General features: G+C 45.6%; 2 protein-coding genes across 6 annotated transcripts; one reads left to right on the top strand and one right to left on the bottom strand.

The window, feature by feature from the left end:
* Positions 1-28,547: 28,547 nt before the first annotated feature.
* LOC138774488 (oocyte zinc finger protein XlCOF8.4-like) lies at positions 28,548-49,357 on the bottom strand. 4 transcript variants are annotated; one of them, XM_069955403.1, is made up of 7 exons: positions 49,252-49,357; positions 39,947-40,091; positions 39,667-39,834; positions 39,458-39,581; positions 39,277-39,398; positions 38,530-38,581; positions 28,548-29,758 (listed from the first exon to the last, which is right to left on the bottom strand). In XM_069955403.1, exons 2-7 carry the CDS (start codon positions 40,052-40,054, stop codon positions 28,848-28,850), a joined length of 1,485 nt encoding a protein of 494 aa, XP_069811504.1. In that variant the 5' UTR covers positions 40,055-40,091; positions 49,252-49,357; the 3' UTR covers positions 28,548-28,847. The 4 variants fall into 4 exon arrangements, with proteins under 4 accessions (XP_069811504.1, XP_069811507.1, XP_069811506.1 ...); XM_069955406.1 differs by having other exon boundaries at positions 39,277-39,374; XM_069955405.1 differs by having other exon boundaries at positions 49,259-49,345.
* Position 49,358: 1 nt separating this feature from the next.
* SLC4A1AP (solute carrier family 4 member 1 adaptor protein) lies at positions 49,359-64,774 on the top strand. 2 transcript variants are annotated; one of them, XM_069955395.1, is made up of 14 exons: positions 49,359-50,939; positions 52,037-52,232; positions 52,696-52,824; positions 52,971-53,031; positions 54,319-54,458; positions 56,676-56,836; positions 58,663-58,732; positions 58,983-59,172; positions 59,911-60,007; positions 61,511-61,721; positions 61,981-62,076; positions 62,881-62,963; positions 63,067-63,139; positions 64,145-64,774. In XM_069955395.1, the coding sequence occupies exons 1-14, from the start codon at positions 49,482-49,484 to the stop codon at positions 64,192-64,194; spliced, it is 3,015 nt and encodes a 1,004-aa protein (XP_069811496.1). In that variant the 5' UTR covers positions 49,359-49,481; the 3' UTR covers positions 64,195-64,774. The 2 variants fall into 2 exon arrangements, with proteins under 2 accessions (XP_069811496.1, XP_069811495.1); XM_069955394.1 differs by having other exon boundaries at positions 61,978-62,076.
* Positions 64,775-72,089: the final 7,315 nt, after the last annotated feature.

Here is a 72,089-nt window from a genome sequence, read left to right as displayed (position 1 = left end):
GGGGGAGGGCCTAAAACTGATTGGGGGCACAGAAGGGGAGGGCCTAAAACTGATTGGGGGCACAGAGGGGGGGGCCTAAAACTGATTGGGGGCACAGAGGGGGAGGGCCTAAATCAACTAATTTGGGGCACAGAGGGGCCAATAAAATATATCTGGCACAGAGGAGGGCATAAATCTGATTAGGGGCACAGAGGAGGGCCTTAAACTTATTGGGGGCACGGGAGGGGGGGGGCCTAAACTGGGGACACAGAGGGGGCAAATAAACAATATGGCGGGGCTACATGGCTCCAATGGGGGGTGGTATATGGCTCCAAGGGGACTTGTAGATAACTAGACTAGAAGATAAGGGGTGTAGTAGTTGTGATATCAGGAGTGGGAGGTAGTACGGGGGGGGGGGGGGGGGTTATTAGACATTACTACTGGCATTATTACAGGTCAGTCAGATTGTTATGGGGGATCTGATCTGGGAATCCATAGCTGATGGAGCCTATGGCTCATTAAGACAACTTTTTTTTTATCAATTGCATCCTTGGGGGTACTTGGCTGGAGCATCTCATGAAATGGGGGTACATGACTTCAGTTGGGATGTAACGCATCCTCACTTAACCCCTTGGGTGGCAGATTGTAAGCAGCTATCTGCACAGATGCTACATACTGTAAGGAGCAAAACACCTGTCAAAATGATGGGTGTTCTGCTTCTGCTTTTTTTTCTCTTTTTGTCTTTCCAGAGCATTCCGTATTCCGTGGACTAGATCGATGTTTTGGTTTAATAAAATAAAACATATTTTTCACTTGTCTTGTCTTGTCTTTTTGAGTTTACTTTACAGTAGGGCTGGGCGGTAAATCTAATTAATTCACCCAAGCAGAGCCTGGGGAGGGAGAGTGCCCAGCAGTGTCCTCTGTTCCTGCCGTTGACCTGCCCCCATAGCGGGATGAGTATGCGCACTCCCAGCCGCACACGCCCCTAGTCTCTGGAGGAGGCGGCCTCAGGTATTGCAGGATAGGGTGACTGGGGCAGAGATAGTAGTGTCGCTGTGATTACTGGAGCTGTACAGCAGGATCGGGGGTCTGCACTGCGCCCCTGCTGTACACTTCCAGTAACCGCAGTGACCCTATCCTGTGGCCTCCTCCAGAGCCTGGGGCCCTCCATATTTGGCGGGGAGGGGAATGTGTGTGCCCGAAGTGAGAGGGGGAGTAAACCAGGTGTGTGCTCTCCTCCCCCAGTCTAACCCCTTTTTAAAGTTTCATGGAGCCCCGTGAAGTTGTTTGCTATGGGACCCCATGACTCCAAGTTACGCCCCTGCCCCTCATCTGTTCCTGTACTATTACTACTACTACACCCCTCATCTGTTCCTGTATTATTATTACTACTACACCCCTCATCTGTTCCTGTACTATTGCTACAACACCCCTCATCTGTTCCTGTATTATTACTACTACACCCCTCATCTGTTCCTGTATTTTTACTACTACTACTACACCCCTCATCTGTTCCTGTATTATTACTACTACACCCCTCTTCTATACCTGTACTATTACTACTACTGCACCCCTCATCTGTTCCTGTACTATTGCTACAACACCCCTCATCTGTTCCTGTATTTTTACTACTACACCCCTCATCTGTTCCTGTATTATTACTACTACACCCCTCTTCTATACCTGTACTATTACTACTACTGCACCCCTCATCTGTTCCTGTACTATTGCTACTGCACCCCTCATCTGTTCCTGTACTATTGCTACTACACCCATCTATACCTGTACTGTTGCTACTACTGCACCCCTCATCTGTTCCTGTACTATTGCTACTACAGCCCTCATCTGTTCCTGTATTATTACTACTACTGCACCCCTCATCTGTTCCTGTATTATTACTACTGCACCCTTCATCTGTTCCTGTACTATTGCTACTACAGCCCTCATCTGTTCCTGTATTATTACTACTACTGCACCCCTTATCTGTTCCTGTACTACTACACCCTACCTAAATGGAGGCACAAAGAAGATCTCCTATACTATATGGGGCACAGAGGGGGCTTGTCTACTACATGGGGGCACAGGGGGAGCACTGTTACACTGGGAAGCAATACAGTTCTCATGTCATTAAAATAGTATCTGATGATGCAAGGAGAAAAAGCAAGAATCTTCCCCCTAAAAAATAAAAAATCAAGATTTTATTTTTTTTGTCCTACTTTACAGGCGTAGTAGTGGAAGCCATCGCCAGTACCTGGTCCTGTGAAGAATCGGGTGCCAGCAGTCCCACAGAATAAAAAAAGGTGCTCCTGGACTGGCTGGTGCTATTAGGGTGGGAAGGGCCAAAATAGATGCACATTCCCACCCTGGTACAACTAGGCCGCTGCCTTTTTTTTAACCTGGCTGGTCATGGAAATGGGAGGGGCCCTTACACTTTTCATTTTAATTTAAAAAAAAAAAGGTGTGTAGGGTCCCCCCATTTCCATAAGCAGCCAGTTAAAACAATAAATAGCAGCCACCTAACTACAGCATAGTAGTAGCTGAAAAAACATAGAATGGATGAACTATGGTAAATGCAAGGAACATTAGAAAACATGGATCAGATAACATATCCAAAATAAAATCTATACCAATCCTTACACACGGGCCTAGTCATTACACCCGCTATAGGGTGCTGTACAGGCCTAGTCATTACACCCGCTATAAGGTGCTGTACAGGCCCAGTAATCACACCCGCTATAGGGTCCTGTACAGGCCCAGTCATTACACCCGCTATAAGGTGCTGTACAGGCCCAGTCAATATACCCACTATAAGGTCCTGTACAGGCCCAGTCATTACACCCGCTATAAGGTGCTGTACAGGCCCAGTCATTATACCCACTATAAGGTGCTGTACAGGCCCAGTCATTACACCCACTATAAGGTTCTGTACAGGCCCAGTCATTATACCCGCTATAAGGTGCTGTACAGGCCTAGTCATTACAACCGCTATAGGGTCCTGTACAGGCCCAGTCATTACACCCGCTATAAGGTGCTGTACAGGCCCAGTCATTATACCCACTATAAGGTGCTGTACAGGCCCAGTCATTACACCCGCTATAAGGTGCTGTACAGGCCCAGTCATTACACCAACTATAGGATGCTGTACAGGCCCAGTCATTACACCCACTATAAGGTCCTGTACAGGCCCAGTCATTACACCCACTATAAGGTCCTGTACAGGCTCAGTCATTATACCCGCTATAAGGTGCTGTACAGGCCCAGTCATTACATACGCTAAAAGGTGCTGTACAGGCCCAGTCATTACACCCGCTATAAGGTGCTGTACCAGGTACATAGATCCACGTTATAGGAGAGCAGAAGTACTGGGTACATAGATCCACTGGGATTTAGCATTCTAAGAGTGAATGAGCTATTTCCGAGTGAGGGAATGGATAGGGTACACAGATACACTTTCCAAGAGAGCAGAAGTACTGGGTGCATAGATCCACTTGGAAATAGCTTATTCAGTGTGAGGATGCTAAATCCAAGTGGATCTACGTACCAGGTACATCTGCTCCCTTGGAAAGTAGATCTATGTACCTTGTCCATCCCCTCACTTGGAAATAGTGAGCAGATGTACCAGACCAGGTACATAGATCCACTTTCCAAGAGAGCAGATGTACCTGGTGCGTAGATCCACTTGGATTTAGTATTCTCACACTGAGTAAGCTATTTGCAAGTGAATCTACGTACCCTGTCCATCCCCTCACTAGGAAATAGATTACTTAGGGCCCTATTCCACCGGACGATTATCGTCTGCATAATTGTTAACGATCTCAAACGACCGCTATTGCGAAAGACCTGAAATCGTTCACTCATTTCTATGGAACGATAATCGTTACTTATGATCGTATTTGCGATAGATTTTTCTTCGCTATTGCGTTCGTATCTACTGCGAACGACCGAACGGCGTCTTATTCAATGCAAACGAGCAACGATAAAAATAGGTCCAGGTCTTATAAAGCGATCAGCGATTTATCGTTTGGTCATTAATTGTTAACTGCATTTCAACCGAACGATTATTGTTAAGATTTGAACAATTTAACGATAATCAGAACGATAATCGTCCGGTGGAATAGGGCCCTTAGTGTGAGAATGCTAAATCCAAGTGGATCTATGTACCAGGTACTTCTGCTCTCTTGTAAAGTGGATCTATGTACCGGGTACTTCTGCTCTTTTGTAAAGTGGATCTATGTAGAGGGTACATAGATTCACTTGGAAATAGCTTATTCAGTGTGAGAATGCTAAATCCAAGTGGATCTATGTACCCAGTAGATACACTTTGCAAGCGAGCAGAAGTACCAGGTACACAGATCCACTTTCCAAGCGAGCAGAAGTACATAGATCCACTTGGATTTAGCATTCTTACACTGAGAAAGCTATTTCAAAGTGAATCTATGTACCTGGTGAATCTACGTACCCTGTCCATCCCTTCACATGGAAATGGCTTATTCAGTGTGGACCAGGTACTATGTAGATGGACCAGGTACATAGATCCACTTGAATTTAGCATCCTCACACTGAGTAAGCTATTTCCAAGTGAATCTACGTACCTGCTACTTCTGCTCTCTTGGAAAGTGGATCTACAGTATGTACCATGTACATAGATCCACTTGGATTTAGCATTCTCACAGTGAATAAGCTATTTCCAAGTGATTAAATGTACCAGGTACGTAGATTCACTTGGATTTAGCATCCTCACACTGAGTAAGCTATTTCCAAGTGATTTAATGTACCAGGTACATAGATCCACCTGGATTTACCATTCTCAGAGTGAATAAGCTATTTCCAAGTGTTTTAATGTACCAGGTACGTAGATTCACTTGGATTTAGCATCCTCACACTGAGTAAGCTATTTCCAAGTGAATCTACATACCTGGTACTTCTGCTCTCTTGGAAAGTGGATCTATGTACCAGGTACATAGATCCACTTGGATTTAGCATTCTCAGAGTGAATAAGCTATTTCCAAGTGATTAAATGTACCAGGTACGTAGATTAACTTGGATTTAGCATCCTCACACTGAGTAAGCTATTTCCAAGTGAATCTACGTACCTGGTACTTCTGCTCTCTTGGAAAGTGGATCTATGTACCAGGTACATAGATCCACTTGGATTAAGCATTCTCAGAGTAAATAAGCTATTTTCAAGTGGATCTATGTACCTGGTACTTCTGCTCTTTTATAACGTGCATCTATGTACCTGGTACATTTAATCACTTGGAAATAGCTTATTCAGTGTGAGAATATTAAATCCAAGTGATTAAATGTACCAGGTACATACAGTAGATCCACTTTCCAAGAGAGCAGAAGTACCAGGTACATAGATCCACTTGGATTTAGCATTCTCACAGTGAGTAAGCTATTTCCAAGTGATTAAATGTAATGGGTACGTAGATTCACTTGGATTTAGCATCCTCACACTGAATAGGCTATTTCCAAGTGATTTAATGTACCAGGTACGTAGATTGACATGGATTTAGCACACTCACACTGAATAGGCTATTTCCAAGTGATTTAATGTACCAGGTACGTAGATTGACTTGGATTTAGCACACTCACAGTGAGTAAGCTATTTCCAAGTGAGGGAATGGACAGGGTACGTAGATTCACTTGGATTTAGACGCGACCAAACAGAAATACAGAAACCAGAAACACAGAAAGCTCTGTTCACACAATGGTAAAATTGAGTGGATGGCTGTCATTTAATGGCAAATATTTGCTGTTATTTAAAAACAACAGCTGTTATATTGAAATAATGGCAGTTCTTTATCGTTAAATGGCTGGCCATCCACTCAATTTCAATATTGTGTGAACAGATCCTTTCTGTGTTTTCAATCCACTCCTGGTTTTGGTTGCAATATGAGGACCACAATACTGACTGAAATATAGTGTGTGTGAACCCAGCCTTAAAATAATACCAAAATACGGCTGTTATTTTGGGTGAAAATAAAAGAATGTGAAAAATGGTGGAAAAAAACACAGTAGTTTTTTTTGCAAAAACAGGTTGTAAATAATGAGAAAGTTCATTATTTTGATAGTAAATTTTGTAGTAAATTACTGTTGCTATTCTATACTGCGTGTGCACTGCTGGTCAATCTCCCATTGACTTTAATGCAGCACAATATTACATTAAAAATACAGCAGTATTTTGCTTTTATAATACCGTGTAAAACATAGCACAAGTGTGGGAACAATAAGTTCACTATTCCTTGTAAAAACTGTATCATAGTGCGGCTAGAGAACATGAGAAATCCATGCTGAGAAGTTCCAGCAGATTCTGTCGCTCGTCCCCGCTCACATCTCCGCCTGTGCCATAGACTCAATTCTTTGGGAGGGCGATTTTCTGCCGTCCACTGAAAGAACTGATGTGTCAATTCTTTTTGACAGACAACGGAATCTGCAATCAATGGAGATCCAGCAGCACTAGACGATCCCTCTAGATAGGCACGATGTGTGGATGCACGCTGGAGCCCACTATCTCAGTAGGTGGGTGTGTAAACGGAAAAAACTGGATGCTGTTGGACTTTCTTGTTTTTTCAGACAACGGAATCTGTCCACCAATAGAATTGAGTCTATGGCACAGGCGGAGATATGCGGGGCGAGCGACAGAATCTGCTGGAACTTCTCCACGCAGATTCCTCAGTCTGAACATACCCTTACATGGCATTACTTTGTGTAAAAGATGTTAGACAAAAATAACATTCATACAGCTTTTTACCAGAATAATTGCTTTCATTTAAGTTTGTAAGTAATTTTCTTGGCATACTACAAACTTACAGACTCGACACCAATCCACTTACATCATTTATAGATCCAGAAAATATACACAAAAAATACTACTTGACATTTTTAGTCATGGCCACTGGGGGCACACACGAGTGTATCCCTTCTACTGCTTTAACTGCAGTTCACACTTGTTTCACATTGTCTCTGTGCCACACCCATGATTCGCCATCTCAGGCTGTGTGACAGTCTTTCTTCTCCTAAAGGGGTCACAGTGTCGGTCCCCACTACTTTAATTTTTAATTATTTTAGCTGTCAAATAAAGTCAGCCTGAAAAGTTTGGTCTAAGGGTGGGTTCAGACTACGGAATTCTCGTGGAATTCTCGCGGAATTCCGTTGCCTGTATGCGCTCACGTCTGCGCGCCTTTCCGCCGGCTCCATAGACACCATTCTATGAGCCTGCTGATTCCGCTCTGCGCCGGAAGAATTGACGTGTCAATTCTTTTGGCGGAATGTGGAATCCGCCTGTGCATGGTGTCTATGGCACGGGTGAACAGGCGCGCGGCCATGAGCGCGTACAGGCAACGGAATTCGGCGAAATTTATCCACGAGAATTCCGTAGTCTGAATCCGCCCTAAGGCTGGGTTCACACTAGGTATATTTCAGTCAGTATTGTGGTCCTCATATTGCAACCAAAACCAGGAGTGGATTAAAAACACAGAAAGGATCTGTTCACACAATGTTGAAATTGAGTGGATGGCCGCCATATAACAGTAAATAACTGCCATTAAATGGCGGCCATCCACTCAATTTCAACATTGTGTGAACAGATCCTTTCTGTGTTTTTAATCCACTCCTGGTTTTGGTTGCAATATGAGGACCACAATACTGACTGAAATATACCTAGTGTGAACCCAGCCTCATGGTGCGTTTACATTGAGAGATTTATCTGACAGATTTTTTAAACCAAAGCCAGGAACAGACTATAAACAGAGAACAGGTCATAAAAGAAAGACTGAGATTTCTCCTCTTTCCAAATCTATTCCTGGCTTTGGTTTAAAAAAAAATCTGCCAGATAAATCTCCCTGTGTAAACGCACCATAAGTCAACCATGTCCTGAAAAGTTGTGATGGTTCTTTTGTATCTAACTTGGATAGTAGACCTGAGTGTCATATATAATTTTCCAGGGCAATTTTGATTTAATTTAGACGGAATCCAATTCAGTGAAATTAAATTCATTGCAAGTTTTGGGGAAAGAATTGTGGCTTTCCATACCTGTTTTGGCCCTAGAAACAACTAAAGTTGAGCACTTTGGGTGAAAAAAACACACAATTTCCCCTTTATTAAATCCAGGGAATGGGCATGGAAATTGTCGTGTTTAATTTCTCCAATCTATAAATCTGGTCAACTTTTGCTAACCAAGCTTGTGTTGCTGGTTTGGAGCTTAACTTCCAATTTGCAGCAAATTGCTGCAGCTTTTAAAAGATAAGTCTGGTGAAAACTTTTATTTAAGTATTGTATTGCCCCCCAAAAGTACTGTATCAAGGCTTAGCTTCCTGGATAAAATGGTGATGTCACGACCCGACTCCCAGAGCTGTGCGGGCTGTGGCTGCTGGAGAGGATGATGGCAGGGGGATGATCAGTGTCCCTCCAGTACCCTGTGTCCCCCTGCCATCATCCTCTCCAGCAGCCACAGCCCGCACAGCTATGGGAGTCGGGTCGTGACATCACCATTTTATCCAGGAAGTGAAGCCTTGATGCAATAGTAAGTGCAGAGAAAAAGCATTTTATAAGCATTTCCCGTAATAAGTGTATATTGGTGATTTGTATAACTTTTGGGGGCAATACAATACTATAACAAAAAATTTAACCGTACTTCTCCCTTAATGGTCTGAGAAGTGCTTTCGTGGGAAATGGAAATTGCACTTGGTAAGGAGAGAAGTACTGAAATCTCTGGTGAAGGAATCATATGACAACCCATGATAAAGAACACCTGACCGGAAAGGAGCCTCTATAGGGCAATGCCACCAATTATGTAAATACCTGCTGGTGTTGATTACATTTCCAGCAGATGTTAATTTTATAATTTTAGAAGGTGTAATATACCATCTGGTAAGGGATTTAAACCCGTTCTCCTGAAGTCTAAGGGGGCATTCACACGTCTGCAATTTTGGCTCTGTCATTACAGTACCGCATTGATTCAAAGAGTTTTCCCGGTGGGGAATGAATCCACTACTAGCCTTTCCCGTCCATAACATCCACAAAATTGCGAATGCTTGACTGCCCCCTAATACAACAAGACATTAGCTTAAGGCTGCAAAAATTAAAGAAAAGGCTTCTTTCGAAAAAGGAAGTTTGGAGATGTCTTTCCCAGGCCTGTACATAAAAGAGAAAGCTTTACAATCAGTCTTTTTTACAAATAAAACCTGTTTCTAGAAGGTGGAAGAAGACCCAACAGAGGTTTTATTTAGGCGGCAAGCTTTTCTAACCACGAGGGGGGGGGGGGGGCGGGTTGTACTGTAAATGCATATTCCTAGATTTTTTAGGTTTTGAGCACTGTTAGTATCCTTCAGGAAGATATGAAAATTGAGGTTTGGTGTATTAGTGAGAGATTGTACTTTAGATATAGTAAGTAGTAGACCATTTGGGAAAATAAGTTGAATATGTTGTTTCTTATTTGTCAGGGACAAAGGGTAGGTGGTGTTCTGTGAGCAGTCAGTAGGTGGGAAGGATATCTCTAATTAAAGGGGATTGACGAGGGAACAGATATGCATATGACTAAAGTTGCAATGGAATTACAGACCTCAAGTGTGGATTGTCAGGGTTTGGATATAACATTGTCAGGATTTTCAGATTCTTCCTGCCTATAGAGAAAATGAAGGGGAGTTTTCAGAATGAATAGTTAGTCCTAATTATTTTAAATATTTTACATGATGGGTAAGGTGCAATAGGAGCATAGTTATACAGCAGAATGTTATACATGAAATTATTGAGAGCTGGGGGTAGATAGGATTGTGCATATAGGACATTACTAATATACTATTGATGGTTATTTATTATTTGTTGTGATATATGCTTTCCCCACTTGGATGGAATATATGCCCCCTGGTTATTATTTATTACATTAATGTGCTCTGTTACTATATGAAAGTTAATTGATGTAATATATAGATATATATGATGTAATATATAGATACCCACCACGAAAGTTACATGATCAAGTACTGGAGTGTTGTTTCCTTTCAGCTTTTATGTATTTTATATGTTTTTCTGTTGAATAAAATATATGATGTTTTTAGCTATGATCTGGGTGTTCATTGGTATAACTAGTTATTTTAAAGTGAGTTTGGACCAATCAAAATAAGTCTTTCCCTTTAACTCATTGGCTATGTGTATGTACAGGTTTCAGGTTGATTACTTATTATTATTATTACTTAGTTATTTTAAATCCAGAGATGTAGCCGAATGAGTTTAAAGTGATTATATGAATTTAACAGAGGATTGTGGAATCAAGGTGATCAGAAGTAGATCATCGGCAAATGCTTTATATTCCATAGAACTACAAGGATACCTTTGATTTCTGGCCATTCTCTTATTTTTTGAGGGAGCATTTCAATTGTGAGAACAAATAAGGGTGGAGAAAAGAGGAGTTTTTACTCACCGTAAAATCTCTTTCTTGTAGTCTTCATTGGGGGACACAGATACCATGGGTATAGGCTGCTGCCACTGCTGCCGCTGACACTAAGAAAGAAACAAAGGAAGTGACTCCTCCTGAGCAGAATATATCCGCCCACAGGCACTGAGCTAAACCAGTTCGTACCAGAGCAGTAGGAGAAGTCAAGAACAGGTAAAGTAGGAATAACACCAAAATGGAGAAAACTACCATACCGAGGAAAAACCCAAAAGAAAATGGGTGGGTGCTGTGTCCCCCAATGAAGACTACGAGAAAGATATTATACGGTGAGTAAAAAATCCTATTTTCTCGTGCGTCTTATTGGGGGACAGATACCATGGGACGTCCAAAAGCAGTCCATGGGGTGGGAAAGATAACTGCTAGACAAGGAGCTTGGTGAGAAGGCACAGAATAGCACCAACACAAGCATCAACTAGGAATAGAGCAAGGGATGATGCTGAATGCATCAGAGAAAACCCCTACAGGTCCACGGCAAAGGAAAGCGGGTCTAGTCCCTGGAGCAACGTGCTGCACTGCAGACAGAGTGGGTTGTGGCCATCCTGGAAGCCAGCAACATGATGTAACATTGAGTTCAACAGAACTGGTAGGCTAGATGTGGGGAAAAAAAACAGACGCCCAGCCAAGTAGGCGATCACAGGCGGCAGGGACTTACTCTGAGGTAGAACAGAAAAAAGGCAAATACAACCATGACGTGTTTCGTGGCGCATAGAGGCCTAAGGTGTCAAATAAAAGAGAAAGGACTTAGCGTCTTCTCATAGAAGGTGCCACATGAGATGCAGGAGAAGCTGCGTCCCTGACAATGGAGCTGGCAAGAATGGCTAAGCTGGAAGCTCCATAGGCCTAGGAGTACAGTCTTCACTGAGAAGACAAAGCTCGAGCACAAGAGAAGTATGGCAATCTGGGAGAAGCCATGGCCTATAACATGCGTGACCCCATCTAAGAAACACATACATGTTAATAAGAAGAATAAAGCTTTCCAAGCGTAAAGCAGTCCAGGGAAAGGAAGGAGCAGGAGAAAGGAAAACCATGATCTGAATCTTGAGTAAGTTGTCCTGAAAGAAGTACAGAAGTACCTGGTACCCAGCAGTGCCCAACAGAAAAGAGGAGCAGAGGAAGCCGGTAGGCCGGGAAAAAACAACTCCATGGGCTGTTAAAGCCTTAGAAAGGTCGATCATATAAAACACTCTGCTCCAAGGAAGACTAGAGGTACTCAAGAGCATGAAAGGAAAGGCTGATGGGCACGGGAGTTGTCACCGGACACTGGGCACAACAGGTAGTACATAGACTAGAGTCCATATGTAAACTAAATCTAGAAACCAACTCTTCAAAGGGTGAGCAGAGACGTTGCTCGGTAAGAGTAGAACAGCAAAAAAAGAGAATATACGGCTGTTGTGAAAGTGGGAGAAGACAAGAAGAAAAGAACCTTATGCGAAGTACGATGGCTACATAGAAGAGATTAGAGGATCAACCAGCTCAACCGGAGCCCTAGGCAATTGGAAAGGCGAGACAGATGCATTCTGGTGGACAGAGCAACAGAAAAACAAGGGGACTTTAATGGTGAATGAGAAAAGATGATCGAGAATTGGCAACTTGCCGAACAAATGTAAGCCTGGCCAGAATGCGATAGGGTTGGAGACTTTAGAGCCTTAGGTAGGGCCAGTGAACAACCCTGTTTGCAAGGAGAGGAAACCTTTAAGAGAGAAGTTATCAAGGACTCCACATGGGAGACAAGATAAGGGAGGGGGACCGGGAGTACCGTCTGGAGAGCATGGCCGGTCAACAAGAAGACCAAGGACAAGCAAGTCAAGCAGGAGTGCTCATAGAGGCCAATGAGGGCCGAAAACCCACACCCGCCTGTCGGAAGAAGCAATTTCGGAATAACAGTCCTCTGGAGGACTGTAGGATACTTATTATACTAAATATTCCATCCTCACAGAGGAGGAAAGGACTGCTTGAACAATTCCTGACTGAGTGGTAAAAAACCAAACCTAGGATACGGGGGTCATGCACAACAGTGTGCTACTCCAGAGCGTAGGAGTAACTGTGTATGCGGAAGCAGTGCAAAACCCTGAACTGAGAACAATGCTTCATAGTCCATATGGCCAAGCAAGGACACTTGGAGAAGGTAGACCACGAAGTGACCATCCACCTATGCTTAGGACGGTAGAGAAACAGTACAGGCAGTAAACAGGAATCCTTACCCTGTGAGACTCCAGCTGCCTAAGAGAGAGAAGACTAAATACTTGCTATGTTGCCCATGGGCAGATGCAGAAGGAGAAGTCCTAAAGCAGCACTGTGAGTCATGTAGGCAGTAGATGTCCTGCATACACCAGGGGTAGAAGAAACCCTTTACTGTTTCACCTGAGAAACCGAGAGGCCTCACTTCACCCAGATCAAAGAGAAGAGGCAATGTGGCTGGTGCTGACCAAGGACAGCTTCCTGAAGTAGAGCACCATGAGAAGATAAGACCAAACCTCTCTGAGGACCACCCGCAGTATAGCAGAGGGGGCGGGTCTAAGCAATACAACACTACTACTGTTACTAAGCCATACTACTGGGGAACAGCCAGCGAGACAAATGCCAAAACATGGTAGTTATGCCAGATGAAGGACAAAAAACCACCCTGACAGTACCAGGATGAAATAGTGACTGGACCTGTATGCTGCCGGCCACTCAGAGGACCACAGTATGACAGTATGACAGTCCGGGGGCAGGTAAAGAAGGGGGTTCTGCACCTTGTGTAGTGGGACACGTAGCAGGATGCTCGGGCTTTAGAAAGGATACGGCCCAAGAGGAATACACCAAGGTTACACTGCCCGAGAGCAGGTAATGAGACTTGCTAGTGGAAACATACAGAAGACAACATGGTGTAGTAACAAGTTACCCTATGATGATCCCCTGATGCGACAGGCACAGATCATGGGCGTCCTTCGAGGATGAAAGTTAATATAGGGTAACATGAGCATACTAGCTGCAGGCTAGTATCCCTCAGTGCAGGCTCTGGAGAGAGCCACAATCCAAAATAAAAAGGCAGGATGCTGGAGTCCGTGGCACCCGAAAAGGGGCGGGGCAACCCAGGAGGGGCGGGGCATCCCACAGTAAGGCTCAGCAACTTAAGAAAAAATGGCGGGATGCTGCGGCCCACACGGCACCCGAAAGGGGGTGGAGTCTAACGGGAGGGGGCGGGGCATCCACAGTGCAGGCTCAGCAACCTAAAAAAAATTGCGGGATGCTGCAGCCAAAAGGAACCACTCAGTTCAGCTCATCCAGAGATCCCGTCTGCTGCTCTGGGACAGTCAAATAAGTGAAAGTCCCCCATCATGTCCAGCCCGGATGATGGTGCCGTCGGCGGGTCAAACAGTCCACCGTCCTCACCCGCTGGTGCACCCGCTCTTCCAGTTGCCCCCCCTGCATCTGCTAGTGCTGCCGGAGTGCCGTTTTTCATTGGGCCCAATCACCTACCCAGCTATAAGGGGGAGCCCCACACCTTGGCTGCTTTTAAGGAAAAAATTTCTCGTACTCTTGAACTGGTTTCTCTCTCTCCTACTCAGCAGGTACAACTCCTACTCGAACAATTAGAAGGTCCTGCTGCTGAGGAGGTCCGGTCATGGCCCGCTACGGAGAAAGCCGGGGTGCAGCAGATTCTTGATCGCCTTAGGAGGGAATTTGAGGTACAGTCCCCCACAGAAATTCGCCTCCAGTTCTATGATCAGCGCCAGAAATCAGGTGAGACCCTGAGGGACTATGCTCTTGCCCTCCAGTCTGCCTACCGGGCCCTACAACAGGTGGATGTCATTGACCCCTCTGCAGCAGAAAACATAATCACAGACCGTTTCATAGAGGGGATAGACTCTAGGCTCATTCAAAGCCAGTTGCGCATGTTGGCTGCTCAAAACCCTAATATGTCCTTCCGGGATTTCAAAACCCTGGCTCTGAGAGTAGTAGGAACTGTCTCCCCCTGCCATAACTGTCCCCCGACCTCGAGTCAGCCAGCACTGATGGGTGTGACCCCTGGGCCTGTCACCACGCCTTCTATTTCATCTGTTCAAGCTGTCCAGGCCGTGCAAGCTTCTCTCACTAGTTCCCCGGCTACTCCTGACCTCCTTACTCAAGTAGTCAGCTCTCTTTGTCAAGCCATCAAAGAAGTAAAGGGAACTTCATCCACCTCCTCCTCTCACTCTACTTCCAGCCAGGCCCTGTCTCTAGAGTCACCTCCTGGGCACCCACGCTCTGCCCCATCCATACCCCACAGGGCAACACCTCGAGAGCGGCCCTACTGTGACTACTGTCGGCGACATGGACACTACCAATCCCAGTGCTTTCAGTTAAACGGGCTACCCCTGGGTCCGAGGGCCAACACCCAAGAGGTAGAATCTCAGGCCCGCAGGAGTCACAATGGCTCTCAAAATTCTTATCGCAATGCCGGCATGTGACTCTATGAATAGACAGTGTGCCCCTCGAGGCCTTAGTGGACACTGGTTCCCAAGTTACTACCATCCCCAAGCATGTTTTTGAAGCACATTGGGACCGCAGGGTGTTGTGTCTAGTGGAAAAGGCCAGAATAAAACTGGTTGCTAGTAATGGTCGGCCTATCTCACAACTAGGGTATTGGGAACCCACCATATTCATTGGTAACCGGAGGTTAACCCAGCAGGGTGTCATAGTCACTGAGGCTCAAGGGGATAGTGGTATTACAGTTTTGGGCATGAACGTCATCCGCCATGTATTCTCCGAATTAGTAGCTGCCTTGCATAACTCTCTGTGTCAAGCTTCTTCCCCCTACAGGCAAGCCATCCAGAAGACTATCAAGGCGCTCACCGCTCAGCAGAGAATTGTCAATCACTGTGGAGAGATTTGTCGTGTCCGTACCAGAGATGCTCTCCCAATCACTATCCCAGCTAACAGTGAGACCCTTATCTGGTGCAGGGCTCGACCGGGCCTGGACAACGCTGACTATGAGGCTCTACTAGATTCCATCGAAATTGAGGGTCAACCCCTTGTCATGGCTGCCCGAAGCCTAGTGACCGTCTCCAATGGTCAGGTTCCAGTACGGCTGGTCAACCTCAGTGCATCTCCAGTCGACCTACCTAAGTTTACTACGGTTGCCATGCTCCACCAACTCGACCCTGAGGATCTCATATGTGAAGAGACTATTGCCCACCAGAGGTCGATTAGAACGTCATCAAGAGAATCCAAACAGTCCCGCGCTCCTTGGTGGGATGCCCTCAACATCGGGGATGCCAACACCCCAATCGAGCATATTCAGGGGGTACTCAAAGTTGCCAAGCGCCATCACGAGGCCTTCAGCAAGCATTCACTTGACTTTGGTAAGACTGATCTGGTCCAACATCGAATTAATACCAAAGATCACCCTCCTATCAAGGAGAAGCACCGGCCTATCCCGCCTGCCAGCTACCAACAGGTGAAGAAACTGCTCCAGGAAATGAAGGACACCAACGTCATCCAGGAGAGCCAAAGTCCGTGGGCTGCCCCTATCGTTCTCGTCAAAAAGGACGGCAACATCAGATTCTGTGTTGACTACCGGAAGTTGAACACCATTACTCACAAGGATGCCTATTCGCTGCCTCGCATAGAGGAATCTATTGATGCTCTGGGGTCAGCCGCCTACTTCTCAACGTTGGACCTCACCAGTGGGTATTGGCAGGTGCCCATGGCCCCGGAAGACCGAGAGAAGACAGCGTTTACTACTCCCATGGGACTCTGAGTTCACAAGTATGCCGTTTGGGCTCTGCAATGCCCCCGCCACATTTCAGCGGTTAATGGAGAGGTGCCTTGGTCACATCAACTTCCAAAGTGTATTGCTCTACCTGGATGACGTCATTGTCTATTCCCGAACTTATGAGGACCATATTCATCACTTAGCCGAAGTGTTTCAAGTCCTCATTGACCATGGCCTCAAGATCAAACCGTCGAAATGCCACCTCCTCAAATCACCGGTGAACTATCTGGGGCATGTCGTGAGTGCCGAGGGGATACAACCTGACCCCGAGAAGATCTCGGCCGTGGAGAGTTAGGGCGTTCCCAAGACGGTGAACGAGATGTGGATACACATATGCCCTGACCATGGTCGATCACTACTCCAAGTGGGTAGTCGTAGTACCCGTCCGAGACTTGACTGCGAGGACCACAGCCATCACTTTCTACAAAGAATATGTGAAACACTACGGCTGTCCTGAGTCCCTGCTCACAGACCGAGGCCCGGCTTTCGAATCTCAACTCTTCCATGAGCTATGCACTTACCACGAGTACAAAAAGCTTCGTACCATGGCCTATCACCCGCAAGGCAATGGTCTCTGTGAGAAAGTCAACCAGGTCTTCATCAACATGCTAAGAACAGCTTCGGTGGCAAAACGGGTGGAATGGCCTCACCTGTTGGATGAGCTGGTGGAAATCTATAACACCACCACTCATTGCTCTACAGGCTACTCTCTATCTGATGTTTGGGCGCCAAGGTCAGCTTCCTCAAGACCGCGCGCATGGAGTTCAAGTAACTGACACTGTCAACCCTCTGCCTGATACCGACTGGGTCCAAGAGCATCAGAGGATTCAAGACGCCTGAGAGATTGTTCATCAGAAGATGGGAGAGGCCTACCAGCGTCAGGAAGATGCTTATAATCAGGGGGCGTATGCCACACCACTAAGATTGGGGGATAGAGTCTGGCTCAAAAAGTATCACCGCACCCACAAGTTGGAAATTCTATGGGAGCCTGAACCCTATATCATTTCTGCTATTCCCTATCCGGAGACTGACGTGTATAAGGTCAAAAAGCCAGGTCTGGCCCCTCAGACTATACACCAGAATAGGATAAAGCGCTGTGTGAGGGAGGATCTGCAGGACCTCACAGCATCCTGTCCAGCACCTGTACAGGCACCTCCGCCAGTCCCAGAGGCTCCATCTAAACCGGCCTCTCTTGAGGATATGTTCTGAACTGAACCATTCCTTATGGCCATTGGCTATAAGGGAATTCCAATGAACACTCCAGTCATTCTGCTTCCTGCGGCTCCGCCTCCTCAACCTGCTGCTGTCAATGACCCCCCATCTGTTCCAGAGCAAGCTACTAATGAAGCCAACCTCATGCTGAGACGGTCTGAGCGCTCAACTCGGGGAACACTACCAATTCGCTATAGAGACCAAAGTCCTTAAACTGTTCCTGTTTTGTTTGTTGTTCCTGTGTGATTAAGAAGTTCTATGCAACGTTCAAGGTTCGTGCCTAGTCCTCCTGACCAAGTTTCCTTATTATCATCCAGCTATGTGCTGATGGACACTCCTTGACTCAAACTGTTCTCTAGTGCCTGTCCCAGAGCCTTTACATGGACGATGTTCTATATTGCCTAAAGAGACTCTACCAAACAGAGACACTTACCCAGTTCTTCCTAAAGCACTTTTCATGATGGTGTGATTGTCAGAAGTTTATTATTGCACTTCAGTAGTCAAAAGTCTATTTTCTTGTCAGAGTCATATCCATATATATTTTCCTACCTCTGAGTAAGCAGAAAAGTCAGATTTAGATTTAGTCTCAGAGTAAAGTGTGTCTTTTGAAAAAGTATTTCTTCTCACAGTGTATATTTTCATGTCGAAGTCAGACAGTTTCCTCCTCCTCTGAGTAAGAAGTCAGTATGTATCTATAGCCTCAGAGAAAGTCTATTTTCTAAAGAGTATATTTTCTAAAGAGTGTATTTTCTCACAAGGGTAGTCTATTTTTCCTCACATATTGTATTATTGTGTCATCCACTGGAAAGATTATTTGAGCCAGTGTTCTTCAAGACCTCATAGTGTTTGTTGTCCTCTATGTTTCCCTTCCTTGTGTTTCCATTGTTTGTTTATCCCTGTCTTGTCCCCACACAGTAGTTGCTACACATAGTCATCTATCATATTTACACTTGTCCATACATATTGCACCTTGGATACCTTTTTCGTGTGGTTGGCCTATGGAGTACTTGTGTCATATGATTGAGTGGTGTGTATTGAGGCCTCAAATGTATGCTGGCTTTTGTTTTTTATTCTTTCTCTTCCAGGTGTCCAAGTCACTTCACACAGACACCCAAGGCAGTACACAGGTCTTCACGTTCTTTTTCCAGTAGGGTAACGTATTTCATTGGAAACCTACTGTCAAACTGACTGGAATATTGAGGGTCCCCCGCCAGCAGTTAATTAGTCATGACTTGCATGTCAGATGGTCCACGCACTAACTACCTGTAACCAGAGTACGTTAGGCACCCCTAGGTGAAGTCCTGCCACTAGGGTTTTTCTTTCTCTTCTTAGTTTCTCTTCTCTCACCTGTGCCTTGAGCGTGGGAAACACACACCTACATACTCACTCACACTAACATTCCTTCCTTTTGTCTTGTTGTCCTGGTCCTCTATGTTCATTCGGCCACATCTACCTCAACTTGTGGTTCACCGAGGTCGGCTCATTTCTAGTAGGGAGGTATGCAGTGTCCCAGAACAGCCCCTCTTATGTTCACACTTGTATTACAATTAGTTCTGTTCTGGAAAGCTTTGGTCCACTGCAAACTGCGTGTATTGTGTCACCCTTCTCAGTATTCAGATCTGCTATTCCATTCATTTATTGTATGTATATTCAGGTATCAGTGCCTAATGGCATTATGTCACCCTCCAGTGTTCAAGTATGGTACTTTTCATGTATATTTCTCTGTATATGCCTAATGGTGTGATGATGCAATGGCTGGATGTCACGTGACTGTGCCCTGTTTCCATGGTAACTCCAATGGTCATCGAGCTTTGGCTGGGGAATACCATGTGACTTCCTGTTCTACCTCAGTCTATCTCCTACCCCAGAGGGGATAGAGTGTGTTGCTCTGCTGTTCCTGTTCAGTCTAGTCTTGTTCTCCACCATCAGGGAGACAAGTGTGTCTGTCCTCTCTCCCTGCTAAGAGAGAGGCCTGCCTGTGCTCTGCTGCTCCAGTCCACTGGCTGTGTTCCTCTCTCAAGTCTCAAGATTCTCATCTGGGTGTCGATTCTTCAGTCATTCCTCTCATCATCATCTTCTCTAATCATCAACAGCAAGTATTTCATTCAAGTCTCATTCCACCCAGCATCGTTGTGTCCGTTGTGTCTCCGGTGTTCTCGCCTGGTCCTGGCGTCCAATTGTCCCAGCTGCATGGGCTCGTCCTCAGGAATATCAGGGATAACAAAAGGTTTTTTGACAGAGTAGGAGACAGGGGTATTAGAAGTGTCAGAGCCTACTTTTTCCCTATATCTGTCACGGAGTCTACGGTCTATGCGGATAGCCAGATTCATGGCCTGCTTAAGGGTGGAAGGTTCTGGATGCCCTGTCCAGGCATCCTTAATGCCATCAGACAACCCCTGCTTAAATTTGCATCTAAGTGCCGGGTCATTCCACCCGGATGGAACGCACCACTGGCGGAACTCGGTACAATACTCCTCCACTGGTTGTTTGCCCTGTCTCAAAGTTGTCAACTGCCTCTCAGCTGCTGCTGCCCTGTCAGGGTCATCATAGAGTAACTCCAAAGCAGCAAAAAGCTGTTCCACAGAAGACAATTCAGTGGCATCTGGAGGCAAAGAAAAAGCCCACTCCTGCGGAGGTCCTTGTAAGAGGGACATAACTATGCCCACTCTCTGGCTCTCATCCCCAGAGGACCGGGGACAAAGTCTGAAAAACAACTTACATCCCTCTCTGAAGATTCGAAAGGCCCTTCTCTCACCTTTGAACCTATCAGGAAGCTGCACTGGAGGTTCTGGGGGAACAGCAGCAGATAGCACAGCATTCTGGCCCAGGAAGGATGGTCCCTGCACTGGCTAGGTGGGACACAAACACAAGACAGACAGACAAAACACAATGAAAAATAGTAAACAGTCCGGGTCACAACAATCGGGCAGCAAAAGTACAAAATCACAATCCTACAAACGTAGTCAAAGTCCAGGCAATATAGTCAAGGGCAGGCAGCAAGCAAGGGAGGTCAAGGAATAAGGCAAATATCAGGGATAGCAAATACACAGAAGATACAAGCGGGCAGAGACAAGTCAATAACCAGCAATAAGTGCACAGACTGAGGTTTGTTATATAGGAGGCCAGGGCTCTGGTCCAGAACGTAATTGGACCATCCCCCTGATCTCCAAGCACAGACACCTGAGAACAAGACAGAACCACTGGCAGGATGACCTGTCAGTAACAGCAGAACCAGAACACAGATTAACCATGACATGGCCAGACAGAACTCAGCAGGTGAAGTCGGGTGTGTCTCCCAACCCAGATGAGTAATAAACCAGAGTTCACACACAGCAAAACAAAACACAGAAACAGGATACAAGAAAATCAGTTGTCATGAATGCAACTTTGGCGCAGTCCTCGGTGCATAAGGTACGACCGAGACTGCGATTTTGGCCATAATCTTTCATTTATTCTGTGTTTTGTTTGCCTTTGTTTGTGCCCTGTCTGAACTGTGTCTTATTCCTTCTGGTCTGCTAATTGTTTTCCCTGCCCCACCCGTGTCTGTGCTGCTAAGTTTCCTCTGGTCATGTAACGGTTAATCTGCCTTTGCCTCAGTGATTGACAGCTGGTCCCTCCTATCATCTTCTGGACTTGGTTCCTGGTGTCCTATTTAAGATTTCTGTTTCTGCCTGTGCCTTGCCGGTTATTGACTTAGTCTCTGCCTGCTTGTGTGTTCTGTTTTCTGTTTTCTCCTGAATCCTGCTTAGTTTCTTTTGACCTCGCTTGCTTGCTGCCTGCCCCCGACCTTATTGCCTGTTTTCTGACTACTCTTTTGGATCCTGATTTTGTACCTTTGCTGCCAAACCGTTGTGACCCTGATTGTTGACTATTCTTATTGTTTGTTCGTTTTGTCTTGTCTATTGTATCACGTATCCAGGCCAGGGATCGCCGCCAAGTTGTCCGCTGCCATTTTAGGGCAGATTGCGGCAATTAGGTAGGGACAGTGGGAGGGGCTGAGCTCAGGGCTCACTGTCTCTTTGTGTTTGGTGTCACCGGTTCCTGACATCAGTGCCTTCTCGGCCGAACAGAACGAACAAAGGGGCGCATAATGCTCCGCAGAGATACCATCCTGACAAGGACAATGAGGAATCGCATGCCCAGTATTCCCGCATGGTCAGGAGCCCGGTTTCCAGCTGTATCACGCTCGTGCCTACACCGTGACCACATTATATCTTACAGCTGCCCCGGTTCCTGCCTGTTAGCACCATCTACACTGCGGAGTGGCCCCTAGGGGTCTGAGGCATCGCACAGTGACCCTGAGGGAGTTGAGCCAGGGGAGATGGAGAAATCCCTGTGTGAGGAAAGCATGGCCCAGGGGGGGGGGTTGTCTATAAGAATACAATGGTGGCCTGGGAGGGTGGGCAGGTAGGAACCCATACTCACCATTGTCGTCTTCAGCCGGTGGGTGCCTCACCTTACGCGCCAAGCTTTGGGGGGCGAGGCGGGAAGGGGCTGTGCGGATACAGAGTCCGCAGAAAGGCGACCAGATAGTCAGACTGATTTGGGGCCATGGTGTCACGTTGCCGGCCGGTGGCAACCGAGGGGGTCACAGCCCATTTACATTTATGGTCTGTTCCCTGGTTGCATAGTGGGGGGATCAGGGTGGGTTTAGATTACCCACCGTGCCCAAGAATCCATAGGACCTAGAAGGAAAAAGAAAATCTAACTAACTAAACATAAAGGAAGAAACTGGTCTGGACAACCCAGACCTGTGTCTGCCTCCTATTGACACTAAGCTAAAACTGGTTTAGCTCAGTGCCTGTGGGCGGCTATATCCTGCTCAGGAGGAGTCACTTCCTTTGTTTCTTTCTTAGTGTCAGCGCCTCCTAGTGGCAGCAGCCTATACCCATGGTATTTGTGTCCCCCAATAAGACGCACGAGAAAGCGGCATTACTAATGTGAAGTGAAACTTTCTATATGTCATGTAACAAAGATCCAGGTAAGTGATTAAAATATTAGGCTATGTTCACACTACGTAAGTTTCCGGCCGTAGCGCGCTCCGTAGTTTGCGTACAATGGAAAGTATACGATCTGCGGCCGCACAGTTCACACTACGTACGAACTTACGCCCGGATCGTATGCGGCGCCGTAAAAAATTAACCAGACCATTGTTTCGGGACGGAAATGCTGTAACTTACGCCCGTAGCGTAACATGCGGTCCCATACGTAGTGGTGATTTCTTCATTTTTAAAGCTTTTTGTGCCGATCCAAAAGGTTCTGTGGGGTGTCCGGGGCTAGGCGAAGCTTTCCAAGTAAAAGACCGCTGTCAGATCGCTATGTACGCCGCTCGGGAAGCGTATGTAGCTTACGGGCGTAAGTTCGCGGACCGTACGTAGCCGGCTGCAACTTGCGTAAATTCCGGCCGGATTTTACACGTATATGTCCGGCCGCGAAAAATATGTAGTGTAAACATAGCCTTAAAGTGAAAGGTGAAGTTTATTGAGAAAAACAGTACAATTGAGCAAGTGCTCTATGTCCCTGTTGGTGCCTCTATCCTGGATACAAGATGAGGTATGGTAGGGAACCTCTCGCTTGGATCCATAATGAGATATGGTGGGGCACCTCTAGCCTGGATACAAGATGAGATATGGTAGGGCACCTCTAGCCTGGATCCATAATGAGATATGGTAGGGCACCTCTAGCCTGGATACAAGATGAGATATGGTAGGGCACCTCTAGCCTGGATACAAGTTGAGATATGGTAGGGCACCTCTAGCCTGAATACAAGATGAGATATGGTAGGAAACCTCTTGCCTGGATCCATAATGATATATGGTAGGGCACCTCTAGCCTGGATAAATGATTAGATATGGTAGGGCACCTCTAGCCTGAATACAAGTTGAGATATGGTAGGGCACCTCTAGCCTGAATACAAGATAAGATATGGTAGGGCACCTCTAGCCTGGATACAAGATGAGATATGGTAGGGCACCTCTAGCCTGGTTCCATAATGAGATATGGTAGGGCACCTCTAGCCTGGATAAATGATGAGATATGGTAGGGCACCTCTAGCCTGAATACAAGTTGAGATATGGTAGGGCACCTCTAGCCTGAATACAAGATAAGATATGGTAGAGCACCTCTAGCCTGGATACAAGATGAGATATGGTAGGGCACCTCTAGCCTGGATAAATGATGAGATATGGTAGGGCACCTCTAGCCTGGATAAATGATTAGATATGGTAGGGCACCTCTAGCCTGAATACAAGTTGAGATATGGTAGGGCACCTCTAGCCTGAATACAAGATAAGATATGGTAGGGCACCTCTAGCCTGGATACAAGATGAGATATGGTAGGGCACCTCTAGCCTGGTTCCATAATGAGATATGGTAGGGCACCTCTAGCCTGGATAAATGATGAGATATGGTAGGGCACCTCTAGCCTGAATACAAGTTGAGATATGGTAGGGCACCTCTAGCCTGAATACAAGATAAGATATGGTAGAGCACCTCTAGCCTGGATACAAGATGAGATATGGTAGGGCACCTCTAGCCTGGATAAATGATGAGATATGGTAGGGCACCTCTAGTCTGGATACAAGATGAGATATGGTAGGGCACCTCTAGCCTGGATCCATAATGAGATATGGTAGGGCACCTCTAGCCTGGATACAAGATGAGATATGGTAGGCAATAGAGGCAAACCTCGAGCATGCTCGAGTCGATCCGAACCCAAACTTTCAGCATTTGATAAGCGGTGGCTGCTGAACTTGGATAAAGCCCTAAGGCTATGTGGAAATCAAGGATATAGTCATTGGCTGTATCCATGTTTTCCAGACAACCTTAGAGCCTTATCCAAGTTCAGCAGCCCCCACTAATCAGATACCAAACGTTCGGTTAGCTCAGGGGTGGGGAACCTTTTCCATGTCGAGGGCCGGTCGGGCCTTAATAAAATCATTCGAGGGCCGCACTCAATGTTATACCGTGCGCGGCAGTTAGTAGCGGGGGTTTGCAGCACCCGAACAAGGCAAAGTATTGTTCCCCTAATGCCCCTGCTATTGTAGTTAACCCTCTGTGATGCCCCTTGTACCTGATTTGAATCCTTAGTGATGCCCCTGGTAGCCTAGTTAACCCCCCCAGTCATGTCCCTGGTAGCCTAGTTAACTCTTCAGTCATGTCAATGGTAGCCTAGTTAACTCCTCAGTCATGTCCCTGGTGGCCTAGTTAACCCCTCAGTCATGTCCCTGGTAGCCTAGTTAACTCCTCAGTCATGTCCCTCGTGGCCTAGTTAACCCCCCCAGTCATGTCCCTGGTAGCCTAGTTAACTCCTCAGTCATGTCCCTGGTGGCCTAGTTAACTCCTCAGTCATGTCCCTGGTGGCCTAGTTAACTCCTCAGTCATGTCCCTGGTAGCCTAGTTAACTCTTCAGTCATGTCCCTGGTGGCCTAGTTAATTCCTCAGTCATGTCCCTGGTGGCCTAGTTAACTCCTCAGTCATGTCCCTGGTAGCCTAGTTAACTCCTCAGTCATGTCCCTGGTGGCCTAGTTAACCCCCCCCCAGTCATGTCCCTGGTAGCCTAGTTAACCCCCCAGTCATGTCCCTGGTAGCCTAGTTAACCCCCCAGTCATGTCCCTGGTGGACTAGTTAACTCCTCAGTCATGTCCCTGGTGGCCTAGTTAACTCCTCAGTCATGTCCCTGGTAGCCTAGTTAACTCCTCAGTCATGTCCCTGGTGGCCTAGTTAACCCCTCAGTCATGTCCCTGGTAGCCTAGTTAACTCCTCAGTCATGTCCCTGGTGGCCTAGTTAACCCCCCCAGTCATGTCCCTGGTAGCCTAGTTAACCTCTTAAGGACATAGGACGTACCGGTACGTCCTATGTCCTCATTAGCACTTCAAAGCGGGGCCGCGCGGCGGCCCCGCTTTGAAGTGCCGCGATCCCGGGTGCCGCGTGTAGCCCGGGACCGCCGCTATTAGCGGGCACGGTCCGATCGCCGTGCCCGCTAATTAGCTAATCGGAGGCAGCTGTCAAAGTTGACAGCTGCCTCCGATTACCGGAGGCAACGTTTCCCTGGTGTCTAGTGGGGGAGATCGCTCCTCCGGGACCTTGTCCCGGAGGAGCGATCTCCGTTACTGATGCCGGCCGGGGACGCGTCCAAGATGGCGCCGTCCTCGGCTCGGCACTCGTTTGTTTCCGGCTGCAGCAGCCGAAAGCAAACGAGTGCCGATCTCATGGATCTCTGCAGCATATCTATGCTGCAGAGATCTCTATGAGAGATCAAAGTGTATATACTAGAAGTCCCCCAGGGGGGCTTCTAGTATATGTGTAAAAAAAAAAAAAAAAAACGTGTTGTTAATAGTAAAAATCCCCCTCCCCTAATAAAAGTCTGAATCACCCCCCTTTCCCCAGGTTTTAAATAAAAGTAAACAAATAAATAAATAAATAAACATGTTTGGTATCGCCGCGTGCGTAATCGCCCGAACTATTAATTAATCACATTCCTGATCTCGTACGGTAAACGGCGTCAGCGCAAAAAAATCCCAAAGTGCAAAATTGCGCATTTTTGGTCGCATCAAATCCAGAAAAAATGTAATAAAAAGCGATCAAAAAGTCGTATATGCGCAATCAAGGTACCGATAGAAAGATCACATCATGGCGCAAAAAATGACACCTCGCACAGCCCCATAGACCAAAGGATAAAAGCGCTATAAGCCTGGGAATGGAGCGATTTTAAGGAATGTATATTGGTTAACAACGGTTTGAATTTTTTACAGGCCATCAGATACAATATAAGTTATACATGTTACATATCGTTTTAATCGTAACGACTTGAGGAACATGCATAACAAGTCAGTTTTACCCCAGGGCGAATGGCGTAAAAACACATTTCCCCCAAATAAAGGAAATGCGTTTTTTTTTTCAATTTCACCACACTTTGAATTTTTTTCTGGTTTCGCAGTGTACTTTATGCAAAAATTCAGCCTGTAATTGCAAAGTACAATTAGTGACGCAAGAAATAAGGGGTCATGTGGGTTTCTAGGTGGAAAAATGCAAGTGCTATGACCTTTTAAACACAAGGAGGAAAAACCGAAAACGTAAAAACGAAAATGGGCCATGTCCTTAAAGGGTTAACCCCCCAGTCATGTCCCTGGTGGCCTAGTTAACCCCCCCAGTCATGTCCCTTGTGGCCTAGTTAACCCCCCAGTCATGTCCCTGGTAGCCTAGTTAACCCCCCAGTCATGTCCCTGGTGGCCTAGTTAACCCCCCCAGTCATGTCCCTGGTAGCCTAGTTAACCCCCCAGTCATGTCCCTGGTGGCCTAGTTAACCCCCCAGTCATGTCCCTGGTGGCCTAGTTAACCCCCCCAGTCATGTCCCTTGTGGCCTAGTTAACCCCCCAGTCATGTCCCTGGTGGCCTAGTTAACCCCCAGTGTCTGCCCCAAATGAAAAAAATAAACATCCCACTCACCTTTCCTCCGCTCCCACGCTGTCCAGGTCCTCTTCTCCCTCCTCTCTTCTGTGCCGGTCTTCTCCTGCAGACGGCGCGCGATGAAATGACGTCATCGCGCGCGGCCCGCAGGAGTCAGAAGACGTGCGCCGCTCTGCGCCGCGCTGGTGAGGCAGGAGCCGGCATACAACACATCTTTCTGTGTCTGTGCCAGCTCCTGCCTCACCAGCGCGGCGCACGTCACAGGAGGGCAGGAGTCAGAAGATGTGCACCGCTCTGAGGGGAAGGAGCCGGCACTCACAGCATCCTCCTGGCAGCTGTCACAGACACAGGAGGATGCCGTGTGTGTCGGCTCCTTCTCCTCCAGAGCGGCGCATGTCACAGGGGAGCCGCGGGCCACATCCGGAGGTGTCAGGGGCCGGATGCGGCCCGCGGGCCGGAGGTTCCCCACCCCTGGGTTAGCTCATCTCTAGTAGGCACCTCTGAACTCAATCCATAATGAGATATGGTAGGCCACCTCTAGCCTGGATACAAGATGAAATATGGTAGGACACCTCTAGCCTGGATAAAAGATGAGATATGGTAGGGCACCTCTAGCCTGGATCCATAATGAGATATGGTAGGGCACCTCTAGCCTGGATACAAGATGAGATATGGTAGGGCACCTCTAGCCGGGATAAAAGATGAGATATGGTAGGGCACCTCTAGCCTGGATCCATAATGAGATATGGTAGGGAACCTCTAGCCTGGATACAAGATGAGATATGGTAGGGCACCCCTAGCCTGGATACAAGATGAGATATGGTAGGGCACCTCTAGCCTGGATACAAGATGAGATATGGTAGGGCACATTCAACCTTGATAGTTGGTGAGATACAGTTCAGCAGGAGGAAAGAAGATAAGATATGGTTGGACATGGAGGATACAGATGTTACAGCTGACCCTGTAGATCAAGCACACTTTTAGGTTGTGACACCATATCGTCATCAATGCTGTATCGGTGATAATGATGTGATGACTGGGCAGACAAGGAAGGGTTACAATCTGGAGGAGCCATTCCGGGAAACCCTTGTTTGAGGAACATTATCCTGTACTGTTCGTTTCCCTCATATCACTTCTAGGCGTGACTACTGTTGTATGTAATGGCTCCCCACATCATCACACCAGCAGTAACTCTCCACAGTACGGTCAGGATTGAGGCTCTAACTACAAGGCTTCCATACTCCAACCTGACCATCGCTGGATCCCAAACAGAACCTGGATTCATAACTAACGACAATACGGTTTTAGTCCATAGCAGTCCAGATTCCTCGTTCACAACACCACTGCATACGAAGACAACAGTGGCTGCTGTCACTGGATAGACATACTGTATAATGGGTGCCGTGACATAAAGTTTCCTTCTGCTAAGCACCTGGAAATGGACCAGCAGATAGAAAATACTTTGTACTGGTGACCTGTTTGGCCCATCCAGAGCCTGTTTGTCATGTGTGCCATGTAACCACTTCCCCCAGCATCTCCTAACAGCTTGGTCAAAACGTGGCAATCTGTCAAAACTAGCATCCTCTCAAAGTCTGTCAACTGGGCAAAATGTCTTCATTGCATCAAAGAAGCATGTCCAGTAGTCACAGATTTCTCACTCTTACGCCCTTTTGTGGCAAGTGTCTGACGAATTCGGTAACTATGTAAACAAAGTACAAAATGTTATGCATAAATCAAGCATAATAAATATATAAAATCAGTGATGAATTATGTATTTAAGACTTGAAAATTATTTCATCAATCAATATTTTTTCTTCTCATATGGCTCTGCATGTGCTGGGTGTTTAAGTTACATGCAATGAGGTCTGTCTGTACCATAATGCCAAATCTTTCATTAAAATTACTACATAAAGCTCCATACCTGCCATTAAAGTGTTAGCATTGTACAAATCATTTTCTATTGAATAAATTATTTAATGTTTAACCAAACTCAATTTTTGGCTAAAACATTTCTCACTTTCTGAATAAGAATTCTGAATGTTTTTTTGTTCTCAGATAATGAACAAGAATGGATTTATAGGTAAAACATCTTCCACATTCTGAGTTAGCATATGGCTTTCTGCGTGAGTTCTTTGATGCTTTACAAGATTCGATTTATGGCTGAAAGACTTTTCACATTCTGAACATGAAAATGGCTTTTCCCCTGTGTGACTTCTTAGATGGATCTTAAGATACGATTTCTTGTAAAAATGTTTCCCACATTCAGAGCATGAAAAAGGCTTTTCCCCTGTGTGAGTTCTCTGATGTTGAAAAAAAGCAGATTTGTAGGTAAAACACTTTCCACATTCTGAACATGAAAAAGGTTTCTCCCCTCTGTGACGTCTTAGATGTTCTACAAGATTTGCCTTCTTACTAAAAAGGTTACCACATAAAGGACATGAAAACGGCTTCTCCCCTGTGTGAGTTTTCTGATGTTCAACAAGCCCAAATTTCTTGCTAAAACATTTCTCACATTCTGGACAAGAAAATGGCTTCTCGCCCGTGTGACTTCTTTGATGTGACATAAGATTTGATTTCTGACTAAAACATTTTCCACATTCAAAACACGAAAATGGCTTCTCCCCTGTGTGAGTTCTCCGATGTCTTTCAAGATTAAATTCGATGGGAAAAGATTTCCCACATTCTGAACATATAAATGGTCCTTCATCTTTCTGAACTCTGTCATGCAAAAAAAGATTTGTTTTCTTTTTAAGATTTTTCCCACATGGAAATATTTTTTCCGGCCTATGTTCGGAGGAAGGATTCTTGTGACCAGTGATATCGGTGGATAGATCACTGCTGTGTAGGACTAAGGGAACATTAGTTGCATGAGTTATTGGATTGGCTTGTGTCATACTCTCAGCCTCTACTTCATAACAGGGAGATAAAAAATGTCCATAAGAGTCGCTCATCCAGACCTCATCTAGAAAAAAAGAAACAAAATATTCTTATTTTTCCAACTAAAATCACATATATATGGAAAAGGAAAGAGTTCTTTAAAGAGTACCTGTCACTTGATAGTGAAAAATAAAAAATATGCAGGTTTGTATTACTTACTACCTGTACCCTTGCTGGTGGGTTATTTTCAAATCTGCCTTTCCAGGTCCCAATAATAACCTCATTTCCATGGCAGTCTCTCCAGCTGTTCTCAAAATGGAATGGGTGTTCCCTTTGCTGGTATGACACCCCCATATGGTGCGCTTACACGGAACCAATATCGTTTGGATTTTCGCGATAACGATAACATTTCAGTGAGAATTGATTTGTGTAAACACAGCGAACAATCAAGCATTGAGCTATAAATCGTTCATCGTGATCTTTTAACAAGTTCTCAAATCGTCGTTGGTCGTTCACTGAAAATGCGCAGATCACTTCGTCTAAATAGCCTTTTACTGACCAGGCTGGTTATCTATGCCCTCCTATCTATGCCGTTTACAACAGCACTTGGAAGAAAGAGAGGAGGACATCAGCCCTGTGCCTGCTCCTATTTGGACATGTTAAGTATATAATATAAAACTCTTGCAACAGCAGGAGGAAAGGTCTGCAAGTTCTCTCATCCTTTCCTCTGGTTGTTGCAAGACCACTACTTCCATCAGGGCTTGTAGTGTTGCATATGTAGTATCCCACCACTGGTGGTTCCCTTAGTTCTTATACTCTGCTTTTTCCAGTACCACAGGTCACAACACAACAGCAGGAGGAAAGGTCTGTATGTCCTTTTTCTATCCATGTCTGCAAGCCCACCCACACTTCTGCTTTGTCATGCATTGTATTAGGGTATGTTCACACTATGTAAATGTGGTGGAATTCTGCGGAGAATCCCGCCTGCCTCAGTGTGCCATAGCCTGTCTATGAGAGGGCTTGCGTGCCTCTGCTCCCTACGAAAAGAATTGACACGTCAATTCTTTGCGCGGAAAGCGGCGAGAGTGGAGGCGCGCGAGATCTCTCCACTGCAGTATTCCGCCACAGTAAAAGGGGTATTCCCCCCAAAATTATTTTTGCATTAATACGTTGCCCACCCGTAGCTTTCTATCTTTCCAATATAAAGTTATAACGGATTCTGCACAGTTTTGCTGTTATCTAGGTGCCCCCAGCCCCACGGATTGCATAGAATCATCAGCTCTCAGTCCACTCCGACACGCTCCCTGCTCCTGCCCCGACCCTCCGAGACGGCATCACATGTCCTGCATCTCTTCAATGGGCTGGGTTAGCGCTTCTAACCCAGCCAATCTGAAGTGATGGAGGACACTGACAGGGGATGGCTTCTGTAAGAGAGGGAGACAGTGATCAGTGCAGCTGTCACTGTCTCCCTTTCTAACAGCAGCCACCCCTGTCACCCGCACCGTGTGGCCCAAGCCCCAGAGCTCACCCCCTGACTGTGCCCTCTCACTGGTGTCGGCGCTTACTGGCGGCAACCTCCCCCCCCCCCCCCCCCCCCCCCCCCCCCCCGTCCCCCAGCTGCGGTGCTTACGGGCAACCACCCTCCGGCCCCCCACCTACCTGCTGGCATCATTTGTGGCACCGGTGCACTCCCCCCGTTATGGTTGTGCACAGACACAGTGCACAGGTCACTCACGGCACCCCTGTCATCAGCGGCTCACTCGCGGCGGGGTATACATGCGGCGCCCGAGGGTTGCGTGTGACAGAGGTGCCGCGGGACTCAGGGAGCGTGCTGGTGTCATCCACTGCTCACCCCCGTGTCACCCGCGCATACCGGCGGCTGCAACACCTCGCCCTGCCCGCGCGCCCCCAGCATTTCCCCAATCCGCCCCCCTCACCCCCCCCCCCCCCCCCCGCCCCGTAACTCACCGGCAGCGGCGGCACCCCCATCACCCGGAACTCGCCCGGCCCGCTTGCCCCCAGCATTGCCCCCAAGCACCCCCAGATACAACCCCCCCCCCGCCCGTGATTCACCTGCTGCATCACACAATCACCTATGTGTGATGCAGCAGAGTTGATTGTGTGATGCAGCAGAGTTGATTGCGTGATGCAGCAATCGCCTCTGCTGCAGCACACAATCGCCTCTGCTGCATCACACAATCGCCTCTGCTGCATCACACAATCGCCTCTGCTGCATCTCACAATCGCCTCTGCTGCATCACACAATCAACTCTGCTGCATCACACAATCAACTCTGCTGCATCACACAATCAACTCTGCTGCATCACACAATCGCCTCTGCTGCATCACACAATCAACTCTGCTGCATCACACAATCAACTCTGCTGCATCACACAATCAACTCTGCTGCATCACACAATCACCTCTACTATATCACACAATCAACTCTGCTGCATCACAAAATCACCTCTACTATATCACACAATCAACTCTGCTATATAACACAATCAACTCTGCTGCATCACACAATCACCTCTGTATCACTGGCTCAACTGCTATATCTGGTGGATATCAGCTCTGCTACATCATGTACCAATCAGACATTAGCATTGCATGATGGGAGATGTAGTTTTCTGGCCGACGCCATGTTGGATATAGATCGCTTTTTAAAAAACTATGGAACGGAAGCAGCTAGAAAGACGGGAGACGGCTCAAAATACTTAGGGGGACTTGGTGAGCATTTTATTTTTTTTGATCTTGGGGGGAATACCCCTTTAAGTTAGTGTGAACATTATGTCCCTTACTGACACATTTTCAAGCAGAAAGGAGACTCAAGTGAGTGTTAGAGAAAGACACCTAGTGGCAAATTTTATATATTTTTTTTCTGAAGCAAACTAAGAAAAAAATATTAATATATGTTACAGGTTTTTAACAGGACCAGATTGATTTAAAAGAAGTTCATTGTATGGGCAGTACCTCTATAACAACTGGTAGTGGTGCAAACATTAAATTGAAATGCCGGGGAGAGAAAAAGATGCAAGCATAACTAGTGGCATGGCTAATGTAATAGTGGACGCCAGAACAGACAGACATACAATGTGAGGTTGACCCAAGAGGTGAGCATCAGGTGGCACATTTAATATCTTTGCAATGGCTCACCAGCAGGCCTAGAAGTACAACAGGGGGCAAGTAAGAAAAAATTTCCACAATAACCATGTGGTGTATTTGCATCAACTTCAATAGCCAGTGAATGTCTCAAAACTAAGGGCCCTTTTACACAGAAAGATTATCTGACAGATTATCAGCCAAAGATTTGAAGCCAAAGCCAGGACTGGATTTGAAAAGAGGAGAAATCTCAGGCTTTCCTGTATGACCTGATCACTGTTTATAGTCTGTTCCTTGTTTTGGCTTCAAATCTTTGGCAGATGATCTGTCAGATAATCTTTCTGTGTAAAAGGGCCCTAATGTGTATGTAGCCCCCCCACCTCAACAATCAAAACAATTGACATATTAACCCCTTAACGACATCGGACGTAAACTTACGCCCTCGCGCCCTGGTACTTGGCGCATCAGGGCGTAAATTTACGCCCGATGTTTCCCCGATCGCTGCGTGTTCGCACACAGCGATCGGGGAAGATGGCCTGCTATAAATCATAGCAGGCCATCATAGCTTCTCGGCACGGGGGGTGGTTAACACCCCCCGTGCTTACGATCGCCGCTATAGGCTGATCAATTCAGATCAGCCAATAGCGGCGATCGGAACCTTTCCGGGTCATCGGTGACTCGATGACCCGGAAAAAAAATGGCGGTCGGTGCTGTCCGAGGACGGCACCGACCGCCATTACTGTAAAAAGTAATGGTGGTCACCGTGTTACCGGCCCGATCGCCGTGAACGGCCGGCCGTTCACGGCGATCGGGCCGGTGGCACGGCGATCAAGGTCCCACAAAATAATAAATACCTGCCCTGGACCCCTCAGCTAGGTAGCGGAGGGGTCCAGAGCAGGTATTTGTACATTACTCACCTGTCCCGGGGTCCTGATCGGCGTCTTCCGGGTTCGCGGCGTCCTCCGTCATTCCGTTCGGTCTTCGGGTCTTTCCGGCGGTCCCCGTCGTCTTCTTTCGGCTATTTTCGGCTCCAGCCTCGTCATTTTCCGGATTTTGCGCTCTGCTGCCCTCTAGCGGCTGATATGTGTAATACACTTATCAGCAGCTACAGGGATGTTCAGAATGTAGAAAAAGTTTTTTTTTTTTTTCCAAATTTTTTTTTTCTATTTTCCGCACCCTATCGCCGCTGAGTGTTGATCAGCATCTCACAAAAGTGCGCTGCTAATCAGCAACTCCTCCTTTTTGGCGTAGGGTGTTTATTTTCTATATCCTACTGCCACGGTCTGCTGATAAGTGCCGCACATAAGTGCGGCATTTATCAGCAACTCCTTTGTTGGCGTAGGTTTTTTTTTTATACTTACTGTAAAAAAAACACGTAAAAAACACTACATTACACCACACTACATTGAATAAAGTTTGACACTACACCACTACATACCCCATATACCAATCCCCATATAAAGATGGCCCCCAGGGTGTTTTCGGCGTCAGAGGGATACGTTATTATTGCCTCCGACACCGAAACAGCCAGTGAGGATGAATGGGGGGATCCTTCTTTCCTCCATTCATCCTCATCAAGCTCATCATCCAGTGACATGTCTGGGGGTAGCGTAGCGTACGATGCCCCCCAGACACGTCTTTTCCGCCAGTACCGTCCCAATAAGAGACCACGGTATGGTGTGAAATTCTCCAAACTCTGTGAGCGTACCTCAGGGTACACTTACAGATTTAGGGTACGTGCACACTGCGGAATGGCGAAGGATAACCCTTTGTGCATTCCGCAGCTGGCACCCGCCGGCAGACTGATGCGGCGCATGTCTCTACCCGTGTCATAGACTCCATTCTATGCACGGGCGGATTCCGTCGTCCATCCAAAGAATGAATACGTTGGACGGAGAGCGGAATCCGCCCGTGCATAGAATGGAGTCTATGACACGTGTGGAGACGTGCGCCTGCATCAGTCCGCCGGCGGGTGCCAACTGCGGAATGCACGAAGGGTTATCTGTCGCGATTCCACAGTGTGCACGTACCCTTAGAGTGTATGTAGGAAGGGACACCCGAATCCAGCCCCAGATGCCCCCCCCCCCCCCATCCTCGGAACAAGTGGGAAGATCGTCCGGGAACTGATCTTCCCACTGCTGGATAAAGGTTACCACCTGTACGGGGATAACTTTTATACCAGCACCCCCTCTTCCGGTCCCTCGCTGCCCTGTAGCTTGCGGCACGATCCGAACATATCAGAAGCAGTAATAGAGCCCTAATATTTAGCAGCCATGGAGCGGCCCCAGCGCTTCTGGATATGAAGGACCCCCTATCGCACCAGGACAACATTTTCCAGGTGACGTCCCCCACACTGGAGAAAGGGAGACCCCAGAAGAAGTGCAGAGTGTGGTGTAATCAGGAAGGACACCATTTTCCAGTGTGACACCTGTCCTGATCCCCCCGGCCTCTGCATACTGGATCGCTTCAAGGCGTACCACACGTCATTGGAGTTCTACATTATCTAAATTCTGTCCCTTATTCCTATTTCAGGGGTCACGTTGATCCGGGGATTATTCTGATCGCCATTATGGAGTCGGGAAGGAATTTTTCTCCTGTGATGAGGCTACTGTCGTCTGCCTCACGAGGGTTTTTTGCCTTCCTCTGGATCAACACAGATTGAGTTTGATGGACACCTGTCATTTCCAACCTTATAAACTAATAATTGGCCTAATACCCCCAAATAAATTAAAATGGTCCCTTTTCCCCAGCTAAGTAGGTATGGCCGCCATTCCCATTAGAGGATGCCATGATGCAATTACAAAGCCTCTGTGCGGCCAGGACAGTAGAAACCCCCCACAAGTGACCCCATTCTGGAAACTACACCCCATAAGGAATCTAACAAGGGGGGCAGCGGGGATATGGCCCCCTGGTGACGGCCACATTTGGGACGTGAAAATGAAAAAAATTGTATTTTTTATTTTCTCGGCACATGTTCTACGTAAGTGACTGTCACCAGTGGGGTCCATATCCTCACTGCACCCCTTGTTAGATTCCTTATGGGGTGTAGTTTCCAGAATGGGGTCACTTGTCGGGGATTTCTACTGACCTGGCAGCACAGGAGCTTTGTAATTGCGACATGGCCTCCATCCTCCATTCCAGCCTCTAAATGGCGCTCTGTCCCTTTGGTGGCTTGCCCTGTGCCCATATGGCACATTATGCCCACATGTGGGGTATTTTCGTACTCAGGGGAAACTACCCTACACGTTTTGTGTTCATTTTCTTTTTTAACCCCTTGTGGAAATGGAAAAAATCAAGGCTAGACCAACATTTAGTGTAATTTTTGTAAAATTTTTACTCTAAATCATTAATCTTGTCATGATTTTTTCATTTTCACAAGGGGCTAAAAGATAAAAAAAACACTAAAGGTGTAGAGCAATTTCCCCTGAGTACGGAAATACCCCACATGTGGACATAAAGCGCCATGCGGGTGCAGGTTAAGCCTCCGAAGGGAAGGAGCGCCATTTCGTTTTTGAAGGCTGGATTTGGATGGAATGGATTTCGAGGGGCCATGTTGCATTCAAAAGGCCTCTGTGTTGCCAAGACAATTGAAACCCCCCACAAGTGACCCCATTATGGAAACTACACCCCTCAAGGAATGTAACAAGGGGTGTAGTGAGCATATGGACCCCACTGGTGACGGGCACAAATGTGGAACAATGTGGCGTGAAAATTAAATATTACATTTTTTACACTATAATGTTGGTTTAGCCTTGAATTTATCATTTTCACAAGGGGTTAAAAGAGAAAAAAAACACACAATATGTGTAGAGCAATTTCCCCTGAGTCCGTAAATACCCCACATGTGGACATAAAGCGCCATGTGGGCGCAGGGCTAGCCTCCGAAGGGAAGGAGCGCCATTTGGATTTTGGAGGTTGGATTTGGCTAGAATGGATGATGAACGCCATGTCGCATTTACAGAGCCCTCGTGCTGCCAAAACACTGGAAACCCCCCACAAGTGACCCCATTCTGGAAACTGCACCCCTCAAGGAATCTAACAAGGGGTGCAGTGAGGATATGGACCCCTTGATGACGGACACATTTGTGCCATGAAAGTGAAAATGTGAAAAATTTTTTACTTTTACGTCACATTGTTCCACATTTGTGTCCGTCACCAGTGGGGTCCATATGCTCACTGTGCCCATTGTTAGATTCCTTGAGGGGTGTAGTTTCCAGAATGGGGTCACTTGTGGGGGGTTTCCAGTGTCTTGGCAGCACGAGGGCTCTGTAAATGCGACATGGCCCTTGAAATCCTTTCCAGTGAAATTCAGCTTCCAAAAGCCAATTGGCGCTCCTTCCCTTTGGAGGCTCGTCCTGCGCCCCCTTGGCACTTTATCGCCACATGTGGGGTATTTCCGTACTCGGGAGAAACTGCGCTACACATTTTGTGTCTTTTTTTTCCTCTTATCCCTTTAAGAAAATGAAAAGGCTAGAACAACGTTTTAGTGTAAAAAATAAATTTTTCTTTTTTCACGCCATATTGTTCGGAAAATCTGTGAAGCACCTGTGGGGTCCAATTGCTCACCGCACCCCTTGTTACATTCCTTGAGGGGTGTAGTTTTCTAAATGGTGTCCCTTTAGGGGTGTTTTTTAGGTTTTGGCACCCCAGAGCCTCTGCCAACCTGAAGTTGTACAGTCAGAAATGACCAAATATAACGGAGGCGTTGAAATTCACTAGGCGCTCCTTTGTATCTGAGGCTTGTGGTTGCGTCAAATAGCGCAATAGGGCCACATATGGGGTATTTCTATAAACTGCAGAAATGGGGCAATAATTATTGGGGTGCATTTCTCTGGTAATAGGTTTATAATTATGAAAAATATTGGATTACAATAAAATCTCTGCACAGAAAATTTAAATTTTCAAATTTCTTACACACTTAGCTTTTATTTCTGTGACTCCCCTAAAGGGTAAAAACACTTTCTGGATATGCTTTTGCAGAGTGTGGGGGGTGCAGTTTCTGAAATGGGGTGCTTTGTGGGGCTTTCTAACATACAGGCCCCTCAAATACACTTTAAACCTGAACAGGTCCCTAAAAATATCTGATTTTGAAATTTTACTGAAAATTTGGAAATTTGCTGCTAATGTTTTAAGCTTCCTATTGTCTAAAAAAAATGAAAGATCATTTAATAAATGCCGCCAACATAAAGTAGACATGTTGCTAATGCTATTTAATATATAATTTATGTGGTATAACCACTTTCTGTATACGCAAAAAAGTTTCAAAGTTGGAAAAATGCAGTTTTTCACATTTTTTCACATTATTTGGGTTTTTTTCATAAAGATTCGTTATGAGTATCGACTCCAATTTACCAGAAATGTAAAGTACAATATGTCACGAGAAAACAATCTCAGAATCAGCCGGATAGGTAAAAGCATCCCGAAGTTATTAATGAATAAAGTGACACTGGTCAAATTCATAAAATTTGTCTCTGTCATTAAGGCCATTTCAGGCTCTGTCCTTAAGGGGTTAAAAGCTTTTATATAACAACAAGGACACTTTAAAGTGTCACTGTCATAATTTTAAAATCTAATTCCACAGGGGATGTGATATAAAGCAAGTCTGCAAATTACATTACACATACCTTTTGATTTAGATTTTGAAACTTATAATGACAGTGACACTTTAATAATAATAATCATAATAATAACAATCATCATAAGGAAGACATTAGTATCGCATGGATAAAGAAATTTATGAGAAGCTCTTACCATCCACTGACACAGGTTTCTCGAGTTCATGTGTCATTCCAACATCACTTTCCTACAAAATGAAAAAAAAAAAAAGTTTGATCTAATTTACCTTATATTCGGCCAAAGGTAATAGCCCCCTTGAAGGCATGAATCAGTTCTAGATAAGGCTGCATTCACACTACGTATATTTCAGTCAGTATATTTCAGTCAGTATTGCAACCAAAACCAGGAGTGGATTAAAAACACAGAAAGGCTCTGTTCACACAATGGTGAAATTGAGTGGATGGCCGCCATATAACAGTAAATAACTGCCATTATTTCAATATAACAGCCGTTGTTCTAAAATAACAGCAAATATTTGCCATTAAATGGCGGCCATCCACTCAATTTCAACATTGTGTGAACAGATCCTTTCTGTGTTTTTAATCCACTCCTGGTTTTGGTTGCAATACTGACTGAAATATACTGACTGAAATATACATATACTGACTGAAATATACGTAGTGTGAACCCAAAGCTGCATTATTGTGTAAAGCATTGAAGAGGTTGGCCCCTTTTCAAAAACACTGTATAACTCATAGCTGGAAGAATAGAGTAACATTACACTTCAATTTGCCTCCTCTCCTGCGTCTGCACTCCTTGCGTGAGAGCAGTGTATTGCTATGGGGGTGGCACAATGAAGTTTAATCTCATAGGCAGGTATGTATGGACAAATGACTGTCTAAATGCATACAGGGAACCGGTGGGAAGAGGAGGCACATCTACCTGATGATCCAATGGGACATGTTGCTGCTCCTCTTGACAATCCTGGGAATCCAGAGGACTGGGACACCTCTCTGTTGGATTTCTCTGACTGGATCCATCTATAGGAAGTAAACACAGTGTCTCTATGAGATGATCAGATGATCTGTTCTCTCCTCTACAATCAGGAAAGGTCTCCTCTTACCCAGTGATGTGAGAGGCTGCTGATCCTCCATCATGACGTCCTTGTACAGATCCTTGTGTCCTTCTATATACTCCCACTCCTCCATGGAAAAATAGACAGTGACATCCTGACACCTTATAGAAACCTGACAAACACAATCATGGCGTCATCCTCCAGACACCTCCCTTGGTGTTGTTGTATAATGTCCCAGCATTCCCAGCAGCACTCACCTCTCTAGTCAGCAGCTCAGTGATCCTGGAGGTCAGTTCTAGGATCTTCTTCTCATGTATCAGTGAATAAGGTGGAGGATCTGTGATGGGGCTCTGGGTGCTGTTCCAGCCTCCTGTCACATGGGGCGCCACACACTCACCAGATGTCTTATTCACTACTTTGTAGTCCTGTGTATGGTGAGACACTGATCACTACAGAGAGTCTAACAATCCTTCACCTTTCCAGTCATTTCCCTGTATTAGTAATAGAGATAAGAGTGACGTCATGTGAAGCTCTCACCTCTCCGGTTATCCAGTAGATTATCTCAATGGTGAGGTCTAATATCCTGGCAGTCATGTGATTTCTATCTTTATCCATCCTTGGTGGGTCATTGATGGGGAGGATCATTGTACTTCAAAAAAATTCAACTATGAGAGTCCTGGACCTAAAAGATTATGAAGAAAAGTAATTATGATTGAGAGTAAAAAAAACATTTAAAAGAACATCTCACATATTGGCCTTGCAAAAAATATTTACCCCTCTTGGAGTTCTTTTGTAGCATTACAAGCTGAAAATGTTAATGTGGAAGTATACATTTTCTTTAAAATCAATACTTTTTAAAGCCTTTTTCTACAATACAGGGGTCAGTCTTTCGAAGGTTAAATTTTATCAAGTCTAGACACTGGGATTCTTGCAGGATATACTTCTCTTAAGCTCACCCTTTCACAAAGTAATAGTTGGAGCAGTTAAATAGATGTGTCTATACAATCTATTACCGTATCTGTAAAGTTCTGCCACACTGGTAGCTGATAGAAATCCAGGAAGTGAAAAAAAAATGGCCCCTGTGCCAATTCACATTGTCTCCTGCTCCCACTGCTATCCCACCTTAGGAGACAAATCTTCCATGCCTTTGTCTCACATTGTGTGTTTGCTGAGATCAGGCTGATGATGCAGACAGGGGGCAGGGCGTGATGTCACAGGAGGCTTCGCTGGATCCCCCAATCCCCTGAGTGATTCACCATCTCTGACCGTCCAGAAGCAGGTGCACCACTAATTTTACTGATTGTGATGGGTCGGGGACTGTGATGATCAGCTGAGGAAAAGCATTGCATTCTGGGAACTGCTCAACCAGGAAGGACAGAGACACAATAAAGAACAAAACCCCCCCCCGAACAAATGGATTTTTGGTTTCAAAACTGGGATAGAAAGGTAAGTAATGCTATATGCTTCTGCAGAAGTTTCATTTTTTTTTTTTACCTCTACCTGGAGTTCCCCTTTAAACTTTTCTTCATTGGGCTGTAGGGGGTGTTATAGCCTGGTAGAAGGCATGAATCACTTCCTTGTAGAAGGCCCTAACACTCTTTTGTGCTTAGTTTTAGGTTGCATTCACACGTCCTGTAATATTGTCTGAGGTCGCGGATCTGCAACCTGGACAATTTTAGGAACCATTCAATATAATGCAGCCATCCACACCGCGAAAAAATAGGACATGTCCTAGTGCGTATCGTGGCATGGATCCCCCCACTGCTTGGTAGCAAAGATGACAGGAGAACATAATGTGCGCTCCGGTCATCGGATCTGAGAACTACTCACGTACTCCCACGTGCTGGCCAGCTTAAATGTTCACCAGAAGTGGCATGGACTACGCTGCCTTCTTCTCCTAGCACCAGCACTAACCAGCGCAGTCCACGTCAGTTTCGGTGAGTGTGTGTAAGCCGTCCGGCACCGGGGGACTAGGTGAGTAGTTGTCAGATGCGATGACATTATGTGCTCCTGTCACCTCTGCTGCTGGGCGGAGGGGGAGCTGCACTTCTAGGGGATCTGTGCCTCGATCCTCATCCGGTCATCACCGCACAGATCGTGTGAATGAGGCCTTAGCCATTAGGGCATCTCCAGGTCTTATGCGATTTCTAGTATGTAGTGGTTAGTATAGACCAAAACTGGGGAGCAGAGGCTGCTGAAAAACATCTTGCTGGCTATGATAGAAAGGAGTCAGATCACATGTAAGGGGTACTGCACTAGTTTAGTGCTTTGTCCCCTTCATAGATTCTCCTGTAGTAAAGCTCCTGGTCTCTCTACATATAGCAAAAATGGATCTTTCTATTTCTCAAAAGGCTTTTGAACAATGAAGGAAGGCAGGGGGCGTATGAGCAGAAGTCACCTCCTGAACCCCAAACTGGGAGAACAAAAGGGGGTATCATTAACAGAGCAGAGACTCTCTCCGGGTGCTGACACCTGCTGTTTGGGCTGCTGTATACCAACAATATAATAATCTAAGAACCTGGAACTCCCTAAATTAGGTCGAGGAATAAAACTTGATGGGTATAAATAAGAAAACAAAACAACAAATCACACTACAAGTCATACGTACCTGACCAATAACTGATCTGCAGCTGTAACACCCTGGTGCCTACAGGACCTCTGATGATGTCACAGTCATGTGATCAGTTACAGACACAGGATAGATGTTAGAGGCTGTAGGACCTTTGAGGATGTCACAGTCATGTGATCAGTCACATGAGGAGAGGAGTAAAGCAGTGGAGATTTTTTTCACTTTACAGCACTTCCCACCATGTGATCTCCCCTTTAGCCACCCCCAACATTTAGAGCAGCTATCTCATATACGTAACACATACCTCCCAACTTTTTGGATAGCCAAAGAGGGACACTTTGGTTCGCGCTAGGAAAATTTTACAGACATTTCTATACTTTTTAATTCAAGGATGCATTCACACATCCAGGATCTTCCGCGGATTGATGCATTTAGTTACATTGATATCTGCAAATCCTGTATGTGTGACTGCATCCTTAGGTCCCATTCACACATCAGTAACCCTGTATGTAATTGCGGACCCAGAACTGCGGACAGGATTTTTAATGCGTTTCAGTAACTATCCGAGTTTGCACGGACCCCCTGATTCAAATAGGTGATACGGACGCACAATGGCTTAATCATTTTGTTTTTTTGCGGCATGGATCATGTCCCCAAAACAGATTTGTAACACCTACAGATGTGTGTATAGGGCCGTATGATCTGCATGTGTGACAGCGGCCATAATGTCATGTGATTCATCTGAATATAACAATTTTTAGAATCCAACTTGCACCACATGACAGAATAATATGCACATTTGGGTCTATTCTAAAGTAAGAAACCAGACACTTTCTAGAGCAACATAGAAAGTTTATTAATGCAAATCTAATTCCGAGGTCAAAGAGGGAAAAGTAAGGAGTAAAGAGGGACAGAGGGACTTGACTCAAAAGTAGGGACTGTCCCTCCAAAAGAGGGACACTTGGGAGGTATGGTAACAGATCACATGACTGTGACATCATCAAACCTGCAACATTCATTACATCTTTCTCCAGGTTAGGACACAAGGATTGCTAAAGTGTTACAGTCCGATAAACAAGTAACCCCTTTAGGACAATATTTTCCTTTTTTGTGTTTTTTTTTTTTTTTTTGCAGGACCAATTGACCTTTTTAATGGGCTCTTTTATGTTACCATAAAATATAACGCAAAGCTATATATATATATATATATATATTGCAGGGAGATTTATCAAACATGGTGTAAAAAGAAACTGGCTCAGTTGCCCCTAGCAACCAATCAGATTCCACCTTTCATTCCTCACAGACGCTTTGGAAAATGAAAGGTGGAATCTGATTGGTTGCTAGGGGCAACTGAGCCAGTTTCACTTTACACCATGTTTGATAAATCTCCCTCACTGTGTATATGATTAAAAAAAATACTGTTATCTTGAAGGTTACTATGATTACATTGTTACCCAATTTTTTGTATTTTTTAAAGTTTTTATAGAAAATGCTACTATCTTTATGTTCTGACTAGAGATGAGCGAACCTGGAGCATGCTCGAATCGATCCGAACACGAACTTTCGGCATTTGATTAGCGGTGGCTGCTGAAGTTGGATAAAGCCCTAAGGCTATGTGGAAATCATGGATATAGTCATTGGCTGTATCCATGTTTTCCAGACAACTTTAGAGCTTTATCCAAGTTCAGCAGTCCCAGCTAATCAAATACCGAACGTTCGGGTTCGGATCGACTCGAACCCGAACCTGGTTCGCTCATCTCTAGTTCTGACCCCTTTAACTTTTTATTTCTCAGTCTATAGATCAGGCTCATTTTTGCCCTGTAGTTTTTACTTGTATCAGTTTTGGTGCAGATCGCCTTTTATTCCATTTATTTATTTATTATTGCATTTATGGCATTCTCTGTATGGAATAAATACCATTATATTTTTAAACTTTAGACCAGGGATTACAGCCACTGTAAATCATACAATATGAGAAAGACTAGAAATAAAGATGGCGTAGGTAGGCCTAGAGATGCAAAAAAATGATACATGACCTCAGAAGTGCAGCCTGGCTGTGTCACAGTATCTTATATTATTAGGATGTCATAGGAATGTCCATACAGGTTCCAACAAATCGCAGTACAGTGGTGCCTTGGATTACGAGCATAATTTGTTCCAGGACCGCGCTTGTAATCCAAATCCACTCTTAAACTAAAGCAAATTTTTCCATAAGAAATCACTGATATGCAGACAATTGGTTCCACACCCCAAAAATAATGATTTATTATTCTGAATAACATGTAAAACTAATGAAACAAACATTTATAAGCAGCTAAATATGTGATATTATAAGTCACTGTACAGTATAGTAATCAGCATGCGGAGTATAATGTATAGTAACTGCATAACCCTGATAACACAGCAGCAGTTTGTAGATACAGGAAGGAGCTGCAGATCCCCATAATGCAGTAGCGTAGTACAACAGGCTAGAATAGAGAAGCAGGGCTGCTGTCAGAGGTCTGTGTGGTCACATGACAGCAAAGGGGAAGGGGTGTGTTCAGCATGGACCAATCAGAACTGACAGAGACTGCAGGGAGCATGAAGAATTGAGCAGGACATATGTGGGCACATAAATGCAGCACTCTGTCTGTCTGTCTCAGCTATAGAGAGATTACCTCCACAGTCTTGTCCCCTGATGCAAGCCCCAGCCTAAAGTGGATGCTATGATTTGGAAGGTGAGGGAGACTTCCTGGGTCAGAGTACAGAGCTGTAGACCCCGCTATGCAGACCATGCCCCTCCTCCACTCCCCCTTCCACCCAGCACAGGGAGCTCTTACACCAAAGCAATGCTCTTAAACCAAGCCATAATTTTGAAAAACTGTGAGCTCTTAAACCAAGTTACTCTTAAACCAAGGTACCACTGTATATATACGGATTACAGAAAAAAAAAAAGTAAACTAGTCCTGTAGTACATATACTAATTGCAGTAATAATAATAGTAACAATAAAAGGTATGGCTAAATGTCCGGAGGATCAGGAAGCAAAAGCAGCAGAGTATAGCATAGGGGGAGGATGGGACAAGAGAGATAGGACAGGAGGGAGGTAGAGTCTGAAGGGCATAGAGTGCAGAGTTAGTGCCTGTTCTCACTGAGTAATTCCAGCAAGATTTCAAGCAGAGCCCGCGCCTGTCTGCCTGTCCTATTCATTGACATGTCAACTCTTATGGCAAGACCGGAGGGCGCATGAGGCATTCTATTCAATTAATAAGTCAGACAGAACTTCAAATGGAGTTCACAACGCGGAAATTCCACCGTGTGAATGGGCCCTTACTTACATGTCCCCTATTCCATGAAGGCTACAGACGGGAAGCCCTGTAGTGGAGACTTTCTCCGTCCATGTATCAATTTGATGGTGGGAGCGGGAAAACTGTTTGAATCTTCGTGGCACTGTAATGACACAGACGCCTGGCTACTTCAGTGTCATGTCTATTCTCAATGTCAGTCACTAGCCTATTGATCCTGGCATATTGTGAAAGGGGAAAATGATTGTCAGACGGGTTTGGGGTTAAAAACTGGAGAAAAGTAGTGGGCTGTTCCCATTAGTTGTTTTTTTATGTAGAGATTCGTGGAAAGATGTCCTTCACTGTCTTTGATGACTAGTCTAGGACGCTTTTTGTGGTGTTGTGCGCATAGTGTGTAAATTGTAGGTCTGCCTATATAGAGTTAAAGGGGTACTCCTGCCGGGGGGGGGGGCACTTTTTCGCTGGGACCTGGGACGAGGTGGCAGGGGGAAAAGACGTCTACTCGTCCCCCCCCCCCCCCCCCCCCCTCGGCCCCAGCGGCGGGTCCTGCGGCGCTTCCTGGTGTCTGACGCGGGCCCGAAATGTGACGTCTCAGGTCCGCTCAGCCAGTCAGTGAAGGAGTCCGCTCAGATCCCGCCTCCTTCACTGACTGGCTGAGCGGACCTGAGACGTCACGTTTCGGGCCCGCGTCAGACACCAGGAAGCGGTTGGGAACCGGGCACCGGAGCGCCACCGCTGGAACTGGGGAGGTGAGTGGAAGTCGTTTCCCTCAGCCGCCTCGTCCCCGGTCCCAGTGAAAAAGTGCCCCCCCGCTGGAGTACCCCTTTAAGGGGTTATCCAGCTTTACACAACTTTTAAAAGGAATCTGTCAGCTGCAATTCCTGTTCCAAACTGCTGACACTGTTATATAGCTATTAGGACAAGGAGACCTTTCATATATGGGTCTGTGCTCCCAGAACGTAGAAAACTGATATCACTCTACAGTACAAAGAGTCAAAGAGGCTTTCCAAAGCTCCGAAAGTGCAGCAAGATGTATCACCTCCTGCCATACCTGATCCTGCTTGGGACTCAGCTTCCAGGTGTCAATAAAGCAGGGAGGGGGAAGGGAGGAGACATGCCAGCGTGTAGCAGATCAGGAGCTCAGGAAAACCTCTTTGACTCCTTGTACCAGAGAATAAAAGCATTTCTCTACATCTTGGAGGCACATCTGGATATATAAAAGGTACCATATGTCTCCTTCCCCTTAGGCTAGGTTCACACTGCGTTTTCAGCATCTGTTTAACGGAAGTTTTTGTTTTTTTTTTAACGGTCAAAAAAGTAGTGTCAACAGTACTTTATTGTGCGTAAAAAAAAAACGCATCTGTTTTGATCAGTTTTTTTTTATAATGGAAGTCGATGGAAAAACGGATGCACACAAATGCATCCGTTTTTTGCAAAAAACGGATCCGTTAAACGAATGCTGAAAACGCAGTGTGAACCTAGCCTTACCGCTTTCTAACAGTTTTAGCAATTTGGAATGTGAATTACAGATGACAGATTCCCTTTGATACATTGCTGCTGTTATAAAGAAAACAATAAACAGCTAATGCATACGTCTCTGCCCTCCCCTCTGTGTCCCCCGCTGACTGCAGCACCTCCACTTACAAGACAAACTTGTCTCGGCAGTGACAGCCCGCTCAGCCAATCACTGTCCGAGATGGGACAGCACCTCGGCCAGTTCTTGGCTGAGCGGGCCGTCACTCCGGAGATGAGTTTGTCTCAGAAGTGAAGGCGTTACAGTCAGCAGGGGACACTGAAGCCATTGCAACAGGACACTGGAGCACGGAGCGGTAAACATAGTCTATTTATTGTTTTCTTTATAAAGCAGCAACACTGGATAACCCCTTTAAGAAACTGAAGAAACGTGCAGTCAAGGAGCACTTCCCGGATGCAGAATATATCATCAATATGTCTTTTCCATATTTTGGCATATTGGGAAAACATAAGGCATACAAACATGGATTTGAAAGGTGGCATGTATCCATTCGCATAAGGGGGCGCTACGTTCAAGCCTATAGCTGTAAAATTGGTCTTGAAGCAGATAGGTCAGCTGTAGTGAGTGTGGTGTGGATAGCGCCCTGGCCTTTGCAATGTTGGATGGAGGTACAAAGGCATCCAGTGTGAAATGTGTTACTATAATGTTTAGGTGTCAAGAAGAAAGAATTATTTGACTAATGGTGTGAGTACTTTTTCTAGAAGGATAGATAGTGGGGAAGGAATGGAATCGGTAAATGTCATGATGGGGCGACCTGGGGGTACATAAAACATTGGTATGATAGGGGACATGTAGGTGAGGAAGTCCCCGGAGCCTGCTTCAATGCGTCATTGTAGGACCTGCTATTTGGGTGACTTAAAGGCCTATCTGTCAGATAAGTCCAGATTAAACTGGCATCTATATGTACTCATGTCAAAATCATGTCCAAAGTTTCCCACGTCTCTAGTTACTAGATTAACAAAAGTTGCAATGGCTGGAGAGTTCCTTGGTATATAAAACACCTAAAACGAACAGACTTTAACCTTTTACGAAAAAAAGATTTGTGCATCTTGAAGGCACATTATAAAAAAAACTGAATCTGGAACAAATCATCCAAGTTAAAAGCTTGGTCCAAATAACTTTCCAAGGCTATACAGTATGATGTCCACAGCAGAACTGAAACAAGGTGATGTCTGGAAAACAGCTGAGCAATCCTACAACGCTCTTGCTGATTGGCGCACTTTTGCAGCACACATTGAGCCATGTAAAAGGGCCCTATATTTTACTCTTGATGGAGTAAAGGATGTTTATTACAGATGTTCCATGGACTTGTAACTATGGCCTTCATCAGCCCTTCTAGTATCCCATCCCGACTATTAAATAAGAATGGACATGTACCTTAAAATAAAATAAAAATTAATAGGGTCTCCGATAACAAATGTACATATAGGATTCCACAATTTGGGGATTATTTAATGTTATTTAACCCCTAGATGACCCTGGGCGTACCTGTACGCCCTGGCATCACTAGGGTAGTTCAGAGGAAGCTCTGAACCACCGCGATCCCGGGTGCTTTATGGAGCCCGGGACCATGGCTATTAGCTGGCACGGTCCGATCGCCGTGCCCGCTAATTAGCTTTTTAAATGCAGCTGTCAAAGTTGACAGGTGCATTTAAAAAGCAGCTTTTGCTATTCTCTGGTTTCTAGTGCTATTCAGATAAAATAAATGTTATACAATTTACATATTGTTGTAGTTGTACCGACTTGAGGAACATACATAACAAGTCAGTTTTACCCCAGGGCGAACGGCGCAAAAACAAAACAAAAAACTCAAATGAAAAAAAATGTTTTGTTTTTTTTTCAATTTCACCACACATTAAATTTTTTTCTGGTTTTGCAGTGTACTTTATGCAAAAATTCAGCCCGTCATTGCAAAATACAATTATTGACGAAAAAATAAGGGCTCATGTGGGTTTCTAGGTGGAAAAATGCAAGTGCTATGGCCTTCTAAGCACAAGAAGAGAAAAGCGAAAATGCAAAAATTGAAATTGGTCCGGTCCTCTACGGGTTAATCTCCATCCTGTTCTTCAATTTAGCAAAGTTGGTAAATTCAGATGTGTGTTCATACATATAATGGAGGGCAAATGTGCTGTTACCATCTGTACTCTCCTCCTCCATGTACCCGATCCCCTGATCAGCGCACAGTCAGGGAAGGGGTTGCCATGGACACATACCACACCCAACAAGTTCTGTGCGAAAGAAAACCAGCCGGCACGAGGATATTCGGTTGCCATGGATACAGCCCACACCCTGCAGGCTACGTGCATAAGCCCTGTTAATTGGAATATACCTCATGCACGGAAGGCACTGGGTGTGGGACGGACTAACATTCATGTCGTATCACATTACAGCTCTGATCAGGCAAAGGGAAATTAGATTGTGTGAACCGCTGATAAAACAGACGAGTAGATACGTGCCTATCACCTTCCTTTCCTGTCGTACATAGAACCTGTCAGGGGCGGCTACATTGCACAGGCAGCCGTTGGTACGCGCCAACCGCCGCGCGCCGGAAGTGAGGTCATCTGTAGGCGCCGTCACGTGACAGGAAAAGCTTCTCGCATTTCCGTTGTGCGCATCCCATTCTGTTTCGTGTGACCCGACCGCGCTGTGTGAGGCTTTCGGCACCTGTGAAAGTGGCGCTGGATACATGGAGGCCGCTCAGCTGTCCCCCCATGATGGGGAACGGCCCGATGATCCGGGGACCCTGGGGACCCGGGATTCGGAGTCCAATGCCCGGAATGCGGCCACCTGTCATGCCGATGGGGGGCCCAAGGGAAGCGAGGACAATGAGGGGCCCTATGATGCCGGGGCCACTAGGCATGAGGATTCCCGGACCCCGAGTAATGAGACCTCCGGGTCTAGGCATGATGCGGGGGCCAGGAGTCCCAGGGCCCCCAATGATGAGGGATCCGGTACCAGCAGCTCTGAGGGGCCCAAGGATTCCGGGGCCTGGAGTGACCAGGGCCATGGGGATGCCAGGACCTGTAGCCGTCAGACCAGTGGGGATCCCAGGGCCCGGATTACTGAGACCACCGGGGATGCCAGGGCCCGGGACATTGAGGGGCCCAGGGCCTGGTGCGATGAGACCACTGGGGACTGGGACATTGAGGGGCCCAGGGCCCGGAGCGGTGAGACCACAGGGGACCGGGACATTGAGGGGCCCAGGGATCGGGACATTGAGGGGCCCAGGGCCCGGAGCGATGAGACCGCCGGGGGCCCCGGGTCCAGCTTCTCTAAGGGGATCAGTCCAACCTCCAATGCGGGGCCCAGGGATTCTGGCATCATCTCCCAACACAGCGAGGAACCTGAGAATGCAAGGGATGGGGCCAGTGCGGTCCCCCATAATACCGGGGTCAGGTCCCCAGACCAACGGATTACCGAGTCCCATGACCATGAGGGGACCCATGCTGCCAGGACCTGCCATGAGGGGTCCAATGTTGTTGTCCCAGCGCAATCCAGTGATGCAGGGGCCAAGGACCCCACAGAACAACCCAATGCAGAATTTAGTAAGGGGGAACATGGGGCCGGGGGCAGCCCCCTGGAGACCGCCGCTGGGGGGGCAGAGTCCTTTAAGAAGCCCATCGCTCCTTCCAGGTCCAGCGGGAATGAAAAGACCTTGGACCAGTGTGTCAAACCCAGCGGGACCCCCTCGTCCCAACCTCCTCCCCTTGCCAGCAGGGAAACGGCCTCGAATGGCAGCTCCAGGCTTCCCTCTGATGCCTACAGAGCCAGCCCTGCCATTCCCTATCGGGAACCTGCGTGGTCCGGGCTGCCCGAGGCCCTTTACAGCCTGGAGGTGCTGAAGGGTGGCAGCATCTTGTCAACCAAAAGCCTGAATGGTGCCAGCTGGACTGTATTTGGCAGACTCCCTACTTGCCATGTGTCTCTCGAGCACCCTTCTGTTTCCCGATACCATGCCATTCTACAGTACCGATCAGTCCCTGGGACAGAGCCAGATGAGGGTCCTGGTTTCTATGTATTTGACTTGGGCAGCACTCACGGGACTTTCATTAATAAGCAGAGGATCCAACCCAAGAGCTACTGCCGCTTCCGAGTGGGGCACGTGCTGAAGTTCGGAGGGAGCACCAGACTGTTCGTTCTGCAGGTCATTCTATTGGGGAAAAAAAAAAAATTCACTAGTAATTTTTATTTGCACTGATAACAAAACTAGGGCAGGATCTCTCTTGTCTAGTCAGTTGAGTTCACCCGTGTTAGCTGCATATATATAATAAATAAGAAGGATTGGGGATAAACCAATTATCAGCATTAGGAGTCAACTGTGACCTGCAGAATGGAGGACCCTAGTACCCCACTGGAATAATACAATACTCATGTATATTCATTGTAGCTTCATCTTCCATTTATTGTGTATGAGGCTGCCGATGCTGGATTTTGTGATTTATTTATTTTTTTTAGCAGTCCTCTGGATAAGGAATATGTGTCAGATCATAGTGAGGGTCTCAGCTATCAGACCCCTATCTCCAGCACTGGGCCCTGACACCTTTGTATTAAAAAGAGTGGCAACTTGTCACATGGCCGTTTCTCCATTTGTTATATTGAGCCTCATAAGAGCAGAGTACAACGCTTGGCTCTTCGGCAGCTCTATGTGGATGGAGCAGCAAGCATCAGTTCAAAACTAAGGAGTCAGGGCCCCATTTCGGAGAGCCTGATTCCCGGCTGTTGGACCCCTGCAGCCTTAGGGTCCTTTTAGACACACATATCTGACAGATTTTTGAAGCCAAAGCCAGGAACAGACTATAAACGGAAGAGGTCATAAAGGAAAAAATGAGAATTCTCTTTACAAATTCATTCCTAGGTTTGGCTTCAAAAATTTGTCAGATAAATCTGTCTGTGTAAATGCATCATTACACTGAGCTTCTATAATAGGGGATAAGTTATAACTCTGAATACTTTTAGCTCACTGTTAGACCCCCGGCAGTCACTCTCATAGGAGACATCATTGAGGAATGAATGTGAAAGTGTAGCAAGGGCCTATAAAGAATTGCTTCTTCTCCACAGGAAGCCCATAGCTCTGAAGTGTACTAGAAGTGACCACATTGGGGGCTTTGGGAGTAGAGGTTTATCATGTTAAACATTTGATGGACATGTGTCTTGCTTCTTCAACCGTATTAACTACGTAACATTTAACCCTCTTAACCACCTTAATGGTGAAGTCTGATTTATTTTTACATTTTTCTTCAGGGTCCAGATGAAGATCAGGAAGCAGAGTCTGAGCTAACTGTAACTCAGATCAAGGAAGCACGGCGACAGAAAGAGAGTCTGCAGAAGAGGATGCTGGGAGATGACTCTGATGAAGAAGACCTGGAAGAGGATGGAGAGGAGAAGAAGCAGAAAGAGCAGGGAGGATCAGAAGAGACTGGCTGCATGTGGGGGATGGGTGAGCCAGGACCTTATTCTGCTTCTTTATAACTTGATACACGTAGGGAGACATTTACTAAGGAGTCTGTGTGTGACTCTTCTAATAAGGACTGGTGTATATTTTGTTCTATTATCTTGTGACTAAAAAATATGCAAGCATATTCACCTGGTACTGACCAGACGTAGTCCTGCCCCTGTTTGTGCTACTTTTTAAAAAGTCGCAAATGATAAATTGGGTGTTAATCCCATATTATGTAAACTTTTGCGTGAATACTCAAAACAGGCAGATTAAAGAAAAGTCGCATCTAAAAAATATTTGCCGGTGGAATACTGGTTCATAAATAAAACAGACTAAAATGGCAGAAAAAATCTAATTATTTACCTAAAAATAAGCGCAAAACCCTTAAATGTCCCCCCCATAGGTATACAAACTAATACAACATTATTTTCTTTCTTTTATCCTTGATGCCGTTATTTTGCAGGAGAGGATGCTGAGGAGGAGGAGGAGGAAAACGACGTGAACCCAATTGCTATAGAATATCAGGCGGAACGGGAAGCTTTGTACTCTGGGAATCCAAAGAAGGCTCTCCAGGGGTTCTTTGATAGAGAAGGTAATAGCTTAGGGAAGCCAGTTGGTATCAGTGGCTCTGGAGATTGTGCAGCATTTGTGTTGGGATGGTGTTAGATTGACTCTAAATTCTACATTTTCACAGTTCATATACTTGAGCTCACTGGTGCTGACTTTTGTCTCTTGCAGGAGAGGAGCTGGATTTTGAATACGAAGAGCAAGGGATCGGGTCATGGCTCTGCAGAGTAAAGTATGTCACACCAGAGGAGGAGATACATGCAGACCTGGGCACCTCCTTTTTTAGCTGCCTTGAACCAATTGGGTTGATATGGTTCCCAGAAGCAATGTATAAAGCTCCTGCAGCAGCCCCGGCACAAACTGATTGCGGCCGCAGCAGGAGCTTTATACTGCATAAAAAAGTGTTTTATTCTCCGGGCATGAGAGAGACGGACGGGGAAGTAGTCATCTGGGCTGCTCCCCACCCGTGTCTAGTCACCGCTCTCTGCCTGTCAGCACGCTTTGCAGGGTGATTGATAGGCAGAGAGGCCAGTAACGGACCTCTCTGCCTGTCAGTCATCCCCTCCAAGCGCACTGACAGGCAGAGAGCGGTGACTAGATAGGGACGGGGAGCCGCCCAGATGACTAATTCTCGCCCGTGTCTGTCTTGTGCCCGAAGAATGCCCAAATTTTTTATTTTTTTTCCCCCTCCGGTGTAAAGCTCCTGCTGCAGCCGCAGCTGGTACGTGCCGCGGCTGCTACAGGAGCTTTATAGAGCACTCCTGGGAACCATATCAGCCCAACTGGGCTGATTGGTTCCCCTTAGAGATGAGCGAACCGGGTTCGGGTTCGAGTCAATCCGAACCCGAACGTTGGGTATTTGATTAGCTGGGGCTGCTGAACTTGGATAAAGCTCTAAGGTTGTCTGGAAAACATGGATACAGCCAATGACTATATCCATGTTTTCCACATAGCCTTAGGGCTTTATCCAAGTTCAGCAGCCACTGCTAATCAAATGCCGAAAGTTCGGGTTCTGATCGACTCGAGCATGCTCGAGGTTCGCTCATCTCTAGTTCCCTTAAACATGTCAGAGATGCTGCGGAGGGGGGGCAGTATGCATTGGATAAATGAAGAGGCTGCAGCAGTCCACTAAGTGCAGCCAACAACTTCTCAAAGGTTTCTCTGTGTCTGCACTCTCTGAATGGCAGTATAGTCTTAAAAAAAACACTGGTGTCCTGGCAGTACATCAAAGTGACCTGAACTTTCCAGTATACTATTAATATTATTAAACCAGTTTACATAATTAATGCACTTAAAGGGATCTTCCCATTTTAACTGATATAGTTAAATGTTTAGGGCATGTTAAGTTAAGCAGACTGATTCATTTAGCGAACTTGCTTGCATTACTGTTCCCCCCCCCCCCCTTCCCCCTATTATTTGGGTTCTCAGTTCCCTTAAGTTTACATCTGGTTTTGATATCCCTATGGACCAGTCAGTGGATGCTACTCTTCATGGCCCATTTCCTCTCCCTTGTGTATAGGTTGCCGGTGGATGATTCTTCAGGGAAGCAGCTGGTAGCAGAGGTGATACATTCAGGAAAGAAAAGAGATGCAATGAGGCTGTGTTGTATGGAGGCCTGTCGCATGTTGGACATGAGAGGGTTACTGCGCCAGGAGGCTGGTGAGTGTTCTAGCTACTGCTTCTAGATGTCAGGAATAGGGATGCATGATGCACCGAAATATCGATACTACTATCGATATTTCGGGCCAAAAAACGATTCGGTACCAGGATTTCCTGGTATCGATACTTTATATTAAGCTGCCTAATAACGCAGCTTAACATAAAGTATAGAGCAGAGAACACAGCCGGCGGCTAGCAGAGCGCCGGCCATGTTCTGAGTGCTGCCCCCTGGCGTCACTTCCTCCTCCGCCCGCCCCTTCCTCCTCCGCCCGCCCCTTCCTCCGCTCACTGCAGGGATAAGTTATAGTCGGCACACAGCGATCGCTAGTGCCGGCTATATAACTGTGCAGATGCCGCTGTCACACTGACAGCGGCATCTGACCCATCCTGAGCCTCTCCAGAAGCAGTGGGGGTCGGCTACTATGTGTAACAGACCCCCGCTGCTAATGACCCGCAGCCTGTCACCTCAGCCTCCTTTCCCTCCTGGAATGCAGCCAGTGTGAGGAGCTGCGTCTAGGGCTGCGCTTCTCAGTGTGAGGTTGGTGAGGCTCTGATGCCGGCTCGCTCTCTGTCCATCCGCGGCGCTGTTCCTATGCATATTCATGTATGCACACTCTCAGTGGCTGCGCTTCCTGACCGGCCTGAGTGTGCGCACATGAGTATGCAGGAGGAACGGAGGCCTGACAGCTGGGAGCTTCCCGGAGCTGAGGGGAGGGGGGATTTGTAAAGAGAGCTTATTTAAGATGGAACAGACAGCCTGAATCTCTGCCAGCAGCAAGGGTTAATCTTCCTGCTGGCCGATGTTCAGGCTGTCTGTTCCACCTTAAATAAGCTCCCTTTACAAATCCCCCCCCCCCTCTGCTTTGAGTGTCCACAGGTACCGCAGTAAGTGAGAGCAGGGGATGTGTGCAGACATTGCAAACCTCCCTGCCCTCTAGTGTGCCCCCACATCCCTGTGTGATGTCAGGAGAGGAGGGCACTGATATTATAGGGAGGTCACAGCAGCACAGAGAGTGTCAGGAGAGGAGGGTGCTGATCTTATAGGGAGGTCACAGCAGCACAGAGGATGTCAGGAGAGGAGGGGGCTGATCTTATAGGGGAGATCAGTGTCACAGCAGCACAGAGAATGTCAGGAGAGGAGGGGGCTGATCTATAGGAGAGGTCACAGCAGCACAGAGGATGTCAGGAGAGGAGGGGGGTGATCTTATAGGAGAGGTCACAGTAGCACAGAAGATATCAGGAGAGGAGTGTGCTGATCTATAGGGAATGTCACAGCAGCACAGAGGATGTCAGGAGAGGAAGGAGTGTGCTGATCTATAGGGGAGGTCACAGCAGCACAGAGGATGTCAGGAGAGGAGGGTGCTGATCTGAGGGGGTGTTGTATTTTTTTTCAAGGTATCGAACTGGTATCGAGTATCGAACTAAAAAATCGAGTATTGGTATCGAACTCAGAATTCTGGTATTGTGACATCACTAGTCAGGAACATATTGTAGAGATGTCAGTTATTAAATTGTTGTTAAATGTTTAATAGGTTAAAGTCTGTTAAATGGGACTCCTAACTTTTATATTTTGCATATTGCATATTCCTAAGGTATATGGGAGCCTCCCATCTCTCCCAATGGCAGATATGGAGGGGCTCTCATATACCTTAGGTCAGAAATGGGAAACCTTCAGCCCATCAGCTACTTCGAAACTGCAATTCCCATTGTGCCTGGACAGCCAAAGCCAAATTGTACTTTTGCAACAGCTGGATAGCAAAAGGTTACCCACAGGGAGCAGGACCTGCAGAGAGAGAAAAGTGTGAAGGACCTGATCACATGGCCCAATGGTCCTCAACCTTACAGTGTAAAGAGCAGCCAGAGAGGAAGATGAAGTGTTAGTGTCTAAGTGTGTCCGTGTCAGTCAGTCAGTGTCTGTGTCAATAATGTGTGTTTGTGCATGTTAGTGGTGTCTCAAGTGATTGTGCATAGTGTGTGGATGATGGGTGCATAGTGGAAAAACCTGGAGCCGGTCCTGGTTTCCCATGTTTGCCATAGATCGTCATCTAATTCAAGTAAAGTGAAGTTTGTAATCTGCCTTGTGTATGGCAGCTTTAGATTATGTTCTTAGTGCGTATACAACTGATATCGTTTGTAGTTGCTGTTTTTTTATCTTGGGGGTGTCACTTTGTTATCAGGGATCAATAATCTAACCCCTAAGTTTCCCCATTATTCTAGTCTCACGTAAAAGAAAAGCCAAACAGTGGGAGGCTGAGGATTTCTATGACAGTGACGATGACACGTTCCTGGACCGTACAGGGATTGTGGAAAAGAAACGGCTGAATCGTATGAAGAAAGCTGGAAAGATTGAGGAGAAACCAGAAACCTTCGAGTCCCTGGTGAGTAAGAGAAAACCTTTTACTCCCTGCATATTCAGAACTGCCGCTGCTTTCTCTGTCGTCTGCTGAGTGTCTGCACAGAGCATGCTCCATTGTATTGCACAGTGTAAGACGTAGCCAGAATTTGTATCAGCCGTTGTACAGTTCACTTGGTTTAAAGATCATGGAGGTTCTCTGCTGACGTAACTAATAGTCTGACAGTACTTAACTAATCTTAGTGATATCAAGCAGAATTAAACTCAGCTGTGGATGTGGCTGGAATATAAGACTATCCAAATAAAGATCATTAAAGGGTAAATAAGAGGGAATGTGCACCTTGAATACTATGCTTGTTAATTCAGAAGTCTGGGCTGCTAAATTTCTCACCTGTAATGGTAGGCGGTCAGAATTTGTTTTTGACTGCTCACATTGCCAAAGGAGACTTTGCCATAGATATCACATTACTATACATTGCCATAGATATCAGCAGCCTCTGTAGATATCTATGTACCTCTCTGTGCCATCAAGTGCATTGCTGTGGAATATATATCTTAATGGATCGGAGCCAGCGCAAGGATGTCCGTGGCACCCTCCTCTTTTTTTTTTTTTTTTTTTTTAATCGCTGCCAGGTTTTTGCACACAGCACCGGTATTTTCTCTACCACCATCCCGCCCCGGAGCACTGGGGGCAGGTTCGCCAATCCCCAGTGTGACGAGACTCCCTACCGCCTGTGATTCAATGAAGCTGCGTCACAGATGGAAGGGGGTCTTGTCACACTGTGGGCCTGCCCCCGGTGCTCCGGGACGGGCCCGTGCTCCAGAAAAGACCAGCCTTGTGACTGGTTCTTAAAAAAAAAAAAAAAAAGAGCGTACCACCAGCATCCCTGCGCCAACACTGATCCATTAAGGTAAAAATCCCAAAGCGATGTACCTGGTGGTACACTCGCTTTATAGTGTACCTGTGACTTTAAAAAATCACTTGCGGTCTGTTAGCTGGTATAGGGCTTAGATCAGGGGTAGAGATCCTTGACTCTCCAGCTGTTGCAAAACTACAACTCTCATCCTGCCTGGACAACCAAAGCTTTAGCTTTGGCTCTCCAGGCATGATGGGAGTTGTAGTTTTGCAATGGCTGAAGAGCCAAGGTTCCCTACCCTGGCTTAGATTATAAAGCGATAGCTTACAGACATACCCAGCAGTCCTTTTTAGAACTACTAGTAATATTTAGTGAGTGACTGCACAAGCTAATTCCATACAGTGTATAAATATTGGAAGGAATAGTATAGTGGTACATAGGTGGTAATAGTCAGTTCCATCCACATTCCACAACTATAGTAAAGTCCTTTTCAGGACTAGAAAAGGCGAAAAGAATAATCTGTCATACAGTATAGTACCATTTTTACCCAGCCTAACCAGTGGCTATCCTTTTCTGGAAAACAGAGAACATCCGCCATTCAGTATATTACCTGTGTCCTACAGTCGGTGGGGATTGAGGAGGGGTCTTGGAGTCAATCCGTCCTGCTGTGCCAGTTCAGTTTCTGTGGTGTTTTCAGTCACTTTCTGTTTCAGGTGCACCAGACATCTACTTTGCCGCATAGTAGGCCCCTGAAATAGTGCTCGAGTCTTCCATTGACTTTAATAGGGTTTGTTTTGCGAATTGAGCACTAGAAAATACTTGAGTAACACGCATTCGAGTATTTTAGTACCCGCCCATCTCTAGTCCTGTAGTCTCGGGAAACCTTTTCCCCCATTAATTTTAGTGTCACATGCTATGAAGGAAAACTACATGTGTTTGTGTGTGTGGAACATTTGTGCTAATACTAATTCTTGTTTTACATTTTTGTCATTAGACTACAAAACTGGATCTAGTCGAAAAAGAAATTGCAGAGATCGCGACAAAGCTGAGAACAAATCATCAAGGTAATGGAGTGTGGGGATTACCCGACTGATTCTTGTGGAGTCACTGATCACCTGACTGATTACTATATAGAGCGGGGTCATCCGTAAATGACTGTATAGAGCGATATCGCCCAGCTACAGACTATATTGGGGGGGGGGTTTAATGAATGTATAGATCGGGCGACGAGTGTGTATAGAGCAGGGTCACCAAGCTGATGGTTGTGACCCACTGCCCCTCACACATGGGACTCACCTGCCTCCTCTTCTCCAGGTGAAGCCCAGACGTCTACACAGGACTCCCTGGACGCCTTTATGACTGAAATCAAATCTGGCTCCTCCTTGGACAATGTGACCCGTAAGAAGCTTCATTTACAGTCCTTGGAGCTGAGGAAGGAGCAACAGAGGCTTAAGAGTCTCATCAAGCTCGTCCAGCCGACCAAACTCCCCGAGCTGAAAGCTGAGTAAGTGACGGCCATTAAGATCCATCCAACAACCTTTATCCTGCTTCGGGGAGCTCTCCTGTGGATAGATAAGATGCTGAAGGAGTGGGAACAGGAACAATCTGTTATCCTCTGCATTTCACTTACTGTCCTGGGAAATCAGTCACCCAGGGATAGATACATAGAGCTGTGAACATAAAGCAGCAATGTTACTTGGGCATCTGTCTGTGTATACCAATAGGCAGTGATGGTTCTATATCGTCCACTTTAACTCTAAAGTTACATCCCCTTTGTTCTAGACATATCAAAGTCATGGCGTATCCCAGCACCATCACACTATAAAATCTCCTGAAGGCCTCTGTACTGCCCTGATGCACTAACATTACATAAGACAACGAGAATACTGATCATGTGCTACTCTGCTGCCCTGTTCACATGTAGCCCTGTTCTCACTATCATTGCATGGGTAGAGATCATAAGAGCAACACATTCATCTCCTGAGCGTCTCTGTGCTGCTGTACTACCCTTATTCCATACAGCCCTGTCCTTACTATAACTAACATACCATGAGTGGATATGATGCTGTCCCACATCTCCGCAAAAATTCTCTTTGCTGCTGTACTGCCTGTCGCATACACACCTTTGCTTACTAACATTGTATAAAAGGAAATGTCCATCCCTCTCATAAGATTATCACACTCTCCTTAAATACTCTATACTGCAGACAGGTCACTGACATTATAATTTTTTTTTTTCCAGTCCTGCTCAAGACTCCAAAACTAAAAAGCTGACGTTACCGATGTTCGGGGCCATGAAAGGAGGAAGCAAATTCAAGCTGAAAACTGGGACTGTCGGGGTAAGAGGCAATGCTGAGGGCGTATCTGCAAAACTCTAGATGCTTCTTCTTGGCGAACACAGATTAGTCAAAAGTGGGAATTTGTTTCTAGAGTAAGACTGCATTCCCACATTCCATATATACAGTCTGTAGACAACCTGTATAGTAACATAGTTAGTAAGGTTGAAAGAAGTCCATCAGGTTCAACCTAGGGAAACCCTACTGTGTTGATCCAGGCAAAGGCAAAAACCCCTATGCCCCTATGAGGCAGATAACAATTGCCCCACCACAGGGAGAAAATTCTTTCCCGACTCCAATGGCAATCAGAATAATCCCTGGATCAACGTTATCACCGGAAATCTAATGCCCATAACTTGTAATATATTTTTCAAGAAAAGCATCCAGGCCTCCCTTGAACGTATTTAATGAATCAGCCATGACAACATCATGTGGCAGAGAGTTCCACCGTCTTACTGCTCGTACAGTAAAGAACTCGCGTCGATGCTGATGGTGAAACCTTCTTTCGTCTAGACGTAGAGGATGCCCCCTAGTCATGGTTACAGACCAGGGAGTTAAATGATCACTACAAAGATCTCTGTACTGTCCATTCATATATTTGCATATTATGCATGCAACAGACTGAACTGTCAAAGCTCCTTACATCATCATTCATTATGATGCAGTGAGCTTTGACACAGCTGTGTCAGCACTGTAGTGTAGAGTTTTTACTGTTTCGGAGCTTGCAGCATTATAATGAATTATTATGCGGAGAGTTCAGACAGTTCGGTCCGTGCCATACAGGCTGAAATGTGAGAATGCAGCCTAACTTTGTGATATATATTCTCTCCAGTCCATCATTAATTCTATCTGTGTCTGGCAAAGTTGGGCAACGACCACCATGCGAGAGAAAGACGGCCACTTATCTTACTGCAATATAAGTCTATAGGACTTCCAGCATTTCTATATACTGCACGCTTCAGCACCAGGCTACAAAGTTGCAGGAGCTTTAAATGTGTGTCCTGCCACTAAGGCACAGTGATAGTTGCCTCCTAAAGGGAATCTGTCCAGTGGATTATGCTCCAAGTTCAAGTGCTTAGGAAGCAATGCCGAGCTGCTGCATTCATACCTTCTGCCCCTTTGCCTTGACTGATGGGCATACAGGGCTTAGTGCAGCAAGCAGACCTCTGTAAATCAGTCATGCTTGGGGAAGTAGTAAACTTGAAAAATACATATCTTCTCTCCACCGCCCCTTAGTAGTACAGTGCTGAATAATAGGGGCCCGTTCTTTTTAGTGCACTATGCATAATGAATATCGCTGCGCATCACAGATCTGGGCAATACCTTGGCAGCCATTTTGGGACATCCCTAGAGCGTCTGATCCCCAGCATTCTCTTAAGCATCAGAACCCCTGAAAGGTTTGGCACATAGGCCTCTATTGTCAGGTTGAACTGCAAGTACCAGCCAGCACTATACAGGTGTAAGATGTCTTGAGTGATACACCTTTTATGCCTCTTAATCTTACAGAGACTGCCACCAAAACGGACTGATCTCCCCTCCAGTCTCTTCACCATGAAAGGTGATGACAATGAGCCTGAAGAAGAAGAAGAGGAGGAGGATGAAGAAGAGGAGGACATGCAAGTGGATAAAGCCAGTGACAGTCGTATAACCGCACATAGCGAATCCATAGAGCAGAGCAAGAGCTCCAACCTGGGAGGCAGCACCTGCCCTGCACAGGGTAAGAAACACGATCATTACTTACTAAGCTACATACCCCGGACCGTTGTACAGTCTTTGTGCAGAAGGATCCAGTGTGATGCTCCAGTGTTATAATGAACATGTCTGCAACTTTCTAATACCCTTTGTGTCCCAAAGTCTATTAAAAAGTTGCAGATCCTGTACATTCTACTCTTGCAGATGCCAAATACAGCATAGCAGCACAGGCATTGAGGATGTACATGATGCTTTACGTCTTATGTTCTTATGCGTTTCAGTAGTTGATGTGGAAGAGAAGTTTCCAGCTGAGCAGCCAAAACCAAAATCTGCTGCCCACAGTGTCAGCCGAGGTGACCCAAACAGTCACAAACGTCCAGGTGAGCAAAACCCTGACACATGATTCCACTTGTGACATTCACTGTCAGTAGAATATGTATCTGTCATCTGGATAATCTGATGATCCAGCACAGAATTACAATATAATTTTGCAACACACTCACCAAAATACTAAGTAATGCAAGCAATTTGGAGGATAACATTTTTTGGGGGAGTCTTCAGCAGTCCACAATATGTGAATATCTGACATTACTGATAACTGATAGTTCAAGAAGGTAAAGCCAGCACTGGGTCACCATCAAAACCGCAAGTGGCCACCTGATTTATCAGTCCAGATCCACACAGAACACGCAAAAAGGTCACCATAAAAACGGAGGTCCGGTCAAGATCAGCCGTGTTTGTATGTGGATTTGAATAGACTCAAACACGTCTGATCTTGACCAGACCTCCATTTCTGCTGTGACCTTATTGTGTGGTAGTGTAACCAACCCTATAGGTATAGATAGATACATACATACATACATACATACATACATACATACATACATGTGACACGCTGCGGTTTGCTGTTTATTTCAGGACAGCATGCAGTCAGGGGTGCAGGATTGTTCCAATTTGTCTTTGTTTTGTGGGATAAGACTGTCACACACACCATGCTGTTTACCAGAACCATGATTAAGGATGCACTAAGACTTTGCAAACGCATCAATTTTATGCTGTGATTTCCAATAAGGAATTTAATTTAACGGGGCTGTAAAAGTTCTGTTTTGTGAGAAGTAATGTTGCATGATCCCTTATACTGTTGTTTAATGTTTTTGGGGGTCCTAATTGTTTGTTATATTTAGCTGCTCAGACCATGGAGAAGGTGGAGACGGCGGCTCCTAAGACATCCTCAGTGACACAGAGGAAAATGCTTGGCCCAAGTCGGGTAGGTGCCTCACAGCCCTATAGAAAAGTTTTTGTTTTTTTTGTCATGATTTATGCTCTTTCTGTGCGTTAGAGATTAATCCAGCAAATCTCTGTTAATACAGCCACCACCGGGGACCCTCTCATCCAGCTACCCAGAAGATGACCCAGACTATTGTGTGTGGACCCCACCTACAGGTAGCATACTATAACTTTATTCCGCAAAGCACATACCATACACTAATACCTGAACACCATATATAGTTTACAGAAATACTAAAGTAATTTCATACATATATTACTAGTCCCGAGTTACATCCTGTATTATACTCCAGAGCTGCACTCTCTATTCTGCTGATAGGGTCACTGTGTACATACATACTTATCCTGTACTGATCCTGAGTTACATTCTGTAGATTTTTTATTTAAAAGTATAAAACATTACAATATAAATAACATATAACTGTACAATATTTAAGTCCAATAGTCCATAGCTGTGTTGGCTGGTCCAGCCTCATGCTCACTAAACATACCCCCACATGTCCAAACTAGATTTTTTTTTAAAAAAACACAAACACTAAACTTGTGCACAATAACTATATACATCCTGTATTATGCTCCTGAGCTGCACTTACTATTCAGCTGGTGGATTTACCGTGTTCTTACATTACATTACTTATCCTGTACTGATCCTGAGTTACATCCTGTATTATACTCCAGAGCTGCATTTACTATTCTGCTGGTGGGGTCACTGTGTACATACATTACATTACTGATCCTGAGTCAATCCTGTATTATACCCCAGAGCTGCACTCACTATTCTGCTGGTGGTGTCACTGTGTACATACATTACATTACTGATCCTGAGTTACATCCTGTATTATACTCCAGAGCTTCACTCACTATTCTGCTGGTGGGGTCACTGTGTACATACATTACATTACTTATCCTGTACTGATCCTGAGTTACATCCTGTATTATACTCCAGAGCTTCACTCACTATTCTGCTGGTGGGGTCACTGTGTACATACATTACATTACTTATCCTGTACTGATCCTGAGTTACATCCTGTATTATACTCCAGAGCTTCACTCACTATTCTGCTGGTGGGGTTACTGTACATACGTTGCTGATTCGGAATTTCATTCTGTATTATATTCCGGAGCTGCACTCACTATTCTGATGCTGCTTTTATTAATCAGGGCAAACAGGAGACGGAAAGACCCATCTGAATGAAAAATATGGCTACTGACGCAAGCCCTGCTGGTCATGATTCATGCTGGAGACGACAGCGGTCTATAGCTACTACCTGATTTATTCTGTCCAGTATCTGCAAGTGCGCATTTACGGTTCACAGCCACCCGGCACCATAGGGGTTTGACTGTAGTTGTCCCTGGACGTTGCCGTGTTATGTGTTGCATGGACACCGGATATACACATCCAAATCTCCAGTTTTGGACTGTCTGGATCCCTCCCTCTCCTCTCTCTATCATTGTGTTTGCAGAGAAGCTGGACCCGTGACAGACCCCAGTGTACTGAGCCACCTGTACCCCTCACCCCCATCTTAGTTTTACTGGACTTACAAGCTTTGTGCTATTTCAGGTCTTTTTATAATTAAGACTCAGTAGACGGCATCTACCGCCCCATAGACCCCTTACAGCTCTTCTAGGATGCTTACTCCTCGGTGTGGATCTTTTTATTTTTGTCTTTTTTTTTTTTTTTCTTTTTTTTTTTCCTTTTTATTAATTTTTATTGCCACCTTGTACAATTTGGAAGCTGTAAATACCAGATTAGTTTGTAGACCGTTTCTAAAATAAAAATGTGATATTCTGTTTTGATATCCACTGACGTCTCATTTATAGTTTAGTAAACTTGTTGATCCCCTGTGACAAGAGGTTCTTTATAAACTTTTACTCCAGAGCTGCACTCACTATTCTGCTGGTGGGGTCACTGTTTACTTATCCTGTACTGATCCTGAATTAAATCCTGTATTATACCCCAGAGCTGCAGTCATTGTATACATACCTAATACACAAAGTCTATGAGAGGTATATAGAGTTAATTGGATATAGACTTTGAATTCCCACTGTGGGTTCATGGTCACAGTAAGTGGCTGCCAACTCCTTTTTAAAAATTTTTATTCTAATATGTAGCATTCCCACCAGAAGAGGGCGCTACAGTTCCTTACAGCCTTCATGTACAGAATTCAGGTGCTTCCTGCTTCCCATGGTCCTAAATACTGTCCAGGAAGAACTGCCCTTAATGACAAGGAAATAATCCATAAAATTGGGGGTCAACATTTGGTCAGTGTTCAGCCAGGCCTGCGAGGATAAGCTGCTCGGTGTGTATGGGGGCTCTTATCTGCTCCCACCATCATTTTGCCATTGCGTGAGCTCGGAGGGTTAATTTTTTGGAGTCTTATTTACTGTACACAATAGATATTTTCACATCAAATGTCAGATCTGGGTGAGGTCTGGCTCCAGCTGGCCGACATTGTGTACAGTAACCATTACACATCCTCCCTACACCCACAGCCCAGAATTGTGTTACCCATTATGGATCTTAAAGGGGAATTCCTCTAACAAAAAAAAGGACCTTTGGGCACTGTGTGGCATTTTTATTGGGCTCTGGTATCTGAGGAGTATAAGACACTGTTGTTGGGGCAGCTGTGGTACTATTACCTGGGCTGCATAAGGGTATGTTTACATCTCGTTTTTGTCCGCACATCGGGCTACACGTCAGGAATCGGTGAAAAAAGGATGCTGGCGTGTGGCCGACTGCCACATTGACTTAAATGAGCAGGACGGAGTCATTATGTGACTACTACGTTCTGCTCATTTGCTGGACGTAGATGGCTTTTGTGCAGTCCTGCACGAGATAAGAACATACACTAAAGGCCCTATTCCACAGAACGATTATCGTTCGTATTCGGCCGCTACGGACGATAATCGTCCCGTGGAATACAGTGCAACGATCAGCAGACATCGTTCATGTCGCCTGATTGTTGCAGTCGCTTGTTTTTCAACATGTTGAAAAACAAGCGACTGATATAGCAGCGATCTGCTGCCGTCGCTCCATTGAATAGGAGCGTCGGCAGCAGACGCTGCTATATCCTATGGGCTGCCCGGACGATCAGCGATCCCCCGGGCAGCTCCCCGCCGCCCCCTCCCACACTCACCCGATCGCTGCAGCCGCATTGAATAGCAGTGGCAGCGAGCGGGGAACAAGGAGCAAAGGAGCGCTGAGAGCGCTCGTTTGCTCCTTTAAACGACCGGTGTAATAGGCCCATAACACTGTTCCTGGGAGGACTGCATGATGCTATTATTAGGACATTATATAGAGGTTACTTGGGGCATACACTGTATACAGTGCCTGTATAGCACTGTTAGGCTTTCAGAATTACAGTATTATTTGGGGACTGTATACAGAATAATATATCCTCGCCACTCTTTGGCCTTATTTGGGAACTGTGTATACCACATCTATTTGTGCACTATATATATATATATATATATATATATATATATATATATATATATATATATATATATATATATATATAGCTCTATTAGATCTCAGGATGTTACAGTACACTATATGGCACTGATATGTGGGAGCTGTTTAGCACTGTTTGCACATTTATTTACATTTGAAAATGAAAGGCGGAATCTGATTGGCTGCTAGGGGCAACTGAGCCAGTTTCACTTTACACCAGTTTGATAAAACTCGCCCTTAAAGGGTTAATCCAGCGGGGGGGGGGGGGCACTTTTTTGCTGGGACACGGGAGGAGGTGGCCGGGGGAAAAGACGTCCACTCACCTCCCCGATTCCAGCGGCGGGTCCCGCATCACGGCACTCCAGTTCCCGCCAGCTTCCGGGTGTCTGACACAGGCCTTGAAACAGATCCCGCCTCCTTCACTGAGTGGCTGAGTGGACACGAGACGTCACGTCTCGGACCCGCGTCAGACACCCGGAAGCGGCCAGGAACCGGGCATCGGAGTGCCGCAATGCGGGACCCGCCGCTGGAATCGGGGAGGTGAGTGGACGTCTTTTCCTTCGGCCACCTCCTCCCCGCTGAAGTACCCCTTTAGGTCTTTCAGGATTTTACAGTATTATCCAGGGGTCTGTATGGTAGTATTAAATGGATACTGTCTAATATTATTCTATTACCCGAGGCTGTATAGCACTTTTAGTCTCTTGAATAATATTTGATGACTATAGCACATTTTCTTAAACACTGTTTAGCACTGTGCGGTCCTATTATATGAGCACTATCTATAACATATTTACATGGGTGTTGCAGAATATTGCAGTATTATTTAAGGACTGTATTTAGTACTGTTTTTTGGGCACTGTATTACCTGGACACTGTCTATAGCACTTTTACCTGAACATTGTATAGCTCTATTAGTCACTTATAATATTACAGTGTTAGGGTATGTTCACATGACGTTTTTGGCCGCACGTCGGGCTACACGACACAAATCCAGTGATAAAAGGATGCTGCCGTGCAGCCCGAAGTACGGCCGGCAGCCACATTGACGTAAATGAGCAGGACGAAGTCATTATGTGACAACGTTCTGCTCATTTGCCGGACGTACACGGCTTTTGTGCAGGACTCAAAAGCGTAGTCGACTGTGCCAGGAACGCCGCATGTGCGCTTCAATAAACACCATGGTTGGCTTGCAACTTTGTTTTCAATTTTTAAATTTTGGCCCACTATGTATTTGAGTTTGACCCCCTGCTATAGAACATATACTTGAACACTGTATAGCACTTAGACTTTCATATTATTTAAACAGGTAGTGCGGCGCTAAACAATTATTCACTAAATAACACACATTATAATGTTATGTTAGTGAATCGCCCCCTTCCCCGTGTTTCCCCCCACCCACGCCACCCCCGGAAGTGTAGTGCTCTATACTCACCTGATCCGTGTCGACCCCCGTTCGCCATCTTGTGACAATGATGTAATCTTCGGGCGCAAATATAGAGCACTACACTTCCGGGTCTAGTGTGGGTGAGGGGAAACATGGGAAAGGGGGCCATTATTTACATAACATACATTACAAAGTTGTATAACTTTGTAATGTGTGTTATTTAGTGAATAATTGTTTAGCACCGCACTACCCCTTTAAATCCTGTGTGGTATTATTATTTGCCACTATAGCACATTTACGTGAAACACTGTATAGCTCTGCTATCCTCTCATTATATAACCGTCTTATCAGGGGGACTGTGTGGCTTTGTTCTATGGGGAAATATTTCAGCTTTTTACATTTTCTAGGCTCCACAAGAGGGTGGGGGTTCTTCTTTACACTCCTGTTCCTTTGGTTAATTCCGGAATGTTGGAGGAGGTTATAATTACCCGTTATAATCTATTCCCCCCGTTATACACCGGATATAATACATACCACAGCTTCTCTTAATCCCCTCTTCATCTTTGACTTTTTTTTTTTCTTTCCACAAATGGAAATCTGCGGAGTGTCGTGGTCGTTGTAGAACTTATGGTTTTTTAATGCTCTTGTATGTTTTTACATTCAGCTCACAACTTGAAGACATTAATTTCCTGGCTACACTGATGAGCGGCAAGCACAGGCATCTGGGAAGGATTTCTGTCCGAGTCCTGATACTTTATATCCTAGAACTGGGGGCAAAGACATCATTAAAGGGGTTATCTAGCGCTACAAAAACATGGACACTTTCCCCCTACTGTTGTCTCCAGTTTGGGTGGGGTTTTGAAACTCAGTTCCATTGAAGTAAATGGAGCTTAATTGCAAACTGCACCTGAACTGGAGACAACAATAGGGGGAAAAGTGGCCATGTTTTTGTAGCGCTGGATAACCCCTTTAAACTGATCAATGTATCAGACAGCCCCATAGCTGGGGATAATAGGAGTCACTGAGCCCACATCACTGAGCTAATTTGAACTGAAGCTGTGTGAGTACTGGATGTGACCCCCTCAGAGTTTAAAGATTCCTATAACTAGGAATAATCACTTTTTTTTTTAAAGTTACAAGATGTTGCTATAATTCCAGTGTCGGTGTACATCACTTCAGTGCAGGTCACAATGGCATAGTGCCACCTAGTGGACAATTATCTAAAAATAGAAAAAAAAAATGTTCTGTTTTCATTGTTAAGCACCTGTAGAGTTGTTGAAGATTTCCTTTGACTTCATGATTATAGATTTTAAGGGCAGTTGCCAGCTATGAGCTGAGTACCGAATAAGTGTGTAGAGTTGTGCTGCGAGATGTATGTGTTGCATGCCTTGGGGGGCCACTGTGTAAGTCCATAGTAGGTGGTTCTGTAGAAGACACGAGGGCTGGTAAGGCACTTGGTATGGCCTTATGGAATTACTGATGCAATTTCTTGAGAAAACCCTAAGCAGGACAAGAAGTGAAGTTAGGCAGCGTCTCCAGATACCACTTGTGGTCTTGACCACCTCTCCTCCCTTTGACACTAAAACCACTGTCTGTAGATCTGCATGATAATGGCACCTCCTTATTTGAAAGACACACCACCCACCCCAAGAACTAAAGCCAACACTGACTCTTCTTTTTCTGGCCTCTTCTTTGGGAATTAATTTGTTCTTTTCTCTTCCCAGTGCAGGGAACGTCTACCAGCCATGTGGTTTAGCCACACACTGATTCACTTCCAGGAAGCAGCTCCTCATATAAGTGCCATAATTTCTGCAAACTACAAAGACATTAAATGGAAGCTATTGATAACTTATACAGGGAATTACACAAAAACAACTAAAATAGAGACAGCAGTAAAGAAGGTACAACGGTGCATGGTCACATTGGTAACTATATGTTCACCATATGCATAATGTAAATGATTTTCACTCTGGTCTAACTGCATATACAATATATGTCACTATGCTAGACATTTTAAAACGAAGAAATAACGTCCTGAAGCTACAAGTGACATCTTGTTCTTCATCCAGAACTTTCTGGAATTTACTTTAATGTCAGTGTTTGGATTAGGAATAGTTTATGCGCTCTCAGTAGACAGATTCATTTACAGCTTTGGATAATAGTCGACCTTAAATGAACAGTTCTGAGAGATGTTAGCAGCATACAGAGCCATGAAGCTTCTAGAGCATTTTATGTACATAGAAGCAGTATTATAGTAGTTATATTCTTGTATATAGGAGCAGTATTATAGTAGTGATATTCTTGTATATAGGAGCAGTATTATAGTAGTTATCGAAGTGTGGAGAGAAAGAATTCCGCACTCACCGGTCAGGAAAGTAGTGGATTTATTGATTCATACACCGACGGCTTGAGCTGGATATATTGATTCATACACCCCCTCCCAGCTCAAGCCGTCGGTGTATGAATCAATAAATCCCCTACTTTCCTGACCGGTGAGTGCGGAATTCTTTCTCTCCACACTTCGAGATTTATGACTGTATTTGTTCCTTGCACCCCGACCTGCTGTGGTTTGTCTACACCGCTCTATTACTGCATATCCCCTAGTCCTCAGTCCTTATCTGTGTCTACATCAGCTGGTGCCGGCCGAACTGCTCTCACTCGTTTCATTATAGTAGTTATATTTCTGTATATAGGAGCAGTATTATAGTAGTTATATCCCTGTATATAGGGGACAGTATTATAGTAGTTATATTCCTGTATATAGGAGCAGTATTATAGTAGTTATATTCTTGTATATAGAAGTAGTATTATAGTAGTTATATTCTTGTATATAGGAGCAGTATTATAGTAGTTATATTCTTGTACATAGGATCAGTATTATAGTAGTTATATTTTTGTATATTGGAGCAGTATTACAGTAGTTATATTCTTGTATATAGGAGCAGTATTATAGTAGTTATATTCTTGTACATAGGAGGCAGTATTATAGTAGTTATATGCTTGTACATAGGAGCAGTATTATAGTAGTTATATTCTTGTATATAGGAGCAGTATTATAGTAGTTATATTCTTGTACATAGGAGCAGTATTATAGTAGTTATATTCTTGTATATTGGAGCAGTATTACAGTAGTTATATTCTTGTATATGGGAGCAGTATTATAGTAGTTATATTCTTGTACATAGGAGGCAGTATTATAGTAGTTATATTCTTGTACATAGGGGCATTATTATAGTAGTTATTTTCTTGTACACAAGAGGCATTGTACATAGGGGGCAGTATTATATAGTTATGTTTAGTTTCTGTATTCCAGAGAATATTTTCCCTGCCAGCCTTATTAGCATACTGAAGCAAGTCCCCTGTCTTGCCAGTTGCCTAGCTAATTCAGTTCACATCCATCTGATCAGGACACAGGCCTCACAGTTTGGGCTGCTGCTTACACCAATTGTCCTCAGGATCTCAGAGTGACTCTAATATATGACAAAGAGCTCATGCATCAAGTCTCCAATGAGCTCTGCCCTTCCACCCACTTTAATCTCCTTGGCATACTTACCATTATCTGGGCTGTACGGCAAGACAAGAGAATATTTTATTTGAGGTTGCAAATTGATTTCTTATGATCTGATCTGTTTTATGGAGACATTTATTATGCAGATGACAGAAACTCTTGGCTTACAGACACTATTCAGGCTTGTGTAAAGAGACAAAGCTCTTAAGAGTTGCAGGAAAATGGGTCACTGTATAAATCAGGCTGCAATGAGTCTGCGCTAAGGGGGCAAATAAGGGCCCATATGCATTGTGTCCTTTGGAAGACAAGCTCCCTAACTGTCCAGAAGCGCTGCCATAGGGCAAAGGTCATGGAGGCCCCACTTTTTGGATGAGAGGTGCAGAACGTGAGGATGAGCTCAGTTGTGGTCACGGCCGGATTAAAGGGGGGGCACAAGGGGCACGTGCCCCTGGGCCTCCACCACTAGGGGGCCCCCACCAGCCGGAACCCGGAAGTGGAGTTCCGGAGCTATTCCCGCACAAAATACCACCCGGACACAGCAGTGCAATACCTGCTGTCCAGGGAGGTGTAGGGTTAAAGGGGTATTCCCCCCAAGAGCAAAAAAAATGAAATGCTCCCAAGCCTAACTGGTCTTACTCACCAAGCCCCCCTGAGTATTTTGAGCTGTCCCCCGTCTTTCTAGCTGCTGCCGTTCCAGAGTTACAAGTTTTTCTAAAAGATGTTCTATATTCAAGATAGGAAACTACATTTCCCATCATGC

The sequence above is a fragment of the Dendropsophus ebraccatus genome, chromosome 15, assembly GCF_027789765.1.
Source record: "Dendropsophus ebraccatus isolate aDenEbr1 chromosome 15, aDenEbr1.pat, whole genome shotgun sequence".
In the NCBI taxonomy this organism is placed as follows: Eukaryota; Metazoa; Chordata; class Amphibia; order Anura; family Hylidae; genus Dendropsophus; species Dendropsophus ebraccatus.
This window is presented reverse-complemented; position numbering and strand designations above follow the sequence as displayed.

Excerpts from the sequence above, each read along its gene's own strand:
- LOC138774488 (XM_069955403.1), bottom strand. The coding sequence starts at position 40,054 with ATGATCCTCCCCATCAATGACCCACCAAGGATGGATAAAGATAGAAAT. Across the intron at positions 39,835-39,946 it reads TCTACTGGATAACCGGAGAG|GACTACAAAGTAGTGAATAA; the intron begins GTGAGAGCTTCA and ends CACCATACACAG. Across the intron at positions 39,399-39,457 it reads GCAGCCTCTCACATCACTGG|AGACACTGTGTTTACTTCCT; the intron begins GTAAGAGGAGAC and ends ATCATCTCATAG.
- SLC4A1AP (XM_069955394.1), top strand. The coding sequence starts at position 49,482 with ATGGAGGCCGCTCAGCTGTCCCCCCATGATGGGGAACGGCCCGATGAT. Across the intron at positions 53,032-54,318 it reads TCATGGCTCTGCAGAGTAAA|GTTGCCGGTGGATGATTCTT; the intron begins GTATGTCACACC and ends CCTTGTGTATAG. Across the intron at positions 60,008-61,510 it reads TGAAAACTGGGACTGTCGGG|AGACTGCCACCAAAACGGAC; the intron begins GTAAGAGGCAAT and ends TTAATCTTACAG.